This window comes from Melopsittacus undulatus, chromosome 3, assembly GCF_012275295.1.
Source record: "Melopsittacus undulatus isolate bMelUnd1 chromosome 3, bMelUnd1.mat.Z, whole genome shotgun sequence".
Lineage (NCBI taxonomy): Eukaryota > Metazoa > Chordata > Aves > Psittaciformes > Psittaculidae > Melopsittacus > Melopsittacus undulatus.
The window spans coordinates 117488265-117560353 of record NC_047529.1 but is presented as its reverse complement, the minus strand read 5'-3'; the positions used below and the strand labels follow the sequence as shown (position 1 = coordinate 117560353).

The 72089-nt window shown below is 44.5% G+C and overlaps 1 protein-coding gene across 1 annotated transcript; it reads right to left on the bottom strand.

Moving 5' to 3' along the window:
• Nucleotides 1-24074: 24074 nt before the first annotated feature.
• On the bottom strand, nucleotides 24075-53123 carry PKDCC (protein kinase domain containing, cytoplasmic). The gene is made up of 7 exons (XM_034060970.1): nucleotides 52485-53123; nucleotides 40339-40461; nucleotides 37494-37765; nucleotides 35986-36065; nucleotides 35191-35298; nucleotides 25371-25544; nucleotides 24075-24252 (listed from the first exon to the last, which is right to left on the bottom strand). Exons 1-7 carry the CDS (start codon nucleotides 53121-53123, stop codon nucleotides 24167-24169), a joined length of 1482 nt encoding a protein of 493 aa, XP_033916861.1. The 3' UTR covers nucleotides 24075-24166.
• Nucleotides 53124-72089: the final 18966 nt, after the last annotated feature.

Sequence of the window (72089 nt, the reverse complement as noted above, 5' to 3'; positions counted from 1 at the left end):
TCCTATGAAGGATCATCTGTCACTGGGAGTTCTTGTAACACATTTGCAAATAAGGTCAAACAATTTGCTCGGAGGTGAACACGGTAAGTATAAACACGTTGTAAATATTTGAGTATGAGTTTAATGGTGTTTGAGAGGCTCGCACAAAACCCCGCACAAATAAAATGGCTGTATTTAAAAACAAATTAGAAGCTTGCACATTATTTTAGCCTTTGGTGGGCATTCATCATCATTACGGACACGTCTGTTTATTTGGGTTTGCGTTGGGGAAAAGGGAACGTATAGAAAGGCCCAGCAAGGGTGGGCAGCACAGTGCAGTGGTGTTTCTGTATGAGAAATGGCATTTGATCGTCTGTGCTGCATTTCATGGGGGTATTTCACAACCTGGGAAGATAAAGTGAAGCTGACCTCCCAGAAATACCCTAGAATTACCTGACAGGAGGTTGTAGTGGGATGGAGACAGCCTCTGCTCCCAGAGAACGAGGGATGGGACAAGAGGAACCGGCCTCAAGCTGCACCAGGGCAGGTTTAGATGGAGCTGAGGAACAATTCCTGCCCCACAGGGTGCTCAGGCATTGGAACAGGCTGCCCAGGGCAGGGCTGCAGGCACCGGCCCTGCAAGTGGTAATTAAATGTGATATATAATTATATTAGAAATAATGTTATATCATATATATCATACATACTGCATATTTAATTATATATTAATATAAATATATATATGTATATATTTTAAAAATTATCTATGTTTATAAATATATATATTCTAACATATATACAATACTATATATTATAAATATAAATAGTATACTATTGTATACTATAGTAAAATATAGTATATTATATGCTATATATGGTATATAAGATATATATTACTATATATTACTATAAAAATATATATAATTAATTATGTAACATATAATTATATCTATATGTGTCTGTAATAGATACATATACTGTAATATCTGTAATATATACTGTATATCTGCATATATGCTGTAATATCTGTATTATATATACTATGTATATAATAAGATATACATTACCATGTATATTACTATATATTACTATAAAAATATAGATAATTATGTAATAAATATAATTATATATATGTGTAATATATAGATATACAGTATTATATATAATATACATTATATATTAAATATATATTTATAATCATTTTCATATATAAAATTATATGCTTATAAATATATATTTAAATTTATAGAAATATATTTATAAATATAAATATGTTGCATTATATGTAAATATATAAAAGTATATGTATTTGTATATGTAATGTATTATATAGAAATATATTTAATATCATATCTAAATACATATTGTATATAATATTATATATATCCCATATATACTTTATCTATAAATACATTAATATCTATTTTTTATACTTTGTATTTAAATAAAGTTTATATATTCATAATATTTAATATACTTTATATATTTATAAAATATTGTTTTATATATAAATTTTTTAAAAACATATGTAATATATATAATTATATTATATGTGACATTATGTAATATTTATATGTATATTTATATATGATATTATATGTATTTATATATAATATGATGCATTTGTATATTATATATTTATATATAATATTTATATAGCAATATAATATAATATAATATTAATTGTGGATAAATATGCAAATTGCATCATATAAAACATGTAAGAACCAGTGGTTGAAAATATAAATCTATAGGCAGATCTTCCAGCATCAGAAGCGACCTCTGTGCCCGGTGAAATACTATAAATGATATAAGTAAAGAATTCCAGTTCATTAATCTTGCTTTTGATCTTCTTGAATGCAATTCACCCCAGGGTTCATTCGGTCCCTCCTGAAGCCATACTATAAATCACATGATGCATAGCACACCAAGGTAATTATTTTGCTAAGCTTTAGGCTATGTATTCCAGTGCCATGTTGCCATTTCTGAGATGCTGGGGGTTTATCCTCCTGGGACATTATGGATTGCAGTGCTCAGATACACTTCCTACCTGTTACATGGCACTGTTCGGAGAAAAGAAAGGATGCCAAAATAGCAGGGAGTGATGGCAGCTGCTTTGGGACCTTGCATTAGTGAGCCTGTGTGTGGAAAGCCTGTCTGTGGAGGAGCAAGCTCTGCACAGCCTTTTACAGCTCCTCGGAGAAGGGTGAGCTGGTGCATAGGGACTGACCTTCCCATCAGCCCATGAGCCACCATAAACCAAAACTGGTGGAGGACTGCGTTTAAACCCATTTCTTCTCCACCCTTGTGGAGGTTGCTTTGTCCCAGCAGGGAAGTGTGAGTTGCTGCAGTAATACTGCCATGAATGAGAGTCTTTCTTTTGAGTCATGTACTTTTGTTTCCAGTCACCGTGTCTTGGCTTACTACTGTGCTGGGGATTATCCCTGCAGAAAGCCAGAGGATGGAAAATGAGCCACTTCCAGCAGCTATGAAACTAGGCTTTTAGAAAGTGTTTCCTTCTTCATATATGTATTCTTATGTGTGTATATATATATATGTAAAAAAATGGTTTAACTACATTGAAACTAAGTAGATTATTGTAATAATAAAAATAATATAATAATGTATTTTAATAATGCAATAGGAAAATGTAGTAGCAATAATAGTATCAATAATAATAGTAGCACAATAGTCTTACAGTTAAAGCTTCATTTTGCTGGGCTCTGGTCAGACATAATGAATTAGACTGTCGTTTGTTCCAGGCAGCCAAAGCCCCAACATGCAGGAAACTCCATACAGACAAATCCCAGATGAACACAGACGGGTCCTTGGCAGCTCAGGGAAATGACCCAGAACTGGCTGCAGCAGGATTGGGATCCAAGTAATGACCATAGGAGAACTGATGAGGAAGGAAAGGTGGGAACCATTACACATCCACAAAGAGACATTTATAACCACAATCTGGATTCAGTTCTCTCCTCTTTTACACTCAAAATCCTAGCAAAAGCACTGCAGCAGCAGCGTCATATGGGTACAATTCATGGCAGAATTTGGCACAGACAGTGTGTTTCTCCATTCCATTGGATGTGGGTCCCTCAAAAGCCTAGTCAACTAATTCATAAATGCCTTGTATAGTTATATTGTCCAGTATTGATGTGAGATAATATATTGTTATTACTTCATAAGATCTAATACAAAGTTAATGAAAATAGAAAAACCCTTTGGCACTGCAGGAGCTGTGAAACTCAACACACTTGAAAGCAAATCCTGTAACACAGAGCAGCTCTCGGCTCTTTAGTGCTTTTATAAAACTCCTCCAGTCCTGGAGGGTCTCTGGAATTCCTTTCCATACCAGATCACTCCAAAGCATTGCACATCACGCACCCAAGACTAGGCTGGAACCAAGTCCTTTGCTCATCCTTTTCGTGCCTTAGTGTCCCCTGTTGTCAGACCTCTTTCATCAGGCCCCTTAAAAGAGGACTGTCACTGGCACAAACAGGTCCTCCCCTGACTACATTAAATGTTGTATTTCAGCCTCTCTTCATCAGAACCAGATACTTCAGGTTTTACATTAGAGCTTGAAACACTGTGCCCTGGCTTACAGATCATAGCTCTTCCCCAGATGACTTCTAATAGCATCCTGAAGTGTGTGTCAGGCTTAGGGCTCTGTCAATACACTTTTAACTCACTATTGGATGATTAAATCCTTTGAAAGCCCTATTCTGAAAGAGTCTGAAGTTTATACAGATGTATCAGACTGAGTGGGGCAACAGGACTGCAGTGTGCCAGCAGAGACCAGGGTTCACAGCCGTGAAGAACTCACTCTGCTTCCCTTCCCAGATGTGGATACCTGGAGGGGTGGCCCAGAAGAGATGAGGATATGTAATCTAAAAATGGGAAAGAAGAGAAATCTCTGTGGAAAAGCGAAATGGAAATAAGAAGGAAAGATAAACAGAGACCACACAGAGGGAGAGGGAGGTTGCAGAAAAGTCAGGAGGAAAACCTGAGGCTGGAAAATAGATGGGAGCATGGTCTAGTGTGAGGTGTTCCTGCCCATGGCAGGGGTTGGAACTGGATGATGTCAAGGTCCTTTCCAACCCAAACCATTCCATGATTCTAATCTGGCCTGAAAAAAGCAGCAGCAGGTCAGCAGCTGAGTCACAATCTGGTCTTTCTTACTTCAAGGGTAATAATTCATGACACAAAGGTGGAGTGATTGATGTATCTCCCTGCATCCACATCCAAACTGATGCTGTGAGTCTGCCAACAGTCGAGTCTAACACCTGCACCGAGGGAGGATAAAATGATTCTGCCTTTTGCAGGATGAACATTAACTTAGCAGAATTAGCTGTCTCGTGTGAGAAGAAACCCTGCTTGCCAGAGACGTTATTTAAAGCTTTTGATTGACCTTAGAGACTTCCTAAACTCTCTTTCGTCTGCCTCCCACTGCCCACACTATAAGGTTCTATTATATTTTGGGATGTATCAAGACAATAAATTTAGAGCTCCTGGATGTCTCAGCTCCCTCCTCCTCGTTGGCGCCTCATTTGAGTACTGGGTCATGAAGCTGACATTCCTCCAGTGATGTATTGCTTGCTGGAGTGGCACTGGCCATGAAAGGCAGGTCAAATAGTGCTTGAATTTAATCTCTTACAGCTACATATGAGAACACTATGAATGCAAAAGAGGGTATCCATGTGATACTCTCGCTGGAGAGAGTATCCATAGGGGAGAGAGGCAACATGAGGAGCCATGGAGAGCTCAATCTCAGGAAACATGGCTTATTTTGGGGACAAGCCAAAGACAAAATACAAGTGAGAGGGAAATGACAGAGAGGTTCTGGGGAAATGTTCACCTTCTGCTTAAAGGTTTGGCTGTAACTTTGGTTTAGGTGTCCACAGTACCCTTCAGAGCAGAGAACTTGCTTCTGGGAAGTTAAAGCTGAGCGCGTTAAGCTTGGGTTTCTGTCTGTGACTTTGATTAATAGTGCTGCTTAAAATACGTGTTGTTCCTGTTAGGCCATTGCTCCCTATGGCACAGTCCTGAAGTTGCTTAGATTGTTGCAGTTCACTACACTGTTTCTTAAAGCATAGTGTGGCCTTCATGAGGAACTGGAGTCCACACAAAGCAGAACATTTAAGTAGTCAGTTGTTTATCAAGGCACAGCACTTTGCACATGAGGTTATGTTAACCATTGAAACAACCAAATTCAGGGTGACATGATGTGGTTTTATCGGTTTCCACTCCACTCAATGGACTAAAGTCTGTCTGATGCAATCCTATTTGTTATACAATGTGAGTAGACATTTCCCCAAACCAAATAACAGAATGTGCTCCTTTTCAAAGTTCTGCATCCCTTTACCATCATTGCTTTGCCATCTTATTATTCCTCAGGCTGCATACAAGACATGCCCTTGTTTGTTAGCAGCTCCTTACAGCTTTTCAGCCTTTCTGTCCATCTTTCACTGAAATACAGAGTTTGTAAAACCATCATCAGGAAACTCATACACCAACACTTGCCTTGAATGAGCAGACACATGTGCTTGTACTTGCTAAGGAAACTGCTATAGTTTCAGCAATCCGATTCCAGAAAGGAGATTAATAGTTCTGACAGCTGTCATAGATGAAGGGCCATATTTCTGCTCAATCCATAATAGTCCTTTTTGTTGTTGTTTCAGCCACACATATTGTTTATGCTGATCCATCTCTTTGTGCAGAAAACCAAATGTCTATATTTCATCTCTGCTGAACTCACTCCATAGCATTTGAAGGCTGAGGAAGAAATTCTGACACTGCTACTCATTCATCACTGACTTGTGAGGTATTATGAGACTGCCTCAAGAAAGAAAAATGTTTATATTTGACTTCATTTCTTGACCCTCTGAGGTTATTTGCTTCATATTTTCAACTTCAGCAAGTCCCTCTATTGAATGAAAGCTCAGATTCTCATGAACTTCCCTTATTCCAGCAACTAGGGCACAAAAACCCACCCAAATATCCCAAGAATTTGTGATAAAAGTGAAAAACTTGGTAGCACTTTTGCCTCCTGCTGATGAGCTCTTTACTCCAGGAGTAATCTGGTATAAACCAATGGAGTAAGTCACCAGGTAACAGTCTTCACTGTGAGTAAAGCTGGCAGAAATATGTCCTGTTTGAACCAAAACATGCTGCAGAAAGCTCCCAACCTGGTATTGGTGTGTGTGTATCTATCTATCTATCTATCTATCTATCTATCTATCTATCATCTATCTATTTATCTCTCTCTCTCTCTCTATCTATCATCATCTATCAGTCTATCTGTATCTATCTATCTATCTATATTTATATATACATGTGTGTATGCTCTTGATTACTGGATACACACTGTATAAAATGTTTGTACATACTTTTTTTCACACCAGGTGATTATTCTCTGTTAACCTTAAACCAACTGAGCTGCAGCTGTATGGAAAGAAAGGAGTTTGTTTATGGATTGCCTCTTAAATGCCAAGCTACCACAGAAAGAGCACAACTGGGTGATCACCAGATGATACATGACATGAACTAACACACATATACCAGGTTGGCTAAAAGAAGTATTTAGATGTTTAGGTTGTATAGATTCCTTGATGTATAATAAGTACATATGGCAGCCTTTTCTTTAGACAGGACACTTGAAAAAGCTCTTTCTCTCTCTGCTGCTTCATCAAGGATTTTGACACTACTTGTAAGAACTTAATTGCCTTTTAAACTTCAGCTGCCTCTGTCAAATTTACTTGAAATCAGCTAATGTTGCAAAAGACATTACTGTGGGGATGCACCGTGTGCCTGCAAAACAAGAAACTAAAAGGCATTCAGCTAATAGAAGTAGTTCTGACTCATTTCTGTATTCTATCACAAATCCCCATGAGATGCACTGGCTGGCATTTGTAACTGGCAGCTGCTGCCTAAGAGCTAGTGCAATCAATCTTTATCCTACTGCAGCTATCCACACAAGAATAAGCAGTGACTGTGAGTCAACAGGCTGAAGCATGTACCATTATTCCTAGCCACTTAGAAGCTTCAAAGTAACAGCTCACCAAGGCAGTAGCTTCTTATTTTCATGTCACACTTACTATGAATACCGTAGTTTAACACAGGGCATTTACAAAGTTTTACCCTACACATTGATCTCACTTTATTGGTTTGATGTATTCAGAGGTACAGGAAACCAGCCCAGCAGACAATATCACAGCCATGTCTTAGTCATCCTGAACTTGGATATCAACTGCATTCTGCAAAAACTGGTGATTTATAAACTGATATTTGATTCCAAGCATATGAACTTATATATCAGGAAAGACAGGAGTATTAATCCCCCAGAGCATTTATACTACTAATTGTAAGACAAAGTTCTGCCAAATGATATATTAGGGGATTGCCACCACTGGTTAATGTGTGTAAGGATAGGATATTTACATGTGTATAGATTTAAAGAAGATACCTTTCTACTGGGAATTAAAGAAACCCCAACACTAAAGGAGAACAAATAGAAAATAGAATCCTTACCAATCACAGGTCTAAATCGTTTTGTCAGGAAAATATAAGGAATTGCCCTAAAACTGAAAAGTTACTACGTAGATTTGAAAAGCTGAATCAATCCAAACCTTTTTCTGCTCAAGTACCACAGAGGACCCTTATTCAATTTCAAATGTTACATCCATGTTCTGGAAGTTACATGTGCCAATGAATCACAAACTGACTACTATTAACACTAGATTTAGTAGTATTTGCTTTAATTTAAATGTCCTGAATGTACTGCATCAGAGTTCAATCAGATGCCTTGCTATGTTTATACAGTGGGGCAAACAAGAGAGAAAAGGATGGCTACTCTTCACATTGACATGCGTTATTGTGTTTGAAATCACATTTTAGTCTCACTTAAACCAGTTGTTTTCAGCTCAAGGGATGTAGCTAAAGGGATCCATGGGCTACTTAGACTGCAGAAGGTAAGTGCAAAACCCAGTGCCAATGGCTGTCATGAATTTAGATTGAGTTATCCAAAGCAGAACTCTGGTGCAACTGGGAATGTATCATTCATAGTTTTCTGTTAAATTACAGTGAGAAATTACTTCTGTAACATATTTCTTTAATCCTTCTCTTTGTTAGTTTACTTTGGAAAGGCATATTCATTAAGCTGTAATACTCACAGTGATTCATATCTGTTTCCTCAGGGAGCCATGTTAGATCAAAGTCCATTACAATAATGAGAAGCTCACTGTGTTTTCTAACACATACTACTTTTTATTAGAGCTGCCAGAATGCTGATGGATGGATGGAAGGATGAATGCTTTGGGCAAAACCAAGTATTTTTAGGAGTGCCTAATGGTCGTCTTCAGTTGTTATTGATCCAGAATCATTTGTTAACAAACTGCATTCAATCTCTTTTTCCCCCAAACAATTCAAATAATATACAGCAGCCCCACATGATTCCTCATTGCTCTTTAAGTTTAAAATTAGCTGTTTACTGGGAATTCCAAGCATCTTATAGGTTGGCACCATGACCAAAGGGGCCTGTCAGAAGCCTTTTGAAATTCCTTTTAAATTATGTTCAAAAGATACATTTCATCTCTTACTTTGTGCGCTTTTCCAAGGAATTCTTGAAAGGTAGAGAGCACAATTTGCCCTTACAGAAGCTGTGTCTTGGTCTTTATCATATTATGCTTATCTTCATGTGTAATCTAGTCTTGAAGTAGATTCCATTTGAGGTCTTATCTTTCCCAACTAGAGAGGATTAAAGAGGAAAGTCTTTGTTCATTGAAGTGCTGTGTCTTACTTGCTCTCAAACCCTTGGAATTCAGAGACAGAGCCTTACAAGGCCACTGTCTAGCAAGCAGTTTTGTGCACTTGCTTATCCCAGAGCACAAACACTCTCCCTGGCTTAACATTACACGTGCGATCAAATACCCTCCAAGCTGTATGGAGCAAGTAAAGAAACTGAACCTTGGGTGAAGAACAGCAGAATGCAGCTATCTCAGGCAATTATCCCCTTTCCATATAGTTTTCCTAAATCAGGTACACCATTCAGCTCAAGAGAAGCTTTCTCTTTTAAATACCCTATTTTCACTAGTGCTAACTTCCTCAAACACAGTTTCTGTCATACCTAAGGAGCTGCCAAATGTTTCCAGACATGATGAGAGCATTTCTTGGTGAGGAAAAGCAGGAAAGAGAACATGTGCCTGACTTTTCCAAAGGCCCATGTTAGGAGTTCTGTCTACATTTGTGTTTGCCTCACATGAACAGCTTTGAAAAGAACCCAAAGCCTAACAGCAAAGGGATAGAATTTCCCAGTGACTGATGGAAAATAGGCCTCCTCTACTGCACCTTCTGCTGTGTCTCTCTCACTGTGAGGTTGTTTAGTTTCGCTGTGTTAGCATCTGAAGCAAACCATTTTTGCTGTGTGTAACTGGGTCTTTTAACTGTTGTAAACCCTTTGAAGTTCCCTCTTTCCTCAAAGAGGTCAACGCGGTCTTTCTTTTGCCCTTTCAAAAGGACCTTTCATTCATTCCTGTGTTTGGTCAAGTTGTTGTGGGTTCTGCTCTGGCCTGGCACCATGAGTCTCCGTCCCCCCTCCCATACACAAGCAATTGCTGCTCTCGTTGCTACTGCTGTTTGTACTCCTTATTGCTTCTTTCATTTATCTTCGCTGACACACCAAAGGAAAGAGGGGGCTGAAAGGGGAGAGTTTGGCTGTAAGCTAAATGGATTGCATGTTATATTTCATGGAAGTCTGGCAGGAAGAGATGAGTGATCTCAAGAGCTTCAGGAATATTTTCATTCCTATTGTGCAAATCAATCAAAGCACAGCTCAGCCCCAGCTGCCCGCCCCTGGCAGCCCATAGCAGAGCTCGCTGCATTGTCAACAAAGGTTTGAATAGAACAAAAGTCTCCCAAGTGGACACTGCATCCACTTGATGGGGTCACATATTGCCCAACATTTAATAAAACTCACATGAATTTGGAAAGGATTCCCAAGTGGAATGACTGGAAAAGTAGTAAATTTAGCCAGTAGGAGGGATGCCCTGAAATCAAGGTGATGCTGTCACATGTGGCAGTTAATACTCTGTTTAGATATCAAATACCATGGGTGTCTTGGGACTATTAGAATGAATTCTTGCCAAATAAACACCCACCCTGGCTCTGTCATGGAGCAATTTGTTTAGAGTGGGTTGCTTTTCCCCAAGCCTTCATCCACTGACCAGGCTGGTTTGGATCCTCCACAGCTTTCCATGCTCCTCTGCAGCATGAGCATAAACCTGGCAGAGCTAACAGCTCCAGAATGGTGAGGCTCAAGCAACACGTAAGCAATTGCCCCACTAAGTGCTCGGAGAGAGGTGTCTCCAGCAGATCACACTCATTCCCTTGGCACCAGGGCATTGTCTTAACCTTATCCTAGATGCAGAACCTCTGCCTTGCTCCTCTCATCCTGCCTTTGCCTTTTAAGCCCAGGAGCTCCCCAAAAGTTATGGCCACTCTGCTAAGCTGGCGTAGGTGGTTTTAGTGATCCTAAACCTGCTGCTAAAGTAAGGAACTCTTACATTCTGACACAGCAGGGGAGGTTTTCAGTTCATGTCTGAAACCAGAGAGTGAGAAATAATGACGCTGCATTCTCTGTCAGCGAATGCGCTGCCTCGGGCTATCTAAAGAACACAAAGTCATGGGATGTGTCACTGTTCAGCAATTCAAAAGGAATCCAAAGGAACACTCTGTGCTCCTTCCTCCCACCTTATCTAGCTCACTGCTAGCTTTGGCAATCCCTGTCACAAGTGAGAGCTGAGGGAATGCTGAGGCTGGAGTCATCACTCAGCTAACAAGTCAGTGCTCCTGCGAGATACAGGGCAACTTGCTGACTGCCAGCACCTTGTGTTGGACACAAGTCAGACTAGAAATGGATGCAAGAGCTCACAAAAGCCTGTGCAGGCCTCCATTCTGCAACAAACATCACGTGCCCAGTGAGCAGTTTGAAGGGCAAAGCTTGTAATATTACTTGCCAAAGCATCTGCTTTTAGGGCACATATTAATCCCCCCTCTCTGCAGCACATCACAGAGCCTTCTATTCGTTTGCTTTTTAGTAACTCATTTTCTCAGTACAAGTATATGTCTAATGAACATACTTATGAGAGGAGGAATTGGCAGGTACCATTTAAAATCAATACAAATATGGAATACAAGGAACATAAAGATCAGAAGAAAATCCCTGAAAAGGGATATATGGGGACATACTTTGAAGATAGGAATTCTTTTCATACTTTGTTTTCTTCTTTGTCTTTAAAGAGCAATCACTTATTTTTAGTGAAATGCTCTGGATTAATTTTTCCAGCTGGCTGCCCAAATTCTTTCCCCCGATGCTCTGTTTCTGCAGCCAGAAGAGCAACAGTACACTAAATGTGCTTGCCCTTTATCCCTTTTTTATGCACAGTTACTCCTAATTGCATCTGGGTGGTTCAGAAATCCAGATCTTGACTTTATTGGGAAGGCTGAAGTTTTCAGAAGAGCTTAGGGATAGACTCCAGCTAAATATAGGTGACAGCTATTGTCTGGCTGCAAGAATAGCTTCAAAAAGCTCAGCCCCAAAGCCCATGTGACAGCTATCAGTTCAAGGATCTAGCAGAATAACTGTATTCTTGCTGTGACTTTGCAGAGGCAGTCAGAAAACCACAGCTGAGAAACGTTTGAAAGCAGAACAGAACTTTACAGCCTTGGAAAGTGAATGCTCTGACACCCAGCCAGGGTATTTCACAAGCACTGAATGCAAACAAGGTCTTTGAGCAGCATGCGCTTTTCCAATAGGAAGCCTGTAGGAAGTGTTGTTACTAACCAAAAGTAAATCATTTGCCTAAAGTGCACAGCTGCTTTCAGGCTCTTGGATCTATAGCTGGAAGACTAGGCACATGGGGTATACTTTCACTGTTAACTACAGAGGTAATTGTTCAGCTCTCTGCCTGCAAGCATCAGCTGATGGCTGATAACTGATGCACCATCAATTAATCTCTGTCAGGTATCAAACTGACTTTGTTGACTAATACTGAATGGGCTGTTCTGTACCATGGTTCAAAACACAGGTGTGCTGATAAGGAAAAAGCATGTGCCTGAAACTCGTTTACTGTTAGAATCATGCTGGGTTGGAAAAAACCTTTAAGATCAAGTCCAACCATTCCCCAGCACTGCCATGGCAGTTCAAGGCCAGGTTGGACACAGGGGCTTGGAGCAAGCTGCTCCAGTGGAAGGGGTCCCTGCCCGTACTGGACGACCTTAAGATCCATTCCAACACAGACCATTCTTGATTCCGTGATTACAACTCATCCACTTATTCAGATACAGTCTTAATTCACAGCTGGAGTAACTGATAAGGACATCTGGGTTTGTGCTGCATAGAGGAGATCAACCAAAAGACAGCTCTGTTTCTGCACTGAATGTGTGAACGAATGCATCCAGAAGGAATCATTTCATTCCCATTGAAATGTGTTTCCTCAAGTTTTCCACTAATCCTCTTTCTGCAAATATTTGAGCCGGTTAGACTGATGACACAAACATGGAAAGCAAACACCAGCCAGCTGTGAATGAAAGAAATGAGCTCAAAATCCAGGGAGGACATTGGCAAAATGGGTACCCCTGTATATAGCTCCTGAGAAAAAGGGATCTCAGTCCCTTTGGCTGAATGTCTGCTACTTGGTGTAATTTGCTAAGTTGATGGAACAAGGATCTGAGCCCCAAATATGGGATATATTGGAAGGCGTGAGCAGGGAGGAATATTAAGCTTAGGCTCAGCCTGTAGTGCAATTGTAGTCTCACAGGGCTTTTGTGTGTAGGTGCTGTGCTGAATCTAGAACTGTGACATTACAAACTGTCATTATACAGTCATTTAAATGTGGGTCATTTAAAGCAAGCCTCCTGCATCTTTTAACCTTTATCAATTTACTTCCTTTCTATTTGACTTCTGGAATGTAATCAGCTGGAGAAGCAGGCACGCAGAAAACAGCGTTGTGGGGCTCTCAGCCAGGCCCAGCACTGCCCCAGGAAACACTGGGGCACCTTGACTTCGCCTGGTATCAGCAGGCACTCAGCACCTAGCAGGACTGGCCAATGTAAATGAATGCTGGCAGGAGGCCGATACACTGGGATTAAAGGTGATGTATAATTAGTCCCCATGACTTTTGCTGATAATAATTGCAGGTAACAGGCTGCACTGTGCTGATCCCAGCGACCATCGCTGAGCACTGAGGGTATGTGTTATCTTCAAAGGCTTCAGGTTTCATTTCAAACAAGGAGTTATCCATTAATAAAGCAGAAAGCGATTCCATTAACGTGCTCTGTGCCAATTCTGCCTCACAAAACACGCGCAGAGCTTTATTTGCCAGGGCTTCCCTGCTGAGCAGCCCTGCCCCTGCACCTCCCTCTATGGCACAGCCAGGCACCAACAGCCTTGGGAATGGCAGGAACGCCTCAGCCATTCACTGCTGGGAAATGCAACAAGTAAATACTTGAACTGTGTTGTCCAGTGAAAAGGAAACAAGACCATCTTGGGGCATGAAAAGATGTTAATCGCATGAGCAGTAATCTCTTTGGCTGCTCAGTGTGCCACACTTGGGCTTTGTTTGCCTTGACTTATCTGGCTTACTTACTTATCCCAGTCTTGTGTGAGCGTGGAGGTGGTGGAGGGCCTCTGGAAGCGTGCACGGGATCAGCTACTGGAGAAGGGCAATGAAACACTAAGGAGGAAAGGTGGTATCATAAAAAAACCCAAGCTTCAAGGCCACCTATCTAGACAAAAGGGCTCAGACAGGTAATAAAAGCAGAAAATCAGTGAGACAGCAATGAATTATGGAGGCTATTAAAACCCACAACTGAATTTACAGAATCGGCTTCCCCTGATGTATTGCAAAACTGCTTTTCCCCAGGAACGGGAGATACCCAAATTTGTATTGCAGATTAATTACAGCTTTATTTAAGCAGAACTGGGGAAAGGGAGTTCAGCTCAGTCAAAGCAGCGTGGATACGAATAGCGTTAAACTTTCTGGATCTCCAAAAGTGCCAGGAAATCATTAACATTACATTTAACAAATTCAGGTCCTTCTGGTTTTGAACTCCAATTTTATTATTTATGGAATCTTGATTGCAGAAAAAACACACCCAGCACTTGTATTTAGATCCTGTTTACAAAGAGCTCTGTGTTCTCCCTGGGACTTGCATAAGAACAGAAAAGTAGATTATGTGGTTTCTTAATCGTTCTTCACAAAGGGTCTTCTGTTTCTGACAAATGGTTTATGCAAATGTATGCTCTGTACTGCTTCAAGCAGCTCTCATGGAAAAATGACATTTTGCAATAGGGAACAATGAATATTCAATGCATCATTTCTTAGGTGAGCTAATGGACAGCTTGTATTGCACGGCTGCTGCCATTCCCTGCTTTTGAAGGCAGTGGGAACTGCAAAGCACTGGCTTTTGGCCCTTCCAACTGTATTCCAAAGGCAATTTGGGACTTTAGATTGCAAACTCGAAGTAAACGTTCAGTTTCTGCAATCTCAGCTGCTTTACAAAGGGCAGTACAGATAAATAAACCTAGCTGCATCCTTGAAGTCACAGCTACTGCTGGACTGTGGGAGGGCAAGAGGGTGAAGGCTTCACAAAAGCCTCCCACAGATATTAATCCCTGGTGTGAATGGCACAAAAAAGAGGCAATTTGGAATGTACAGGCTGTGTCTTACAGACCTTATTCATACAAGCAGGCACGCTGAAGTCAATGGCTGTGTTTGTATTGGGCTCGAGAGCAAAGGCTGCATGAGGAGCCCTCATTTTGCAGCCCAGTTCAGAAAGGAAGGGCTGGCAGTGGGAATTTGACCTTTTCATGATGAAACTGACTTAAACCATCCATTTGCATACAACTGCCATATATAAATTATACTGTTAATTTGATAGAGAGCAAGAAACCAAAAGGAGTAAGCAAAGCAAGTTAAAGTACCTACCATGTGAATGTCGAAAGCCTCCTGTGCTTTTCATGCACCTCATGTAACAGCAGTCAGCTTTTTGAGGTATGTCCCATAAGCGAACATAACAGTTTAGGGAAAACAGGCAAGCTTCACTCTTTCCTCCCGTCTCTTCTGCATTCCTGCATGTTTTGCCAACACTTTCCTGGTGTTTTTGGGGGGTAGCTGTTCACAAAAGTTGTTCTCCTACATTTGACATTTGGACATAAAGAGTTATTCCTAATATCTTCATGCAGTTTGAAAAGAAGATCAGCTCCCTTACATGCATTTACAGCAAAGGTATATGGTGTATGAAGCAGAGTAATTAATACCTCTGATCACCAGGCTTTTCAAGTTCACCGCATTAAGTGCAACTGGAGATTGGAAAACAATTGTGAGCATATAAACGTCTTCTTTGATTAACCTCAAAGCAGAGATTTTGGACATGCTTTAAAACTTGCATTCCAAGCAGAGAATTTGCAGTGAATTTAAGAGCAATGTTGTAAAAAACTAAACACATTTGATATTTCATTCCCACCAAAGCATCTGAAGTTATCAGCCCAAATTCAGTGTTCACTCACCTCACCGTAATTCCAGACTTAGTTCAACCTGTAACCCATCTGTTCAACAAGGTAATTGTGGACCAGAACTCAGAGACCGCAGATTCTGCACTACAGGATCACATTGTTTTACAAGCTATGTCCAGAAAAATCAGAAACTTACTGCTTAGTCCAGACCTATATAATAACAATATATGTCAAAAAGGTTGTGGTATTGCCCTTCCTTTAGTTCCATAGGGAGAGGTGCTTTTAGAATCTTCCCTAAGGAACTGTTCAAGAAGCTCCAACCTACACGTGGCAATATCATCCACTGCTAGAGGTTCAAATTAATCTTCAAGGCTGGTGAAAAGGCCTCGCTCCTTTGTGGAGGCTGAGGTTTTGCTAAATATATGTTTTAATGGCCTTATGTGGACTGTATGTGCTAATATCAAGATTGTAAGCTGAGCATTGTTTCCAGCTTCCCTTGGCCCACATTTCTGGCTGACGAACAAACAAATATTGAAAGTAATTCACAGAGGAAAAAGAAATTACTGAAAACACCAAAGATGTGTTCCATTTGTAGATTTAATTAAGATACCATGTCAATAGAACAGCGCTCAGTCACAGAATAACCATTTCCTGCTGCTGTATATGCACCAAGCCAAAGCTGAGGGCTTGACTTTCAAAGTAGGAGATAGTGGTCCTGCCACAGCTGCCAAGACAAGTGATATGACATCTTGTAGATGACTGGGGTTGGTTTAATAACCTCATGGAAATCCTGAACTGCTGCTTGACAGCGAGGAGGAGAGTGTCAGGAGAAAGATCAGGACTGTACTTACTCTTTCCCTTGGGATCAGTTGCTGGCCACTGGCAACCATCGCAGTTGGCGACTGGCCTTTTGGTCAGACCCATCAGGCTCATTTTGGAGCACAGCAAAGGACTCTCAGTGTCACCATAACTTTGGACCCCTAATTTCACCTGATCCTTTCAATTCTGACTGTTCTTCTGAAATCTGACTGTTGCTTAGAGTGCAGTTTGTGTCATTTACCTGCCTTGTTTGCTTACCTGGCACCGGTCAGAAGTCCAACTTCTTAACATCACTTGCATGGTGAAGCTGGGGCATTCTCACAGCGTAAACCAAAGCTGAAAATGGGGACTGCTTGCTGTGGATCACAACTGGGAAAGAGCTGGGAAAGAAGCTGAAGAGGATGGAGTAGTTACTTTGAGCTGCAATCTCCAGGTGCAGAAGATGCCCCTTCTGATAAATAAATAAACAGGCATGTAAGTATCTTAAACAGTACATGAAAGTCCTCAGTTTGCCCAGATTATTGCACGTCAAGTTGCAGCTAACAAAGTGTTCTCATCTCTCCATCAGGCTTCTTCATTTGTTATTAATAGATCCTTGATGCAGACAAAGCCAAAGCCCACTGCGTCCCAATAACTTCCCCAGACATGCACGGATAAGTGCTATTATGTTTGCAAATCACGTTCCTGACACTGAGCCTAACATGAAGAGAAAATGGCTTAAAACTTGACCAGAATCAATAGCAAGACTGTAACAGAAATTGGGAGCACAGACTCAGACTCCTATTATTGTAACCTCAAAGTTTCCCTTAAATTCCTTCTTGGAAGTCATGCTCACCCTACTGAAGTACTAAGTTACTTAGTTTAGTACTAAGATACTAAAATCCTGCTCAGGAAAAGCTGTACATGGGGAATAACCTACTGAGCTGGCATTAACTTCATTTTATTCTAGTGTAGTGCAAGATGACATATTTTACATGAGCTCCACTGTGATAAGGTTCTTCTATTTATCAACTTAAAAAGGAAAGTTTGACGTTAAATTTACTTCTTGGATAACATACTGGATGCTCCTGAAGTCTACACTGAAGCATGAAGCGATAGTGTCTGTTGAAGCCATCAGTTCTTATTGACAAGTCTGGTTAAATTATCAGGTTGTATGTAATTTTATTGGAGTGTAGGAAAATGAAGGTTATAGCCAAGAGCTTGGTGGGGTTTTCTTTCCTGAGATGATGATTTATTCATTTTGGCTTCAATAGCTACGGTGTCAGGCGCATTTTATACTTCTCCAACTTTGACACTTCAAACATTTGATTTCCCTTTGCAACTTCCAACCTAAAACATGTTTCCCATTACAGATATTCAAGTGACTGCCTTGCACAGGCTGACTCATGAGGCTGGTTTTTATTTGCACAAAATATATAACCCTATTTGAATAAAATACAGATGGTGTCCAATACATTAAACACAGCAAATTTGCCATTCCCTCCTTCATCCCCTCTGTGTTCCGTTTCCCACATTTGCTGGGGCTGCATGAAATCTTATCAGCCTCAACAGCTCCGAGGGGACATGGCAACAGAAATTCAATGCCGCTCGGATCTGGTTTGCTACAATAAATAATGGGCCAATTTTTCCCTTTTTAATTATTTGTATTTTTCTTCTATTTTGTATTGTATTTTTGCGGGATTCTGCATTTGGAGCTCTGCTTGATTGTACCGGTAGGTACCAAACAGCCAGCTCCACATGGTGCTGTGAGAGAGCTTGAATGAAGGGAATAGGCACCAAATAACTTTCCTTCCCAGGTGGCAGCTGGATCAGGTTCAGTAACCTCTTGCATTGCCAAACAATTTGGGAGGCAAGAAAAGGCAATATACTAACAGTATAGTAAATAAACTGAGCAAATTAGTAAAAACTGCTGAAACTAGCTGAAGAAATCTTGTTCTGGGTTTCTATGGAAGCATAAGTATACATCATCCTATACACAGCCATCGAGTTTACTTGGAATGCACAAGATCTAGGATTCTTAATAAGATCCTATCAGCATCACTAGATGGCATTGGAGGGTGCTATATCCTCATAGAGAAAAGGGAGCTTTTACCAGCAGTCCACAGGAAGTTTTATTAGGAACACAAGTAGTTAAGGAACTAATTCCAAGCAAGCTGAAGGCATGTTCTATGGAACCTTGGTGTGGGAATTGCAACACGCAGTATGCACCAAGGCTGGCTTAGAAGCCACATCACTGCAGTTTCCTTCTGTCACACAGACCATCTCTCAGCTCAAACTGGAAGACTGGTACTCAAGCAGAAACAACTTGCCAAGTGTACTGGGGAAACTGGGAACTGGTATTACATGGGCCAGTGACCCCAGAGAGGCAGGAGTTAATCTGTTCCTGGGAGTTAACATGGAATTTTTGGTACCGCATACTTGTTTGCTTCCCCTGCCCAGCAAATTATACAAATATTATTACATAAATGGTATCTGTTTTTCTTACACCTTTTTTACTATACAGTTCTCATGCCCCTTCCTTATTTCTTTTAAAATGAGATATATTTTCCATTCTGTGATATTTTTGGTTAGCCTCAACATCCACTGAGGAACTACTGCTAATTTTAGTCACCTACTCTTGTCCATTGATTGTTACTGCACCACAGCTACAGTGGTTTCTGAATTGCAAGATTATTATCACACAGTTCTCTTTGTATAGACTCTTTAGTCGCTGGTGAAAAGAAGCAAAGAGGAGCTTGTTCCCATATGAGCATATGAGCTCCCATTACGAGCTCCCATTCTAGGAGCTTGGACTTTAAGCACTGGACTGTATATCAGAACAATTATAGGTCATGGACCATACGCTGCAATGTAAGGCAGTGAAATGGTGATTTACCCACTAAGTCATTACACTTTTCAGTTCTCCAGGTAGACTGTACAGAGTTTGCTTGTGAATTCATTGTCTATACAACAAAATGAGCATTTTGGTCTTTGACTCTGTGATATTCTCTCTGCTTAAGAGCTTTTATCAAAACCCTATAATGAATCAGAAATCAGAGCCATACACAGATGAAAACACACTTCCAAAAGTGCCATTGTGCCCCTGGTCATCTGTCTTAACAGGCTGCTCCGCATTCCTCTTGTGTATTTATAGAAAGCTGCAATTCATAACTACCAATTTGTACCATTATCTTTATACATGCCAGATACTTCTATTATTGAAAACTGGAAACTGTTCTAAGGGCATACTTGAAGGGCAGGATGATAAATCACAGTGGCATTATACCTGTTGAACACTGAGTAGAACTTCTGCTCCTTTCCTGAGAGTATTTATCTAATAGCATGTCCTTAATTTTCTGTGTCTTGCTAAAGCTTCTATCTGAAAGTAAAGTAAGTCTTTGTGTCGTCATTATTTAACTCGCACAGGAGCCTATACACATGCTCACACACATGTATGTACATATGGGAGAATCAGTGTATTTTTCCTCACATTTCAAACACTTAGGTCCCAGAGGCAAGTTGTATTCAGTTCCTAGCCCACAGATAGTTTAAAGTCTAACAGTCTGACTCTGCTTCACGTGAACATAAATCAAGGATTAACTGGATTACACTAGTAAAATCAAGCTAAAATCAGCTCCTGGCTTTATCATTTCAAGCAGCCACTGGCTAGTTTAGTCTTCCTTCTGAGCCTCGCAGCCATTGGCTGGAAAACTGTGGTTAGCAGAGACTTTTGGTTTAAAAGCCACAATTTCTATTAAATGTGTTGTTTGCCCACTGGCTGGACATCAAAGACAGTTCCATAACAAGGGTGGCTCCTACTGAATTAGACTTGCCCAGCTGGCATGGGGAAGCAGAGCACCTATTACACAAAGGCAATTGTTGACTACAGGCAAAAGCCTTTATAGAGTGCGTGCTTTTCACAACCCTTCCTCCTCTTGTTTGAGCCCCACTTTCTGCAGCTGACTGATGAAAACTGCAGCTGAGTGTCTGCAACTCAACTGTCTGACTTCTTTCAACACTGCTTCACATTCTGACCAACAGGTTGGGGATGTGTTGCCACTCAATTCTTCCTATTTGCTGCCTTTTTCCTCCTGGTATTTTAGTCAGTCTCCACAGAATTTAGTGCTAAGGAATCCAAGATAAGGCTCTCCCTACTAAAATCTGAACATCCCTGTGTTCATGTATTTCCTTCTGGCAGGCAACGCACCGTGATCTCTGGCTGCTTGCTCTATCCATATGCTTTGAATTACAAGTCCTCTAAATCATCTGCTTTATCTAAATTATTATCAACAGGAGTGTCTTCTTCGCTCTAAATAGCAACAGTGCATGAAGGTGTGGGGCCTTATAAATGTTAGTAGGGTCAGCACAGTAGAAGAGTAAGTATTTTGGCTTGTAACAGAGGATGCTTGTCTGTGACTGACTGTTCAGTCACTAAGTCTGCTCCTTTGTTCACCTGGTATGAACACAAGGCTGCATCCCAGCCTTGAGCACTGCCAGGGATGGGGCAGCCACAGCTTCGTAGTACAGTAACAGTAGTTACAACCACATAAACCAGCAATAGGAAGAGCTGCTGTCCTCCCTCCACCTTCTTCTGTCCTTCTCACAGACCTTATAGGAAACTTGGTGGTCACAGCTGGCAGAAGTACCAAGCAAAATGCCTCAGTGAAGCAGGGAGAGGCAGAGCAAAGCATGTTGGGGATAGTACTTACATTAAACTCCTTTATCTCATGTTGGAAGAACCTCTCTGAGATTATTCACTACTGCCCATCAACCCCCTTGACTCTCTATGCTAACTTACCTGAACAAATCAGCTGGCAACAGGGCCCACAAGTTTCCAGGCTTTCTCTCTGGTTGATGAACGCCTGTGGTGGTACCACCAATTTCAGCACAGGTTTCTCTTAGATGTGATTTGTTACAGATGGTTTCTGGAGCTCAGAAGCTCAGCATTGCACTCAAAAAGACACACTGAAGTTGGGGAGAAAGCTTTGCAAAACAACCAGAGGGAAAACAGTAGGTTCAGACAAGATACTGAAAAACAGAAGAACATCACAGTTTAACTTTGGTCTAAGCTCTTGGCACATCTCCACTACAACCCTCAGGATATCAGGCCAGAGGTGATTGCCTGTTGTCAGCTCCCAGTGCTGGGGTTGGTGTCACCCCTTCACCCATCCATCACAGAGACAGGCAGCTCCTGGAGATGCTCTGAGCTGCATCCCAACGCAGCTCCAGGCTATAGACTGAGCGCTCAGCCTATAGAGCAGAGCTGCAGCACCCACTGCTGCACACAGCTCTCACCTCTCCAGATGAACTCCACATCCTGTTTAGCACCTCATTGTGTGCACAGCCAGTTGGAGGAAATAAGCTCTCCCTGTTCAGCGTGACACGCACATAAATACGCATACACATGCACACACGTGCGTAGACATCAGTCCTTTAAAGCCCTGTGGGTGTCTTCTTTCATGCTTCCACCGTGTGGCTTAAGGAAGCCAGGAAATGTAAAAAGCAGTCAAAACGTTAGGGGGAAAGCTGGATAGAAATGCCTTTTCCATAGCAAAGGTGCAGCAGCTCCCAGGCTGACTGGCCCAGCCTTCCAGCTCACTTTGTCCTTGCTTCCTCCTCCTCCTCCTCCTCTGTGGCTTCTTAGGGCTTCCCATGCCACAAGCACCAGCCAGGCACTAGGCTGAATCAGACCCACTGCTGCCAAGGACAGTTTCTCCCATAAATTCAGTGCTTAGTACAGCTATTGAATTCACTTATTGTAATATCACGTCTCTCATTAGGATTTCAGTGTTTCCATTGGAAAGCCTTACTCTCTAGGAGTTAGAAACCTGCCTGTATAAAGCTGATTACTGCTGAAATTCAGAATTCAGGCTCTTGGCTCCCAGCTACGTTTCTTTCTTGCTTACCTGATCTCTGTTTGCAAAAGCCAATGTAAATTGGTCTGTTTAATTCCAGGGATAAACAAATCCTGACTTAAGAGGCATGTGTGGAAAGTGATGGGATGAAATTATCCAAACTTACCTGACAACTACATTAAAAAATCCAATTTACTCCATGTACCTCCCTTTTAAATATTGGTATTTTTTAACCTAGGAATGCAATTAAAGAATTTAACCATTCCCATCGGCCTAAAACCTGGAGTATTGTTTGGAATGGTGCACAGTGCTGAAGGGGAAGGCAACCACAGGAGGTTACAACCTTTCACAATCCATCCCAGCACCTCAGTGCCAACAGGCGATATCACTGCAGTGACCTGTGCAGTGTGTGTTGGCATGATTTATGTAGCAATCTGAAAAGAATCCGTGGTGTTTGTTTATTACCACAGCGTGATTGATGGGTTCCTAAGTGCACAATCAGCTGAGCTGGGAGGGCTGGGGGGTGATAAGCTGGGAGTTACAGCCATTACAACTTGTCAGTCCAGTCAACTGCAGGGGTTCCAGTCAACCTCAGGGTAGTCGTGACCTCAGGGAAACCACAGTGAGACAAAACCCACTGTTGACAGGATCACTGTAGGAGCATCCATCCTGCATGGTCACACTGCCACCCACCTTGGACTTGGCAATGCTGGGGTAAAGGTAGGACTCGATGATCTTAAAGGTCTTTTCCAACCTGGTGGATTCTGTGATTCTCTGACCCTCTTGGCAAAGAATACACATTCAACCCAAAGAGCAATTCCTTGTTCTGTTCTCATCCTTGCCCACAAAAAAAGAAAACAACCAAGTATGAAACTGTATTTACCTTTTATTTTTATTTTTTTTACAAAAATAAACATTTTGAGAAACAAAAGCACCTTTTTTTTTCTCCTGACTGTACAATCTACAAACCAGTATGACATTGGTCACTTCAGCATTGATTGCTTTCACTGAAAGCAAATTCTCGAGACACACCATGCCTGTAAAACGCATTTATATAGAATTAAGGCTAGCATTCATTCAACATTATTAAGGTCATTTGACTTCCTTCATTCTAAGGATTAGCAAGCAGTGCCTTAGAAAACCAAGGATTTGATGATAAAAACATGAATAACTGCAAGGTAGTCATTCAGCCAGTCCTGATCCACCAGCTGGGCTGCTCTGCCAGGCTGTCCAAGATGTGGCTTCCTCAACAATTCAAACTCCCTTCCACAAAGGTCTTAAGCACAGGCTTAATTGTAAGCATATGCTTAGGCCTATCCCTATTCAGCAAAGCACCCGGCACTTGGGTAAGTCCCTACCTTTTCAGTGGGACTATTCATATGCTGATGTGATTTGCTAGACCCACAATATGGCTCTTTTAAACTAGGAATGAAACTTTATGATAAGGTTGGAAGCAAAGATGAAAATTAGCTACAGTCTTGCAAGTGTAAGCAGAACCAGTTCCTTCCTTCTGACCAACAGGCAGGCACTGCCTATTTGATAGCTGTAACACAAATGCTGATTGTCTTCAGTAACGTTTGCTGTTCAGTTTAGAAACTGATAGTTTCAGTTACTCCACTGTGATTTTATGTGCCCAAATAAGCATCAGCGTGGAGGATAGAAACTTACCCTAGAAATGAACAACTTTGGTCCCTGTACACACAAGTACAGGTCAGAAACATCATGGTGAGCAAAGCCAGAGCCGCCAGCTGACTCAGAACCCAAACGCTTCCCTAACAGTGTATCATATTTTGTATTTTGTTTAAAAAAAATAGAAATAAAAATAAAAATCACATTTTTCAAAAGGTTGTTCTATTGCACATTCATCCTGGTCATGCAGGTTATTTCTCTTTAGCACTCTATAGATTAGAATGAGTAATAGTGCAATTATTCCTCTGGCCACAGCCACCTTCTACCTAACAGCTGCCTATATTTATACACAAACAGCTTTTATCACTCACACCTCAGACCCCAGCCACTTTAGGTGTCAGTCTGTCACCTTCACATACGTTATCTTGTCAGGATCAGGCAGGATGCGATTTGAGGCCATCTTGAAGAAGACAAGCTGCCGACCTGCACCGAGGGGGAGAAAGGAAAAGAAGTCATTTAGAAGGGATGAGCAAAATGCTGCCTACCTTAACATACTGCAACTTCCCATTCTTCTTCAACCTATGCATTGTTCAGGCAGCCCAAGATCGAACTGTCCCTCAACTTCAAATCGTATAAACCTGAAATGCTTTCATCTAAAATGACACCAGATCTCCCCTGGTTTCATTACATTTATTATGGTCAATATGCAGCTGTGCACAGCTAATGGTAAATGAAGTTTTTAACACACATGTCACACAAAACATTATTTGAAGACTATCCCACTGATAAAACCAGTCAGGGCTTTAGGAAGGATTTGATTGTGCAGGAGCAGAATCATCTCTGTGTACTTGAATCTTTGCAAAGCTGGGCAGTGCAACGTGTGCTGAACACAACTTGCTCCAAAGTACTGATCGCTTTGTAACTCTGGGATTTAAACCAGCTAGAACAAGCTTTCTGCCCCTGGAACACAAATACCCATGCTGCATTTCAGAGACCCAAGTGCTCATGCATCAGGAATGGTATGGTAAAGGGAATGGTAAACAAGACCAAGACTGCTATGTCTCATTTGCTCTTGATATTGTAACCTGAGACAGGAGCTGCTCTAAACTTCCTATGGATTTCCCTGTGCCGTAATAATTATGTTTTCAATATATTAATTAACTTTAGTAGTCTGGCTATAGATAGTCTGAATGATGATCTAGTAGCCACCAGTTAGCCACAGGTACATTAGTGGTTTTTAGGTTCCATTAAAGTCTCTGGTCACACCTCCCAGAATCACAAATTAATGCAAAAAGCCATAGCAGTACCTAAACCACTCTGAAACGTATGAACTGTCTGTTTCTACTTGTTTATGGTGCTTTCAGAGCTGGGGACCTACCAGGCACATATATAAGCCTGGCTGTGATCTGTATTCATGCTGCTTAGCTAAGCACAACTAAAGCACCTAACTGCACATATCAAAACCAAAACTGCCTCATCCAGAGCATCAGAAACTATCCCACTTCTAGCCCAGAACTCCCCCCAGACTGTATTACAACACTTACAGCATCCAGACTATGTGACCGAGCTGCTGTTTCTGCTCCTCAGCATCCATAACCTACCTGTCCAAGTCGTCTGGTTGGTAAGGACAAAAGCTTTGCATTGGGAGTAGCTATCGCAGATCTCAATGGCTTCATTGACATCGAACACAGAGAGGAGACAGCCCTTATGATGGTACGATGGCCAGCACCTGTAGTTCTCATCAGGAATAAAAGCTTCAGGCACCCGTCTGTACTCTGCAAGTAACCAGAGCAAAGCAATCGTTTTGTGAGCTCCACCAAACTGCTTGTTTTTAAAAGGCAAGGCTTATTAGAACAGCTTAGAAGCAGGATATATGATGGAAAAGGTGACGGGCTAGGATTCCAGCCCTGGTTTACTCCCAACAGTGTTTATAGCTCTGCCCCTTACTTCCCTTTTCCTTTCCCCCTTTCTTCTTCTCACCTTTTCCTCCAGAAAGCATCTGCAAATAAACAGCCCGTGCACAAACCCCTCTCCCCTTCCCCTGCATAGTCAAGGCTTTGGTTTTATTAGGACTTTTACAGGAAGAATGTCCCATTGAATAAACAGCATCCCCTTGAATGAACTGACTCCCTGTCCTACTTCTGCACAGGAGCAGGATTGTCGGGGTGAGACCCTACCAGGCGTTCCCAGCCCTCCCTCTCCTTCAGCAGAACATGCTATTTTCCTCATGGAAGAAAGGACAGGCTTTTAATTAAGCAAACGCTTTTTGCTTGCTCAGATGAGCACAAAGGGGGAGTCGCTCGATGGGCCTCCATAGAGAAGGGGGAGCAAAACAAGCAATGGGAGCACATCAGCATGGTCCTTGCTGCCTCCACGCTGCCCTGCCTGTTACTCCTCTCCCTTGGCTGCCGTTCAGTCTCACTTGCCTTTATGAGCAGCCTCTTATTCTCTGTTCACAGCTCCTCTCACTTTCCCAGCCGCTGATGGGGGTTTCTCTAATGAATGCATCAGCAAATCCAACTCATCACTTATAAACTTCTCTATTTATCACCCAGATGCACAAATTGACGGTTCCCTCTCATCTCTCCCCTTTTATCCCCCCATCCTATTCAAAAAGGCTTAATAGACTCTTTATTTTTTTCTAATTGTATCTATTATGGAAACCAGAGCTGCCTGCCCTGACTCACAGCCTATTCTTAAGTCGCTTCAGTTGAGGCATTCTCTGCCTGACATTGCAGATTCAGCCTGCTAGCATTTCATACAGCACATTGTATGAACAGCACTGAGTCAAAGGCGAGTGTGCCTTCTACTCTAAACTGCCAGTATTTCAAGTGGGAAAAGAAGTACACACCCAGAAGTGCTCATTCACACCACACAGTCTGAAACAGTGGGAAACAAATGCAGTAAATATGTTCTATTTTAAGCCTGGCTCATTAAAAGTATCATAAGAAACATTCCAAAGCAGCAAAATCAGAGCTGCTCTTGTCCCACTTAAGTCAAAGGCAAAAGAGTTTCTATTAATTCAGAAATACCAGATTATGCACATGAAGGGAAATAATGTAGTTCCCCATTACTAACAGTCATTTCTCCATCAAAGAATGTATATGCATCTCTTCCCAGAGCACTGCTGGACTTACCATCCCTGGTTCACACACTGTATGGCCCTCAGTGCCATGGGTTAGTGATGGCTTTGGCAATGCTGGGGAATGGTTGGACTGGTTGAGCTTAAAGGGCTTTTCCAACCTGGTTGATTTTATGATTCTTCCTAAGAAAAGTCAGAGCCTAAATCAAACTGTTACTGGCTGGATAACTAAAGTCCCTTTTTCCCAGTTTCCATATCATCTGTACAGTGTTAACAGTAATTGAATGGAACCAAATAATACTCTCTTCTCTCTCTATGGTAACTGCCGAGTATTGATTTGTACCTCGAGCCAACGTCACTAAAATAATGAGCACAAATCACTCATATTGATACATTCATAGTGGCACTGTTTGTATCAGTGTACAAGCCACACTGACTGGATGTAAAATAGGACTACCCACAACATCCCTTTTCATGGCTGCGGGAGTTCCCCCTAACACTTTACTCTGCCAAACCCCACGACACAGAGGATGCTCACAGAAGGGTGGCCCTTGGACACCAGCAGAAGATGAAGCATCTGCCTGGTTCTCTGCATGAGCAGGGAGCATGTCCTAGCCCTTTCCAAGAATACCCTTGGAGCACAGCAGGCTCTGCACCAGGGCTGGGAGGGAGCTGCAGCATCCCTGCACACACCATCAGAGCAGCCTCATGTCATCATTGTGTCTTTTCCTCCAGGCAAGGCAGAAGCCCATCTAGAACAGCCTTACTTTGAATCATTATTCAATGTTTAAAACGTTCTGCTCACAGATATGCCTCTCAGTACACCCATAGATATGCCTTTCAATACACTCCTCAGCACTGCCTCCAGTACAGCTGTCAGGGGTTAGGTCCCTGCTGATGTAAGCAGATTTAAAAAGAGCAGCAGTGATTTATGGGACACAAGGCTCTGTCAGACGTAGGAGTTAAAGTTCTCCCTCTCCACTGACTTTTTCAAGGTAACTGAGCCTGGTAAATCATTTGGGCAGCTTGGGACACATTAATCGACAGAGTTGGGTCAGGAATAACTGCAATGGTGAGAGCAAGCTTGTTGGTGCAAGAGAGGATGGAAACCTCCACGCTGGTCCTTAGGGTGGCCTCACACACAGCAGAGCCCTGTGGCTATCCTTGCCCAGTCCCTGCCAGTATCTAAACCAGGGAAACCACCACCATCTGCAATGACTCTTGGGAACAGGGCAGCGTAACATGCACACAGCAGCACAACCCACATGCAAAGAGCATTTTCCCTGGCTGGGAGATCAGCAAGTGCCACACAGGTGAAAACAAAGCCACAAGGATGCTCAGGGGCTGCAACAGCTCCAGTACAGAGACAGGCTGAGAACATTGGGGCTGTTCAGCCTGGAGAAGAGAAGCTGTGTGGAGACCTCAGAGCAGCTTCCAGTGTCTGAAGGGGGCTACAAGGATGCTGGAGAGGGACTCTTCATCAGGGACTGCAGCCATAGGACAAGGGGTGATGGGTTCAGACTGAAACAGGGCAAGTTCAGGTTAGATCTAAGGCAGAAGCTGTTCCCTGGGAGGGTGCTGAGGCGCTGGCACAGGGTGCCCAGAGCAGCTGTGGCTGCCCCATCCCTGGCAGTGCTCAAGGCCAGGTTGGACACAGGGGCTTGGAGCAGCTGCTCCAGTGGAAGGGGTTAGAACTGGATGAGCTAAAGCCCATTCTATGATTCCAGTCAGAACTGAGCAGAAACTGACAGCAACCCCAACCAAGCACCAGTCTGAGGAAACCACATCTCTCTCCAGAACTCCCTTTATCTCGAGCAGAGCCAGGTAACAGCCCCTGGAAACTTGTTCACACAGCGACAAATGTGGGAGCTGAACTCTTAGCCCTTATTTGTATGAGCTGTGAAGAAACACACCCCCTCACATGAGCTATAAGGACACCTGAGGGCTCCTCCATCGAGTGACATTAGCCCCAGCCTGCAGGAGAGCCAGGCTTCCCTACACCCTTCAATGATCCTCTTGGTCACTACAGTGCAGTTCCTTGTTCAATTCAGCAATACTCCACTGGTTTAAAGACAGCTCCAGGTCAGGTTTTTGTCCTGCCAAGACCTGAAACTTTGCTTCAATGGAGCCCATGGAATTTGAAGGCTCACAGCAGTAAATCACATCATAAAAAGGTCAAAGTTCTGGTCGATTTCCAGACTAATGGTGTTTAAAACCAATAAATACTTGCCTAATACTATAAATGCAGCTGTAAATTTACACTTTTGCGTACATGCAAGTAACCTGACACAGAGTGCATAGAGTCTATCAAGGTAACAGCAAGGAATAGATCAGAGACTCCTCCTTGGCATCACAACACAAAAAGAATCCTTCTCTCCATCTACTGGTTTTGTGAGGATTGGGGAGAATAAAAGCAATAGAGTTAAGCCTGATCTTGATGTCCCAACAGATTTACTCCAGAATAACACACCAGAGCCAATTCCCTGCTCATGGTTATACAAATAAATCCTGCTAGCAAACATTCTTCCTGCCCTGTAAACATTGTGAAGCTTTAAAATACCTTGGTGAATCTGGGCGAACCTCAAAAGTTTGGGCTATTTTTCACAGATTTTAGTATATTTTACAAGTTTGCTCTGGTCACTCAAAACACTGTTTTACCCTGGCCTAAACCTTCCATCAAACCTCACCTGCATTGTCCCAGAGCCGACTACAATCCCTCAACACACTCATTTTCACTGTGCTAGACTGAGTCATATAAATAACTCCACAAGTATATAATAAACTATGTGAAACTGCCTGTGGTTTCCCCCTTTTAGCTTGCTTGAATCGCCCTAAATCTGACTTTAATCAGGCCTAATGACCGTTTATTTCAGCCACAGCAGCCAGACTGCAGTTTTACTACCAACTACAGCTACTCATTGGAGATCTGCCCAGTTCTTTTCTCTAGTTATCACCTGCCAATACACCATGGGTCAATGACACAGGCGCGGTAACGTTCATCCTTGAGAGAGGAATCACATCCCTCCTTTTCCTCCCTCCTCCTTTCCCCCACTCTCAAGAGGAACACTGGCAGCTGACTCTGGAATTGCTTTTAATTGCTTTGCTTACAAGTAAGTCGACAGAGCCTGATCTTGCCAATCTCGGCAAGAAGCAGTATTGAGCAGCGTTTTGCTTTACAGTCCCCACCGATTCCCAGGGAGCTTATGGAAAACAGAATGGGAGCCTAAAAGGACAATAATACACTTCTGTTTTCAGTGTGCTTCATTTTCTGGGCTGAAACTTCCCTCGTGCTCCAATACCTCCCATTTAAACATGCCCCTGACAACGAGCCTCAAAGAACCATAAGCAGTTGTGCTACGGAAAGCTGGTTTTCGGGATGTCTGAGACAAGGACACGCTAGGCCTATCCCACGTGTCTCTGCTGTATCCTTTGGCTGTTTCCCATGTGCAAGCTGGAAGCAAAGGAAGGCTTGCCTCTTTTTATATGCTTCTATTGTGCTTACAGTAGAGCCATATTTAAATCGGTATGCAGGCTGTCACCGAAACACAAATAAATAAGGAGAAGAACGACATGTTCCCTTGCATTTTATTCCCCTTAACATGACACAGCTGGAGTGTTTCTCCTGCCTCATCCCGGGTCTGCGCCCTGGGCTGCAGAGCTGCTCTGCACCCCACAGCCACCTCTGCATACACACCAAGCTCCTGAAGGCAACCAGCTCAAATCAGTGCCATGGACATCTGTAAGCTGCATCTGGCCCACTTGCTCATCAAAACAACGATACTGTGATGATGGATGAGCCAAAAGGTGCCTGGAGTCACCTGCACAGGGCATTTAAGCTTAAAGTCATGCATACAACATTTGTAAGAGACACTTGTGACTTCTTTGGTGTTCTCCAAAGGAGCTGAGGACCTAATGCATGAGCAGAAGGCATTTTGCTGTACACTGCCAAAGTAGGACCTGGAGAAGCTTAGCAACAGCAGAACAGGTTGCTCAGTGCACAGGGCAATGGTTTGCAGAACAGTGGAGATACATGTGAGCAACAACCATTGGTCACTACACAGCCCCACCGTATTCCCAGTGCTGCAGGGGTGCAAAGGTCCTGTATTCCTGCTGATGCAAAAGAACATCTGCATGAGCCAGGGCATGAAGCAACCATGATGTCCCTGCAGCAGAAACACCAAATGCACAAGCACCAGATAAAGCAGGAATAATCCCCAATTTCAATCAGCCTTGGGTGGATTGCTATGTGGTAGCCACGGGGCCCATGGGATGGCTCTTCCCTCTGTAAATGTGATAATACTCACAAAGCTGCTTGGGCTCCTTGCCTTTAGAGGATGGAATATTGGGAAAGGAAAGCACCAGAGGGAAGAAAACCAGCTCCATACGTCTCCAGTGCTTCAGATTCAGAAGAATTCGGGGGGAACGGTTGGATTTGATGAACTTAGAAGTCTTTTCCAACCTAAATGATACTATGATTTAGGCTTTCCTAAGCAGGTTGCTATAGTGACCCTGCAGAGTACGTTCTTCAAAACACTGTTGTACTGTAAATATTTACGTCCAGCATAATCCTGCCAAATTGTTTTAAGACAAAGGAAAACACAACGTGTCTTTGCTTTATGTCCAACCTTCCAGCTATTTTAGCATCGAGAACAAACTCTCAACTCACAGCAGCAGCTAATGACTCCTTTCACTGGCCTTGCACACCCTCAGGCCTAATAATGGGTCACCTATTAGCTTTAATAAATAACAAAGTTATCCGACTTACTAATGTTAGCTGATTTCACGCATTTCTGAGTAAATTCTGAGTTAACTGAAAGGCTGGGGCTTAGCTCAAGGGCCAGACACCCAACTGGTACAAATCAGTGTCACTCTATTGAAGTAATGCAAATGTTGATACTGGGGCAGGACTTTACAAAGGAACATCAGCAGATTTTCTTACAGTCTTCTTAATGTGAAGAATTAATGGAATGATTTAATCTTTTTAAGATAACACATGTCACAAGAAAGACATGGGTTTAATCCACATTCTTCTGGATTCCAGCAAGAGAGACCAACAGTCAATGGAATATAAAAGTATTTGTTCGCGGTGTTGTTTTAAACACTGTAATGTTCCTATCTCAACATTACCAGTAGTATGATTTATGATTACAGAACACATACATAGCTATCGAATGTCTCCCGTGCCTCTACTCTGTTTCTAAGATACTAAAGCAAAGTCCAGAGCATAACGTAATTTACAGCACTATAAAATCTTTTACAACTGAAGCACAGTGAAAGCTTAATATCCAAGACCTTTTGTAATATGACTATGTCATCTTGTTAAACTGTATTTATGGGAACACTAGGGCTGACAAGAACATTCTTCATGTCACTTCCTTAATGATGATCAGTATCACCTTTCTCACTTCATGGTGCTCATAGGACGAGGTCTCCCTTCCAAGAGCACAGGTTCACATAGATAACAGACTTGTTTCCTCAGTTAGTGTTTTCATTACAGCCTTAGACCGCATGCCCAAGATCATGATCTCTTCTCTCCTAGCACAAATTTACAAATCTATCCAAAACAACAGATTCAGACCTAAGCCAAGTTCTGAAGCACCATCACATGAACCTTCAGTGGGGTTGTCTGCCAGAAATCTAAACCAAAACAAAACCTTGCACTTCTTGGACCTGAATTCTCCTTCAGTTCTGCTTATAGGATTTCCAAGTAGGTTATACACCAGAAAGGCTTTATTTATCAAAACCCTCCAGATGCCAGGAGACTGGCACTGTTCATTCTTGTCATTCCTACTGTTTGAGAGACTGAAAATCCTGGGAGCCAGACACTTTGTGAGATTTCCATTATCTGGAGCAAAATCAAGTTGACCTTGTGCCAGCCTGATCCTGGCACACCAGCATACGAATGCAAAGCTCTGATTAACTCCAGTGTGGCTTAAAACCCAAACCATCCTCTCTAGTTTTACCTTAACCTAGCACCCTAGGGTTGGAAAAGTCCCCTTGAACTTTCATTCTGATGTAGAGCAAGGCAGAAAAGGCTTTAAAAGAAAACCTACGACTTTAAAACCACTTTTTCTTTGCTTTCAGAGGGACAGTGTCCTCCTAGACCCCAAACAGGCCAAAGCAGGACCTCAGCTGACAGCTTAGGAAAGTAGCACAGTTGTCCCTTTCCACCCATCTTCTCCTCTACTGCCTACCAAGAGTTATATAGAACACTGTCCCTGTTTCAGCCCTGGGTTTGGTGCTCAGGACGCCAGCTCAGTTGGGAACATCCTGGCAATGGGAGACATTGATCACTTGCACACCAGTCCCTTCCAGCAGTGCTGTCCCCCTTCTCCTGCAACCTCATTGTATCACAGGAGAGCTTCCTATTGCAGAATCACTGGATAATTCATGATTAGTAATTTATAATCCCATCATCTCTGGGCTGAGAACATTAAAAACTAATTCTAGCATGCTATTACCAGTCAAATACCAGTTTAGGAAGGAATATGTCTGGAATAAAAGGGATACGAACAGGTAGGTAATCATATTTTCACCCTCACAAAATGACTTCTTCATACTTTTCTGGCACAGAAAGGGAGCCTTAAAATAGAAATAAATTACAACCCCTTTTCTGTTTGGTTAAAGTCGCCTTAGAACAAACGAGAAACAGGCCTGCATATCTTAAAGGCATGTCAGCTAAGTCTGAAAACACATCTCAATCTAAGTGTAAGTTCCACTAAGATACCTGATTCCTCAGGCTTGCTATTAGTTAAGATCATTTTCCTATCAACGAATTCAATACTGCACTCATGGTCTTCAATGCAGACTGGCCAAATATGTTACACAAATCATCTATGGACCCTCAACTCACACTGTAGAGTGCCTAAAACCATGAGCAGTATCCCACAAATAAAAAGGGCTCCTTGCACAGAAGGGTGTTACTAACCATGAACACAGGTAGCAGATTCTGTGTTCTATTGTCCAGACTTAAACTGACACAAAACCATGTAATTATTACAGCAGCCAAATACACATGAAGCCCTGCTCTGTATTAACAGAAACCTGCACTGTCACATTTACTACCACTGTCCTAAGCTTGTCTCCTCTCAAATTCAAACCCTCATCTTGTCCTGATAGGGCAGATCAATCTGGATTCAGCCAGCACCGCAGAAAACCTTCAGCCCTCCTGGCACTTCCTCAACAAAGGACGTGTTTGTACTATTGATTGTACTGCTGAAAATCATTCTGCTGCGTTGACAGGCATCACTCAGCACAGACTGTGATGAAAAGCTGAGAATTAGAAAGTTAAATGAACACCTGCAACGATTTTCCTGCCAATTTTACAACAAAATAAATATGGAATTATTCTGATAAGTGGGTCAAATTCATCCCTGGTGTCATGGCCCCTTTGAGGTTAACGGTGCCACGACAGGAATGGATTTGGCTGCTGTGTCTCTTTCGCAGAGCAAATGCTTCACTGAACTTTTCAAGCCCCTTTGCCAACATTCATCTTCATTTAGGTCCCATCTTTCCCTCCTCATGGAGCTTTTCCAGCAAAGCCATAATTTTCCTATCAACTCGCAGTCAATTACGTTGACAGTTTGACATGAATATTGTGCATACACAAAAATAATTTGCAAACCAGCTTTCAATTGTTAGGCTTAAGAGTCATTTCCATCACACATAATCATCTTTGATGTGCCTAATTCCACAGGCTATCCTTCCGGGAAGAATATGCATCCCTTCCCATCACAGCAGCTTGAAGAGCACTTTACATACCTGTGGTGCTGGGAAGGTTTTATGGAAAAGGTCCTATCCTGCAGCTTTGCTTTCATCCAGCCTTTGTTTCTCTTTTCCATGCTATTGCTAGCGAGCACAAATCCCAGTTTTCCAATCTACAGCTGCTTACATTGCAAGCAATTCCTGGCAGTCCCAGGAATCCATGGAGGGTTATGGCATCCTGGTTAGATTCCCCCCAGCTCATGTTTGGGCAGGTCTGATACACAACAGCAGAGAAGTACAGGGATGTGACACCACAAACCTGATGTGGAGGTAATCATGGAATCAACCAGGTTGGAAAAGCCCTTTAAGCTCATCCAGTCCAACCATTCCCAGCCCTGCCAAGGCCACCACTGCCCCATGGCACTGAGGCCTCGTCTCCATTTATTCCCCTGGTGTAATGTAGTTAAGCCTACATTTATTCGCTTCAGAAGACACCCAGGAAGCAAAACCCAGACAGCAAATCACCACGTTCATGATTTCCAGGGCCACCAAGCCCCATTTTCTGCATATTTGCCCTTTCAAACCTCAAAACACAGACAAAGTCTCTGTTTAAGCTCTGAGAAATCCCACTTTACCAGCTTTCGGTGTGCGGGTCGTGTTCTGTAGGTACCCTCCGCTCTTGTACAGCTCCAAGACCCTCTCTAGCTGAGCAGCTGTCTCATCTATTCCCCAGTGAAGCTCTCCTTTAAAAGCACAGAAAACAAACCAGTTAGACAAAGAAGAGTCTGCACAGGACAAAACAGGTTTGCATTCAAATAAAGCCCTAATCGGAATCAGAGCCCAGCAGTGCCCTGCTCTTTGGCAGCATCGTGATGGGGACATGAAATCCCTGCCTTACCTGCAATAGGGTTTCAAACCTGGCATGAGCCAGGCACGCAGTATAAGGTATAAAACAGTGCATTCAAAACCCTCAAATCAGATTTACAGGCACATGCAACTACTCTTGTCCTTTAGGCATTACCTTAGTAAAGATCCATGATAATATCACCTGCCTGTGTCCCCTCAGATATAAAAGCACCACTGGCACCATTGGCAATGGGAAAGTAACCTGCTTTTGTCACCAAAATTCCACTTAGAGACAGGGGTTCCCTTAAATCCCACAAGGAACTGCACTCTGATGCAGTTCACCCCAGTGCTGAGGTGCCAGGAGGAAGCAAATACCTCTGTAAAGCCTTAGATAAAGTCTCCAATGGGTTTTCTCTGGTATATGGGGCCATTCTTGTCTTTTCTGTATGGGGGAAATTTTCCCCTGGGTAGAAAACCAATCTGGTTCTATGGAGTGAAAATAAAAGCAGCATCTTTCCCATTGCAAACATGACAGTCACACCGTAAAAGGAAACACTCCCCATGCCCGTGTTTAGTGTGATTACCTGTTGCATTGACTATCTTATCCAGTAATGGTTTCAGTGAGGATGGAGCACTGTGTGGGAGAAGATACGTGAAAAAGAACCTGCAGTGGAAAAGTAAATCATATTGAGAAACTCAAAGCGAGAGATTATAAATGTCTGGTAACTACTGAACAACATAAGGGATACAATTCCTATTGCTTACAAGCCTGTTCAAGGAATATGATCATATTCTAGACTCAAATATATAAACTGTCCAGTGCTTTGAAAGCCGTTCCTCCACACATCTGGAGGAAAACCCATGGAGACACATTTGTGACAGAGGGGAACCATTCAAAAGTCAAGAAGAGCTGGTTCTTGCATAACAGAGTTTTCTTCCTAATGTTTTCTCTCTTTTAATTATTTACCTCATAAAGAGCCCAGCTAGATAGCTTTCATTATGCTCTCAAGGCTAGGGCATGCTATATTTTAGAATCACAAGGGGTTTACGCACTGTTTGACATATTGCTGCTTTTGATTTCTACCTAACAGCACTAGCAACCCTTTACTGAGGGCAACCTCCAGCTCTACAACACCAGAGAGCATCCAGCTAGAGACAGAAGAAGACTGTTGCCTCCACTAAGACCAGCAACCTGCCGCAAGCCCACCGCATCCCCACTTCAGACCAAGATGGATGGGTGCCCATTAAAGGTTTCTTATTTGGTATATTTTACTGGTCTTAACCAAAAGCTAGCAAGCTAAGCATCTTTAAGCCAAGCAAATGGAAATGGAAGATTATGCAGGACACACTAAAATCTGTGCTGCAAACTGCAGATGGCTGTCATGTGGTGCAGCCCATTTCAGTGTGGTCAGCTAATGCATCACACATGCTGGTAGTGCCCTGGGACCAAAGCAGAAGACTCTTCTTTGGAGCAGCCTCTCCTTGCTGTGGTCTGGCAGGCAGTGAATGGCATGATACTTGAAAGGGAAGTCTAAGAAATGAGCACACCATTATGGCATTGCCTTGAGATCCTCCATCCTCCCCAGTTTGGGATTACACCCCAGTTCATCAGACATCAGAGCCTGTTATCACCAAACCATGCCAGGGTCTGGCACGTGGGTCAAGCTGGAGCACAGGATGAGAGCTGAGCTCTGTCTCTGAAGCCAGCCCTTTGCTCAGCTGGTGGTAGAAACCATGGGATGATCCTTCTTAACTCACACCTAAAAAATGCCCCAGTCGTCCCACCACAGAGCTGCTGGGCCCCATCTCCACAGGCACCTCTGTATCACTCCTATGAAAACCTCTACTTGTGGGAAGAATTCAATGGGTTTCAACCAAAGCATATTTAGACTGAGTGGTGAATCACACCCAAAGTATGCAAAACATTCCCAAAGTTATAAATGCAATGTATTTTCACAAATGAAACCATTATTCATGGCTTCACTTACTCCTGGGTCATGGTTCTGACACAATACATGCTCACTGATGTGAGTGACTGGAAAAGATGCTGGAGGCTTTTGTCTTGCTCTTAATTCTCTATCTGATCATGTACCTGTAGGCGTTGTAGAGGTTCCTCTTCTCATTCATATTCTGACACCGTCCCTCAACCGAACAGGGCAGAGTGAAGTTCCTTGCAGGGAATTCCATGAAGCAGTCGCTGTTACTGGTGCAGGAGCTCTCCTCGATGCTGGCATCGTCCAGGTCTGTGACCTTCAGCTCCCCATCCACGATCACAAACTGCCGGGGCCGGAAATCCAGTAACGTCACAGAGCCAAGAGGAGAGTGAGCCAAATAATGCAGAAGCCGAACTAAGCTGAGGCAGATCTGAAATGCAGCAATGTGGGTACCTTGTGTTATTTGCTCAGTGCAAAGTGTATAAATGAAACCCACTTAAGCTGAATATATGACTTAATATAGGCATTATAACTGATCCTCCAAACCGAATGCTGCGACTCAGGTATTTTTCACAGGATTAACACAGTTGATTGTAAAACCCTTGGAGACTTGAAAGGAAAATAAGCTTCTTTAGCAGTGCTTTCCCACACTATTCCTGAAGCAGGGCTCATTGTTGCTATTCTTACTTTTAACAGAAATAAAAGCATTAACTTTTAATAACACATTATGCACAGGCCTTAACCGCACAGTCCCATTCTGCTCCTTTACAAACTCCAGGTCTGGAAGTCTTGGCTGGACTGCCCTGCACCCATGTCTGGAGCTCCAGTGAGTGTCTATTTCCTCTGTGCTGATCCTGCCTTTTGACTGCTTTATCATTTGTGCCCTTGGCTCCTATCCTTTTTTCCACTGGTTTCCTCTGGTTTGCCTTTTTCCATGGAGGAAGAAAGCAGATCCCCAAAAGAGGAGCTCCACAGCTCCTATGGAACTCCTCAGTGGGGTAAGCACATGTGTCCATCCCCTTGGTGGGCCCTCAGGTGCCTCTTTGAGGCTGGGGTGGGAGCTCTGTGCTGATGCTGCACTTTCTAGATGCAGGTTAGAAACGTGAATGCCTCTTACAGCCAACTGGATGAACATTGAACTCAGCCCAAAGTGCTGGTTTCAATTCATGCATTCCTTTAGAGTCCACTATGTAACATATTAATGCAAACGCAGCATTAATATGAACACAGTTAAAGACTGGAATTTTTATTCTACGTGCTAAATTAATAACAGGTCTTATTCAGTCTAGCAAGCTTTTTATTGTTCATATATAATCTTTGTTTCCTGTTCAAAAACACCATTAAAGTCACGGGCACTGAATTAGTCAAATCCAAACTCAATATCGGGGCATAAAAGGCATACTGAGGGCAGCATCTTCATAAGAAGCTGAGCATGTCTGAAGTTATCCCTCAAAGACAAGCTGTGTGCAGTCTGCTGCCCTATGTACCTGCTGCCAGGATGGCACTGCAAATGCTCCTCTACAACGAGCTTTAAGCACACAGATGAGGGCCTTGCTCTGTATCACAGAGCTCTGCTGAGCACAGAGCTGCTGATATGGGCAGCAAGCTCACTGCTGAGGCCTTCAGCACAAGGGAATTCTTATTTGTAGGAATAAGGTCAAATATTTATGCAACCGTTTCCAGGGCTGAACTACAAACACAACTCATGTATCAAGAAGATAGGCTTTCACTTCTTCTTTCTTTGTGCTAGTTGCATCCTAGACAAGCTAATGAGCACACCATTACCTAAGACTTCATTACAGCAATCACAGGAACAGCTCATTTTAATTCCACCTCTGTGAATCAGCTCAGCACCTAATTCACCTAATTCTCCTTTATCTTCCTCTGCAATTGCTCACTGTGAAATATCCATGCTAAAAGGAAACTTCCCTGCTCACAACCCATAATTTAACATTTCTTTTGGTCATTTACTTCATATGTAATCACTGTCACCGTCCACTGTGTGCATTCCCTGGACAAGCCAAAGGCAGATCCTGCATTTCAGGAGCTGCAACAAGTACCTCTACTACTTATCAAGACCACACTTCTTTGGGGAAAAAGGAGATGAAGCTTAGCACAGGGAACACACTTGTTCCATGTATATTAGAAACACGGATGGAACATTCCCAGGCAGAGAAACTTAATCCCACATGCACACTTCCTAGCACCGGGACCAAGGCTGTTCTGCACCATGCCCAGACACCATCCAGGGGCTGTTTCCAGTGGGCATTCAAAGGGTGCAAGAACTCAATAGTACAGAATGGGCTTCACATTGCCAGTCTGCCTCTGAGATCAGTCAGGCACACTTTCAATTCTCTGGTACAGATGTAGCCTGCAATCCAAAGTGGTTTAGATAAAGGCTGCTGCTGCCTTGCAGCATCTTAGGGAGTTAACCTCAGCCGACTACACATCCCCATATACCCTGAGCAAGATAGCACTGTCGTGATCAAAGCATTGCTGCAGTCTGGCTTCGGTTTGGACAAATTAGGTGTGAGCTTCATGCTCCAACACGGTGGACAACCTGGGTTTGAGATCTGTGTCCACTTATTTCACCCTTCCCCAGTGAAAGGCGAACAGAGCAGGAAGCAGTAGAAAACAATTACACAACCAGCCTCCGATAAGGATCAGGAGGAAAATGTAACATCCTTCTATTGTTTCAATCCCAGTCGTAGAGCACAGTGCTCAGTGCCAAAAATCCTGCGCCCTGAGCTTTAACAAGTAAGAAATGTTTGAAGGTACCACATAAAAAGCATAAAACCAGCTACAATTAGATAACATCGACAGACAAAACAGCAGAGTACCTTAAACACTGCAGAAAGGGAGTGCTAAACACTGTTTCTAACCCAATATGTGATCATATACAAAGCAAACAACTTGAGCTGTGCACAGTACACAACTTCATGCTCCATGTTATTTTGTATTCATCCCTCTCCCAAAAGTCCTTTTAAAACAGTTGTTACTCACTCGAAATCTGTCTTCCCAGGACGTCTGTAGAAGCTGGATCATCTCTAAGGGTGAGCCCAGCTCAGTGATGGTCGTCAGTGTGTCTGGGATGTCGTTGCTGTCTTGGTAGCAATAGCCATAGAGCTGAAAAAAACCCACAACCATTCACTATCAGTGTAACTTGCCTTGCCATGCTTTTATGTTTCATCATGGATGAAGGGCAAAGTAAGCACTTCTTACAGGGCTGAGCTCTACACATTGCATTGCTTTTAAGTCCCCACAATGCATCTTGAAGCTCATGCAGGGCTGTCTCCTGTGGAGGGACCCCACTCCTGAGCAGGGAGGAGTGTGAGGAGTCCTCCCCTGGGGAGGAAGGCACAGCAGAGACAATGTGTGATGAACTGATCTCAGCCCCCATTCCCATCCCCTGTGGCACTCAGGGGGAGGAGATGGAGGATTTGGGAATGATGTTGAGCCTGGGAAGAAGGGAAGAGTGGGGGGAAGGTGTGTTAAGATTTGGTTCATTTCTCATTACCCTGCTGTGGGTTTCTACCTAAGGAAACGCAGTTTGTGCAAGCCCTGGCTAAGTAAAACTCATTTTCTGCTTAAAAGACATGGCAAAACAGCTTTTACTGTCATTTCCCATAGGACTACAGTTTGTGCATTGAGTGGCAATGTGTATTTCAATGACACAGCAGCTTGAAAAACAACTGAAATGCCAAAAGTGTTCCTTTCCCAGTCCGAAATTGCTTCTCACTGTATCTGACGGACTTCTGTGTGCAGTATCATTAAAGACGGGCAAATACACCCTGAAATACTATCTGCCAGCAGCTTCTCCACTATGAAAGCACTGAAATGGCAATTCCAGCTATGCGCCGGCTCCTTCCTGTATTTGCTTTCCAAGGACATTTGAATGATTAATTCTGACTTGCACAAATAATTGCACAAGAAGAGTATTTCAAGCCTGGGGAGAAGAGATGTCTTGCTTTATATGGAGCACAACAAGGTCTGACAGGGCTGGGGACAGGCTTTTACAACCTCCCTGCCAAGCCCTGGCAGAGAGGCAGTTAAATGAGCCCGATAAGGATCTGATTGCGACTTTCCAGCCAGAACAGCATGCACATGAAATAAAACTGAGCGTAATCTCTGCCCGCAGTCAAATAAAGCATGCAGCAAAGGAGCCTGTGTGAAAAGGCAGCATTAACAAATGCCCCGCTGCTATCCCTCCGCTGCCGTGCCTGAGTTATGTGACTTCTTAAACCTCTCTTAGCTCTAAAACGCTTGGGGAAGGTGATGGGGGGGTCTCCTCCAGGCTGAGGGGGCTTGGACACAAAGCCGGGCTCATGCAGACCAGAACAGGGTCTGAGCCTAATTCAGAGAGCCATGGTTGCAAGAGCAGGCTGAGGCTGAGCACAACCACTGCGAGCAGATTCAATTCCCAAGCACATTCTTACCCTCCCCGGCAGAAGAGCAAAGCCCAGGCTAAACTCAGCAAATCCAGGGATTTATTAGGAACCATCCCGCTAGCTCTGCCTGCCGCTGTCTGCATGGGAAGGGGAAAAGGGTGCCAATAAACGTCACAGGAGTAAACAGTTTTCCTTTTCGGTGTAAAAGCAGCACTGTGTTTCCAAGCAGCTGCTTACCACGGATGTTAACGCGAACGGGAACAAGAGCTGGGAGATCTTCCTTTAAAACACGCTGAAAAGACTTTGGCATCGATACACAACAGAGAATTTGCGATAGGTGCCGATAAGAACACTGGGAATAGGAAAGTCCCTTTTCTCTCTATGGCCACAACCATGACAAAGATTGCAACAGCAATTATCTCTTAAACTACAGCCATTCACACCGGACCTGGGGTTGTTCCTTATCATCTGTGACACCATTTTAATGCTGTTTGTTGGCAGGAGTTAAATCTTGGTGTGCTGCAAACGACCCGAGAGGCTCACATCATCACAAGTCTGTCTGAGCCTTCTGAACTAACAAACCCACGGTATTAAAGGGAACTATTTAATACAACATTTATCCTTCCTCAGAGACAAGCTGGATTCGGCAGTTCCTCATAGGTATTTCAGGTCTCCCCTGTGTGAGGGCAGAGGAAGAAGGTAGGCTGAAGGTCAGCAGACTGAAAGCCACCCCTTTAGAGTGTCACAATCTAACATCTGTTTCTGTATCATCAACAGAGTTCATCTTTAGCTGGGTAATGCTATCCCTTGGGAAAAATGCCATAAGGGGAATTAGAAGCAACCCGAACTGGGAAATGACAGTATCGCCCTAACTGCTGGTTTACAGTAACACTGGGTGCAAAAAAAGGTGTCAGTCTTCATTGGGTATTCCCAGTGTTCGTGAAAATCATTCCAGGAACAGAAAAACATAGGACAAACATATACATTATACATATGAACTCAGTAGAAATTAATTGCATATCTATTTACATCTATTTTATCTCAATCCATGAATGCCAATAATAATAATGCTTTAGGTTTGTTGTCAGAGAGCTGGAACTTTGCTCCTAAGTAATACTTTAATTTTAGTGTCCAATTTGTACCTCAGCAGAAGTCTTCACTGCACTGAGTATTCAGTGCGTATTTTACTGTATTAGTACCTATTTTAATCACTTCAGTCCTTGTGGAAGCTTAAATGACCTGATCCAGTCTTGGGTTTGGATTAAATCGCCCTTTCTTCTCAGCAGAAAGCGTTCTTGAGCATTGCTGAGCTTCAGCAATCCCACAGCGCTGAGTGAGTTAGCATAGGGCTGACTCAAAAATACATCATCTAACCTGAGCTCTTTATTGCTTTTACTTAAGTGAAAGCTCTCCAGATGCAGTGTTATTACATAATTATATAGAGTTATAAAAGCACAGAAGCCTGAGATATAAAGGATTTATTGGGCCGCGTTTATACGTTTCCAAACGAACTCCTGAAACTAAACACAAAAATGCACATGTAATTACACGGCCGTATTTGTATGTGCAATTACCATGATTACAAACTGGGCAAGTCCCAACAGCCAGTTAAGCATCTAAAATGGTTACATTCATCCCCTGCTGATGAACCACCACCCAGCATGCAGATGTTTCAACATACAGAATATATATAGATGCAAAACACTCTGAGGCCGTAATTCTTCGGCCTTTCGTTTAAGAAGTGACTTATTAAGACACAGAGGTTCTACCCAAAATACTTCTTCCCTTCCCCCCCCCCCCCCCTTTTGTTTTTTGTCCAATCCATTTTAAGGTCTGAAACGAGACAAAAGGGTTTGTATTCCCAGACGGTGAAGTAAGAAACAGATAGCTGGATGCATACAATAACAAGGCAAATAACCACACGGGGAAACTGAATATAGCTGGAAGCCAGAGATGAGCCAAAATACCTCCTCTATCTGAAATGCTATTAGGTTGGACATCATTCTCAGCGTCACAAAGCTACACGTTAGATACACGTAAGAGTGATGGGTTTCATACGCCTTTTCAGCATGGTTTCAATTAAATGAGTGGAAAGAAAGACAGCCCCACATCTTTTTGCTATCTCGAGTCACTGCATTTAAACACCACCCCAATACATTTGGGCATAGCATCCTACAGCAAACAGCCTCATACTCATCAATCTTTATGCAGCCAAAACTCACACTGACTCCAATGGTTTTTGGGCACGCTGGGCATACAGGGTCAGCCCCTGCAAGGTTATAGTGCATTGTAGGAGCCCATGGCCCTGCAGCCGGTCAGTTCACCTCCCTTCACAATCCCCTTATACTACAAATGATGGGGACAAAGGTGACCCTTTCAGAGAAACCAGGGAAGGCAAAAGCAGAGGTCAGCCCTGACACAAAAGCTGACAAGCTTACTGAATAAAAGCACAAAGTAAAGGAGCTTATGAAGCCGTCACCAGCAGGCTAAGGCTGTGCAAACAAGGAGCCCTCCTGCATTAGCACAGGCACCCTAGCTGGATGCTCAGGAAAACAAATGGCAAGCCAGAAGCTCCACCAAAGCCTTATGTGTCATTTACTGAGGTTGCTCAGTTGGGAAGGGTAAAACCAGGTGCCCTGGTTACTGGAGGCACAAGCCCTGGTACGGATCGTGCCACTTCCTCAAGATTTACAGTACAGTCAGAGTCTGTAAATACAGTCACTGTATTTACAATACAGTGCTAGATTTTAGCCCTTTCTGCTCCTGGTCTTTATATTTTCTCTACAACTATAAAATCCGGAAATTTCCCCCTTTTTCTCTTTAATGGACATGAGATTTCCATGAGTCCAGGAACGGGAACCTTGAGAACACTATTACCAGCTGTAACAAGTGACAGGCTTAACTACATTACACCAGGGGAAATAAAAAGCTCCCACTGACATTGGTAGCCTTTTAATGAGCCATTTGCTTGAGCTGCTACATGTCAAAACCAGAACAGCACATGTTGTAGAAGCTCTTGCTACTTTATTGCTATCAGAGTGAATATAATATTCTTTATGCAACCAACCCTTGGATTCACCTTCCATTCGTGGAGCACTGGGACAGTGTCTGCAAGAGCTGGAACCCCCCGCACTGCGTGATACTGGTATGATTTACCAGTACACAGAACCCCAGACCAGTTTGGGTTGGAAGGGACCTTAGAGCTCATGCAGTTCCAACCCCATGCCACAGGCAGAGACACCTCCCACTAGAGCAGCTTGCTCCAAGCCCCATCCAATACAGCTCAAGACATTTATATTACTCTACTATCTATTCATCCCTCAGGTTTTAAATATTTCCTTTCAAATATATACATTGTATATACATTTCATATAGATATACATATATAAACATACACACATATAGCCACAAGCACATACACATATACATTTGTCTATGTGACATATGTATGTATATGTGTGCTTCTATATATAATATATACATATGATGTTTGCATTTATATTTTAATACATTATATATATATATATATATATATTAAGATATATACTACAATATTATTACATATTGCCACAGCTACTCGGTCCAAAAGCATCTACAAGCCTGTAACAGGGAATAAGGATGAGTTTCTTAGAAGTCCCAAGCTTAAAAGCTCAATCCAACGTCAACCTTCCTGCTACAGCATATAAAGAGACAGTGCCTGAGAAGTGAATTGATTTTCCTCATTGAAATCCAGCAATCAAACCCTGCCAAATGCAAAGCTTCACTGGAAGAAGACTTTGGTACAGGGCATCCTCAGCACCATACCGAACCTTTGAAGAGCAGGACCAGAACTGTCTGTGGGGCAGGATTTCCTCTGCTGTGGGATGCTGGAACCGAGAGCAAGCAGCAAGGAATTCAAGTATTAAACTCCAAACCCACAGCTCTGCTTAGGCTTGTGTTTATAAATGTATTATTACGACGAGCAGTAAACCCCAGAAGGAGCAGGAATCTCACCCCTGGCACTGTCACTGAAGCTCATTAATAGAAGAGTGGGAATGTATTCCTTAGAAACACACACACAAATGTATATCTAACCGTATCTGCCAGTATATCCACAGAGACCCACGGGTATCTCCATATATCATATCCATAGGCATGTGTATGCATACCCATACATATCTGCTGTTCTGACAGATTATGTGGGCTATAATCTTACGATTTAATAACGTTATCTCCCCTTTTCCCTCTCCCTCCTTTCCTCACACTCTGAAGTGGAAAATTCCTCCCCTAAAAACATTTACAGCACTTTGAAATTGCACTGCACAAGCTCAAGGCCCTGCAAATATTTAGTCACACAAGTAGCCTACTCTTGTAAAGCCTCCCAGTGAAGACAAATAGATCACTCATACAACCCCAATTTCAGTGGAAACAGGCTGATATCACTGCAGAGCAGGTCATTATCTTGTAAATGGGCAGACCAGCAGCTCCCCTGACCTCCATCCACAGCCACTGCATTCAGTTCCACTGCACCGCAAGTTTAACCCTTTGTTAGGACATGATTTTGCATTACAGAACTATCAAGTAACCTCTGTGCATTGCATGTTTGGAAAAGCCTGGCGTGGATTCATTAGAGCCATTTGTACAATTCCTCTTTCTTGGGCATCTGTACTTTGTACTTTCTCATAGTGAGCTTTAAAATAAGCTTGGAGTCTATCTGCAGCTACATGGTCCAAGAAAAAAGGACTCTCTTCAAGCTATGTTGTTCCAAATTTGGCTTAAAACAATACAAATACCCATGTTTGGTGTCCACTACCTAAACCGAGAGCTTCAGCTGAGTGTGACAAAACATAACAACTCCTTTAAACTGAGCCTAGAGTCAATATTAGTATTAGCACAGTGCCTGTGAGAACTTGTTCTTGTCATGCTTTTCATGGCCACCACAGAAAGGAAAGATTGCAGTGGGAGGCACCTACCTGAACCATGCTGGCAGCAAGGATGGACTCAGAGAATAGTCTGGACTGGAAAGGATCATCCAGTTCCAGCCTCCTGCCATGGGCAGGATAGAGCAGAGGCTATTTCAATTGGAAGTAACCTACAATAATTACCCGGTCCAACTGCCTGACCACTTCAGACCTGCCCAACAGTTAAAGCATGTTATTAAGGACATTGTCCAAATGCCTCTTAAGCACTGATGGGCTTGGGGCACCAACCACCTCTCTTGGAAGCCTGTGCCAGCACTTGACCACCCTCATGGTAAAGAAATGCTTCCTAATGTCCGGTTTGAACCTCCCCTGGTGCAGCTTTGAACCATTCCTGCACATCCTTTCATTGAATACCAGGGAGAAGAGGTTTACATAGCTACCCCTTGCTTGGGGGGGAGCGGAGAAGGGAGAGCTCTAAACCCCATGTGCTTCCCCTTGCAGTTCTGCCCTGGTCACAACTAATGCCCAGGCCAGAACAGACAGGGTGGATTAACCTTCTTCACTCATTGTCACTCCCATAGCAAAAAGGCAAGCAGCAAGGAAGCACTTGATCATACCCACAGCATCCTGCGGTGACCAGTGCACAGAAGGAGCAGTGCTGGGCTCCCTTGAAGGAAACAGAATGAGGTTGCAAGTCATCAGCTCCCATAAAGGAGGCAGAAATTCAAACCAGAATCTTCTGGAATGATTTACATGGCACATAAAACTGAGAAGCGATCACAGAAATCATTCAACAAATGATTGGGATTAGTTTTATGAATGCTGCTTTCAAAAGGAGGGACAATGTAGCCCTTTTAACTTCTATGATGGCACGTGCCTTATGGAAAGCTGCTCCTGCCAACACGTCGAACACCCTCTACCATCCCATGCAATTCAATGGGAATAAACGCTATTTGGCAACTCCAGCATCAAGACACTGAGCTCGCCTTCCAGTGACATGAATGGTTAGGGCTGGTTTGCAATTGTATCAGCCCTGTGCTTCCAGCAGCTCTGGAGCTCTTGTTAACAGATCCTTTCTTCACTCTTAAAAGTGCAGGATAACATCTGGGCCTTTTGGGAAGCAGTCTTGCAATAAAGAAGCACTTTGTGTAATTCTTCTTTCCTCGCCAAACCGCATCTGTCTGCTCCCTCTGCCCTCCTCCACTCCACCCGAGCTCCTTGGGGCTATGGGGACATCTGTTAGCAGAACGAGCTGTCTCCACCAAGCCATCAGTAGGTGGCACTGCCTGCTTCTTTCTCCCAATCCCCACCAATGTCCAGGGCTGACACCCCACATCACCCACCACTGTTTTGAAGGGTAACCGAATGACTCGGACACCTCACCTCTTGCAAGGTGTACCTATGGCAATGTCAAGCTGGGACAAAGAAGCAGCTCCATCACTCCTTGCCAGGCAGCTTTTCCAGAGGGTGCAAACCCCTTCTATCACCTCAGTAGGATTCAGCAGGCTCGTATCGATGTTCCTCTCATCCTAACACCAGTCACAGAGACACTGTCATCCTGGTCTTGAACCGTGTGGTGGCCTCATTCGTCTTTAGCCAACCTGCCCCAAACCAGCTCAACTGAGCTATTCAGTCTAAAGTGACCCTCCTACTTGCAGCAATCCCCTACTGATGGCTGCATTTGGAGTGCATTGCATGGCCAGACCCCATCCAACCCCAGCCTTCCCTTGGGTTTGAAAGGTTTGATCCCAAGAGCTGTGAACCTCTGCTGCCCCATCCAAAACACAGAATGACAAATCGCCCATGTAGTCACACACCAGCTGGTATCAGCAATCACTTCTCAGGCCGCAAATTCCCAACGTGGCCATGGCTAAACTCCAACCAACTGCAACACGAGGACTGTTGCTGGGAATCCTGCACCACCGTTGCCACCACAAAGGGATTCAGTGCCCATCCACTGGCAACAAAGAGCTCCCCAGTAGCTGTTTCCACTGTAGCTGGATCTTCCCTTCCCCCTTACTTTCTATGAGAATAACAGTGGATTCATGCGAGAAGGATGGTGAAGGACCAGGCCTTCCAGAGCTCACACACTCCCTATGCAAGTGTGTTTGCACTAGAACTTAATTGTATATTGACTTTCTTCAGACGTGGAAAGATTGTCTCCTTCCACCTGGAATAAGCAACCCGTACACAAAGCTTTCTTATTATAATCCTCACATTAAAGTTGAAATCACCCCATCCTGCTGGCTGTGCATATGTATAGGGAAACCATCAGGGTAAAAATCTGTTCATTATCACATGTAAAGAAAAGAAAAACGTGTTTAAAAGTATCAAGACCAGCTGGCACATCCCAAGTCCACTGAATTTGCCAACAGCAAGTGATGTATGTACTATTTTAATCAAGAAACTTTCCAAGTGATAAATATCCTCACTGTAATCACAACAAATCGGTAACAAATACACTAAAACTGAGCCGATTCAGACAGAAACTGCGTTGGCATCCTAACTTGGTGACTTCTTTAAACACAATGTCATCTCAGTGTTTCGTTTGTGTGCTTTAGCTCAATGCTAAACTGAATCATTGCGAGCTCACAGAAGGGCTGATAAAGGAAGAGCTGCCACAGAAAGAAGCTTGCACTTCTCCCAACATCTGCAGTTTCAAACCTCCCCTCCCTTCTCTTCAGCAATGCAAAGGAAGGAAGAATAGCAGCGCCCTTCATTCTGATACTCCAGGGCTATAATTACGTTATTAGAGTGAATCAAACATCGCCTTTGTGTCTTTACAATCGTGCTCCTTGTTTGGAATTAACTGCAAATGGTCTGATTTTCTTCTCTTCCTCAAATACAGGCAGGGAGGAATTAAAGCACGCACTAAACCATCATCCCCACCGAAATGTGCAGAAAGCCACGATTCAGACAGCACCATTTGAACCTTGCAAGGAAAGAAACCTCAGCACAGAGAACAGGGAAGAGATCAAGCACCTCATTTGGCACAGAGCGACTGCAAAGCAATTAGCAGGCTGCTAAACCCTCTTTTACAATAAATCAGTGACCCAGTTTCCCCTCTTCCTTAGTGCCCTTCATTATAAAATCAACTTTAATGAACTCCCCTTCCCTTCCCCTCTCCAAAGCAAATCCATCTCCACTGCAGGCTGCACCTGCCCTCTGCTATCACACCAGGGAGCCTCTCAGAGCCCCCAGTGAGCCTGGGCCTGCCCCAGACCATGGGGACAATGGCCTAGCACTGGCACTTTGGTGGCCATAAGAATGATGGGCAGAGCACAGAAAAGCAATTGGGAAATGCAAGCTGCCTTCGGCTCGGCTGATGTGAAACCATTCTCCCTCTTGCTGGCTTTCCATGTTTCTCTTGACTTGATTCTCCACATCTGCCGCAGCTGACACATCTGGCTCCTTCCCCAGGCAGAGGGGATGGTGGATATGTCAACATGTTGTCTGAAGGCAGTGGTACTTTCTGGAAAGAGCTTTCCCCCCCATCCTATATTGTACAATAATCGAGTCTTCAAAAAGGATGACTTAGAAAAAGAAAAAGGAAAGCTGATTTTGACAAGAGACAGGCCAGAATGGGAACTGCTGAGACAGTAAAGAACAAGTCTGTTATCTTACAAACTACACTTCAGGCTGTCAGCTGCCAGAGATTTACAGGAAAACCCCCGTTCGCAGGGCTCAACCGACTCGGAACTCTTCTTTCCAGCAACAGAATCCCATGAAGGTGCTCACCCCGAATAGCCCATGGCCGGGGATGCCCCAGCACGGCCGGGCAGGAGGGGGACAGGGCATCCGTGCCCTGGTACCCGGACTGCTTTCCCCTCCCGGCCCTGAGCACGGTGGCAGGAGGGTGTCATGTCCCTCCAGCTATTTATAGCAGCCGACTCGTATTTGGGTATGCAGAGGGCTGCAGGGAGGGGGTAAGGAGCTAAAAAGAGGTAAGAAGCAAAGGCAGGAAAAGCCTTCGCTGTGTCGTGCCCTTGGGTCCTGCTGCCCCTTCGAAAGTGCCTATCAAAAGCCTGAAGATGGGAGATGTTGGCTTTTTGATTGCCTCGGCAGCAAGCTCTGGACAACGATTTCCATGCCCTTGGCCAGCTTATAAAACAAGCTAAAATCAGTCGTGATGCCCATAGACCCTGTCCCCTTTGCTGTTTTAACAGAGACATAATAAACGCCAAGCTGCTCGCTGGTGCCCGTTTTCTGCACTGGTTTTACGCTTCCAGCCCCATTCCTGCCCGCACCGCCGCCCGACTGTGCCTGCATAAAGCCTGGCAGGTCCATTTTTACAGCCTCCTTTCAAGGTAATGTCCTACCCACGGTCCAGCCCTCACCCAAGGCGCAGCGACCTCGCCTCTGGAGTGAAACGCATTAAAGAAGGGTGAAAGAAGGGTAAAGAAGCTGAAAACGCGTTTCTGATTTAAATGTAATCTCTTTTTCAATGGGGTGGACACGAAACGCTGATAACACGCGGCGGTTTGCCCACGAGAGCGTTTCCCCAGCTACCCTCCTCACCGAGGAACACCCCATTTCCCTTCGCTCCCCATTCTAGGGTCCACCTGAGCTCACGAACAGGGGTACACCCCGAGACCCCTCACAATGCCCCCCTCTCCATCCTGCTTCATCCACAGGCATCTTTCCAGAGCACAGAACCACACACGGGGCAGAAGCGCCTGTGCCTAACAGAGTGAGCCGCGACTTTACAACGCTCCAAGCCCAACCCGACCAATTCCCTTCCGCCGAGCAAGAAAAACAGTCTTGGAGGGGAAAATACATAAGAACAAAATCCCCCTGAGCGTTTCCAAGCGGAGAGTGTGTTTCCTGCTGTCAACTCGATCACTAACGATGGCTGCACCCAAGCTCGGCTCTCCCAAACTAGGGCAGCAACACAGGAGTAACTAATACAGCTCCTGGGAGCTTTTTGTGCTATCCTAGATGTACGGGTTATAGTTAGACCTGGCGGACAGGAGGAATTGAAGGAAAGGAAGAAGGGAGGAAGGTTAACATCTATTTTCTCGTCGAGGATAAATCACAACTACACCTTCTTTGAACACTATATGAAACTCGAGAGCTTTGATCGGTGGGATCTGAAGTTCTCGTGGGGGAGCTGGTACTCGCTCCCGCTGCAGCTGCTTAAGAAACACAAAACTCCTTCACTCGATTCAGTTCAAAAAGCACCTACTGTGAGACCGTCTGGTCTAACGTTCATTTTTTATTCCACTGCAACGCTCACGCTATGCGAAACGCAAGAGGAATTTCCATAGCAGCATTTACATCCAAATGGACCCGTTGAGGTTCCCGCTGATGTGTCACAGTGCCGCGGTGCTCTGACTAACCAAGCCATCACCACCCGGCTGCCCCATGGGCCGAGCCGTGTGCCAGGGCTCCGGGCACCCCGCACGAAGCCGTCAGGAGCCCTCGCCACCCTCCTTCCGGGGGAGCCCGCATCCAAACCGGCCACATCCAGTCCCCCACATGTGGGGAGTGCTGCTGGGCCTCCAAGTCCCTTCCTCAGCCCTTCCTTCGCCCTCTTCTCCCCACCTCGGTGTCAGTTCTGGCCGGGCGGAGCCGAGGGATGCCGGTGATGGAAGCGCCGCAGCCCGCACCTCTCCAGAGCGACGGGGGGTGAGCCCCACTGCTTGGGGCGGAAAGCGCCCATCGATGCGCCTCCAGCCTGCCCTGCAGCCCCACAACGGAGAACGGAGGGTCACTCCCTGCCCGCAGAGGAGCCCCGAGCCCCTCCGCACCCTGCTCCCGTAGCACCGGCAGGTTTACAGCTGCGGGGCCAGGACCACGGCGCAAACCCGGCGCAAACCCAGCGCAACCCACCCTGCGCGGCCGCGCAGGACCCGCGTACCTGCAGGACGTTGTCGTGGCGCAGCCGCTGCAGCAGGATCATCTCCTTGACGATCTTGTAGGCGGCCAGGCGGTAGCAGTCCCCGAGGGCGGAGAACTGCCGCACGCAGCGAGCGATGTCGTGCCCACCGAAATCCACCGCCTTCAACGCCACGGCCAGAGTCCGGTTGAGCACCGCCTTATACACCGCCTTGGTGTACCCGGAGCCCAGGTACTGCACACCGCTGACATTACGGATGTCCCTGCAGCCCAACAGCGGCGGCTCCAGCGACAGCTCGGCCGAGCCGCTTGCCCTGGGCCCCACCGCTCGGCCCCGCGGCCCCGGCTGCTCCGCCGACGTGCGCGGCGGAGCCAGGTCCATCAAGCGCCGGTCCCGGGGCCGCAGCGGCCGCCGCCCCGCTCGGTGCTGCCGGTAGCGCAGCACCTCCTCGTAGCGCTCCCGGATCTGCCGCTCCAGAGCGGCCCGACCGCCGCCGTCCTCCTCCGGTGGGGAGAAGGGGGCTCCGGGCGGGGATGGGGGTGCCCCTTCGTGGGGCGGCGGAGGGTGCTCGGAGCCGGGGACGAAGAGGACGTTGAGGAGGGTACCCAGGAGGAAGGCGAGGCAGCAGCCGGCCGCCACCGCCGTCTTCCTGCGCCGCATCGCCGTGGGCTTCCCCAGCCTCTCGGGCTCCTCTTCTCTCGCCCCTGCCTCGGGAACCAGCTCCGAGGGGGGTTTCTCGGTCTCCGTATCCCTCCTCCGGGCTGTGCCGGCGGCAGAGCGGAGCCTGGCGCTCAGCCGGAGCGCAGCTCCTTGCGGCGCTCCCGCATGACACTTGCCTCCCTGCTTTAAGCCTCTGAAGCACTTATTATTAGCGGGACCCGGAGGAGGGCGGGGGGGATCCCCGGCTCGCTGCCCCCGCCGACGCGCACTGATTGACAGCCCTGTTGAGCAGCAGGGGGGCCTGGGAAACGTAGTCCCCCTCCGCGGCCGCCGGCGAGCCCTGGAGCCGGGACTACATCTCCCAGGCTCAGCCGAGCCCCCCGACGGGGCGGAGCGGAGTGGGGCGGAGGGATCGGCCCCGGGCGGAGCGGAAGATGCGCGGGTGCGGTGTGTGGATGCCCTTGTCCTTAGGGAATGGGGTGGGGGGAGAAGGGAAAGAGGAACGGAGGGAGCACTAACAGTCCCGTACCCACAGAGCCACACAAAGGAGGGGAAGGGGGAGATGCCTTTTTCCCATCTCCTTTCCCATCTCCACGCGGACGCGGAGGAGAGCCGGGATGCGGGGCTGTGCGGAAGGGGGGGCTCGGGGTGTGTGTCACCCACACGAGACTGCAGCCACAAATCACGGCCTCGGCATGGGGTAGCCCCTGCCCTGTTGGAGATGTGAATTGCAGGGGTGAGTGCTAATGACATGGTTATCCATCAAGGCCGCATTACGATGCTGTTAGCAACTAATTAACAAACACAATCAGGCCGCGAACTGCCAGGGAGAAAGGGCCATCGGCAAGGGAAGAGCCGTGAAGAGCCAGGCGAGGCAACAATCACCACAATGGAGTGGGAAAGCGTTTCCAATAAGGCACTGAGGGAATACACATCGGACAGACAAAAAAGGGGGGGGGGAGAGAAAAAAGGGATAAGAGAAGAAAAATATATGGGGAAAGAGAAAAAGAGGAAAATTAAAAATATTATTTTTAAAGAGAGAAAATAAAATATAGGGATAAAAAAGGAAAACTAAATCCTTTTCGGCCCCCAGCGTGTGTGTTGGGGCGGGGGGGGGAGTTGGGTTTGGGGGGTTTTGGGGTGGTGTCGTGTCCCGTGTCCCGTCCCCCCCATCGTTTCTGTCCTTACCTGGCGGAGGAACGTTGCACTTTTCAGCCGTGCCAGGGCAGCTCCGACGCGGACTTCTCGAGCAGCCCTTAGGATTTCAGGGGTGTAGAGGATGATGGGTTTGAGGCCAGGTTATACCTATTATATATAATATATATAATACATGTAGATATACCATTTTCCCAAATAAGTGGGATCCTAAGGGTATGAAATGTGTTTCCAAAGATACTGGGGCGCCTGCAGCCCACCCTGTTTGGACCCCCCCCCATATACCTGCGCAGGCGACGGGAGGTTCTCACTGCCTTCCCTCTGTGAGGCTGTCAGATCTGAATGCACCAGCCCTCCGCCGGTACTGAGCCCCTCCTGCTCCCCCCCCGGCAATATTAACGCCACCGGTCCCCTTAACTCGCAGGTGAAATCACACAACCGGACTGCAAACCAGATGCTCCCGCAAGCCATTAATGGGCCACCTGCTTTTCACATCATGCCCCATCACAAAGCCGGTTTTCTTCATTATATCCCTCCCGACAGATACCATGAAATACATCACTCATTTAGATACGGGAGCCGACCTCTGCAGGACGACTTGCGCCGAGCGCTTTGATGTCGAGAGACAGATTGCAAGAGACAGAAAAGCCCCTTCCATGTTTCTAATTACCCCGTGCCCAGGTCTGCCACTGATTAGGGCGGCCCGGCCCGGCTCGGCTCGGCCGGGCACGGTGGTGGATAGAAGGAAGGGGGGGATTCCAGCCCGCAAAACCAACACGGGTGCACAAACAGAGCTACCGGTTAAAGTCAACAGCGAACTGCGGCCGGCAGCAAACAGCGTGGAAACGGGGTTAAAAAGCCTATTGTGAGCACCGGTAAAGGAGCTTTAGGAGCAGACGGTGTATGGCCCCGCAGCAGGACGGTGCGCTGAAAGCATTACAGCCCTTGCTAACGCTTGCGCTCACATGTGAGCCTTTTATCTCTGGAAAAGCTGAATCACGGCGCGGGGAGTGAGGGCTGCTCTTTATTTGATCTTCGCAGTCCCTATTTCTATCAATATTCCTAACGCTGAGGGATCAAACACGGGAGAAATGAGAACCATGCTACAGAGCTAAATAAGATTAAGATCGTGGCAATATACTGACTGCTCCTCAGGGAAATCGGTTTGTTGCTGCAGGAGACACGGCCGTCCTGGAGGTTTGTGGTTCAGGAATGGGCAAAGGGGAAGAGAGGTTTGAGAGTTACATCCAGATCCAACCTCAAAGGCCTGTGCTCCTGTCCCTCTCTGCTCTTGAGCATTGCTGTCTATGGAGTCGACTTTTTCCAAGCTAAGCTCAACCATCCCTGGTTTGACACCCACAAACAGGCATCTTCAAGCAAATCCCACCCTTGGTCTCAAGGCATTTTGAGTCCAGGCCCCCAAAAAGAAGCCCCACATTTTCAAGTGTGGGTATCTTCAAGATCTCACTTAAAAACCACAACTGGAATGAGGGCTGGAATCCTTCAGAGCTTCTGCTGGCAAAGGTTTCCTCCTCCAGAAGCATTGTACACTCACATCATTCCCGTTGACACTTAGGAGTTAATTCTCTCTTGCAAGGACTTCATAATGTGTTGAATTCCTGGCCACCATTTCTGGCTGCTTGTGTGGAAGGAGAGCTTCAGTTGGAAAAACCAGCCTCAGCTGGGAGGCCAGAAGTCCCTTGGAAATGCAAGTCCACGTCCTGCATGCCTTTATACTGAGGGCTTCTTCCATGTCCTCCCTGCTTTGCCAAGGGCTTGTCAGCTTTAAGGGCAGGGTGGAAAGCTGCATCCTTGGGGATGTGTATCCTTCTGTAAGTTTTCTTAGGTGGCAAACCCTTTGTAGTGCTTTCTACTTGAAACAGAAATCTCTTTATTTCATGTTGTTTCTTCCTTTCTCTCCGGAAATCCACTCCCTTGTATTTTTGGAAGCAAAGCTGAGATGCAGCCAATTGTATTAGTTCTGGCTGGAGCAAAAATACATCATGAAACCCTGGATGTGTGGTGTGAGTCCAAAATAAATGGTCACTAGCAGAGCCAGCAAAAACCTCCCAGCACAGGCGCTGCACAAAGAAAGGAAAAGAGCCTCTACCTGAGGTGCTCTGTGCTTTGCCAGAGGGGAAAATGAACTGTGGGGTTAGGAAGCTTGGGAAGAGACAATGGGGCGCTGTGCCTTTGGGATTCCGTTTGTGAGCTGTGATGATGCTTGCAATGTTTGTGTGAGTTCAGCATCTGTAAGTGGTGATTTTACATCATTAGCCTACCTTCATTACAAGGAATACCTGAGGAAGCCATATATTCCATTCCCTTCTCTTTTTAATTGAACATGGACAACACATCTGGTGCAGCTTCAAGCCACAAGATTCAGAGGGTCACTGCTCTAAATACTTTACAATCTGCAGGGAAATATCAAGTCTCAAGCAAAGGGGAAAAATAGCAATGTAGCCGCTAGGAGAATAAATCTTACCAGTCAGACCTGTTACACTCTTAAGAGTTAATAAAATAGAGGGTAAAGAACAACCAGAGGATGTAATTTATTTGGACATTCAAAAGCCTTTTGATAAACACCCATACAAGAAACCGTTAAGGAAACTTGGTGACCGCAAAGTGCGAGGTAAAGTCCTGTCACGGATTAAAATCTGGTTATAAATGGGTATAGAATAAATGGGCAATTCTAGTAGGGAAAGAGATTAATAATGAGGTGCCCTAGAGAGCAGGACTCAGACCAATATTGTTTAATGCTGTATTAATAACCTGGGGGTGAATAGTGAAGTGGCAAAAGTTGATGTCAATAGAAAAGTACTTAGCCTGGGTCGGGAGCAGCTTCAGGAGAACTTAATAAAATGGCAGGACCATGTGCAGGAGGATGAGGGCAGCTTGGAAAGCCCCTTCCGACCCTACAGCAGCGCTCCTGGCACGTGGGCCTGCCCCACGTCTCAACAAAGGTGGGGATAGAGGCAAGCAGAGGACGGGCAGATGTTTCCAAGCATCTCAAGTGCTTTTTTCACTCCTTCCCATTGCTCCCCTGGTTCACTGTGCCTGGAGGGGCGACTGAGCTGGACCAGTAACCCCAACAGCTCCTCCAGTAGCTGTTGAGAACAGGCAGTGTGTGTTCCCTGACTGACCCTTCCCTAGGGACACACCAGAGGCTCCATCCACGTCACCTCTCGCAGGCTGTTCAGAAATGAGGTGTTTGGTGTGATGAGGGTGACGCAGCAGCCAACAAGCCTCAAGCCTGCTTGGTCTAAGAGTGTAACCTCCTGGGTGCTGGACCACACTGATGTGAACTGTAGCATCACAACCTGGCACAGGCCTGAATTCACATTGCAAGCTCTTTATGTGAGCAGGGTACACAGACAAATGTACTTACCAGCAGCCTGGATGGGATCTTTGTGCGATCTCACTGCTGCCAGTCCTGTGTTCCAGCTGTTCTGCTTTCTCCGTGGTGCCACCCAAACACAGGGCAGGCTGTGATGGCTTTCCAAGGTAATGACATTCATGGCAATTAAACCAGCTGTTTCTTTCACAAGGGTTTATTATTGGTTTGCTTTTTACCCAGTGGGTCATTTCCAAGGATACTATTCTGGAAAAGAAAGCAACTCACAAGGAAAGATCTTTTAAAACCCTCTTGATAGGACTTGTAAAGTCATTTGAAGTACCAGACACAAAAGAAATGGTTTTTAAATCCCCTCTTTCATCTGACGATTAATATTACATTAGAAAAGCCCCATGTGCCCATTGCCAGGACCCCACAGTAGAAGTGGGGTGTTGGTACTGCTCACAGAGGGCTCTGTTCCCAAAGGGAACTGGAAGGAAAAAAATGCTCAGGCACCATCGCAGTAACACTTGCAAGAAGCATGATGCTACATGAGCATAGTATGCAGTCATACATGGTGAGGGTCACTGAATGCCTTGGGATTGATGGTTGAAATTTGGTGCATTTTACCATTAGCACCATCCCATTTCTCCGGAAGTGCCATACAAAGCAAAGGGTTTGGAGCTTGTCCTGGGGAACTGGGATAAGCCAGAACCTGGGACTATCTGTGGCTTTGGGCAGCCGCAGGATTAAATCAAGTAAGACTAAAGCTCAAGTATCTGACTTCAAACCACTGAGGCAGAGCCCTGGAAGGAGCTGCTCCTTTCCTCCTGACTCCCATGGCAATTAGCAAAGGCTGGCACTTTGTTAATCCAGGCCTAATCAATCACCGCCAGTGTTTGTATGTTCATTGCTGTGTTTCCATAGTCTTGAAGCCTTTAGGAGCTGTGAGATTTATATACAACTGCAGGAGATACTGATGTGAATGTTCTGCCAGGCCATAAAATCCCTCACAGCAGTAGTAGGGTTTTTAGAGGGCTTAAACAGTTTTGCATTAAGATCCGGACAGAAACACAAGGGCCAGAGTGGAGAAGTAGAGGAGGAGGTTGTCTGAATCTTACTTATCATAGAGCAATGGGAAGGGACAGGAGCAGAGTATTTGGTACTCAGAAGATGAATTCTTGCTGTCTACCAGTTCACAAAGACCTGGCAAAGAGGAAGACCTGGATCTGCAATTCATTCCTGTGCCCATGGTATCTCCCTCCAAGGATGCTGGCAGCCTAATTGCAGTAGTGGGAACACAGTATTGTGCCCAGGAAAGACATCAGGTTGCTTCCCAGCCTCTCATTTGACCAGACAAAGTGTTTGAATTGTTTCTCAGGGTCACTTTAAAATAAAAGGCATGTGAAAATGTCAGGGAATTTCCTCTTTCCCTTTCCCACCCAAATGCACAATCAAATAAAAGCAAACACATGGGACACATGAGCAGCCCCCTCCGCATGTATTCTCGGCGATACACAGGCTGTTTCCAGATGGATGGATTAGACCTCATCCAACTACTGCTTAAAGCTCAGCCTTAGCATATTGACTGAATGCTCACTGAGTTGGAGAATTCCAGGGAAACTAACGTACTTGGTGGTTAGGCTCCCACCTCTGGCTGTGATACTGGTGAATGCAGTGACCCTGTTGCCATCTCTTCATTCCTCTTGGACCATTTTCAAGGCTCTAAAGTACAGATATAAAGTCCTTGGAATGTAATTAAAAATGAAAAAGAAAAGGTGACCTTTTCTTTGTCTTTTGCCTGAATATCTTTAAATCAGCTGTTGCTATAGTATAGAAATATAAAGCTCTGACAGCACTGAAGTATGCTCATACTGAAAAAGCACAGCATCAACACCGCATCATGCACAGAATAACAACTGCACCATGTAGAAACAAACCCAAACCCACCAGTGTTTAAAAGCACTTCAGGATCTGCAGTCAGAAACAGTTCAGGCTTTTCACACATCGTGTGGATGAACATCTCCCATAACTGCTTTTGCTAATGGAACATTTGGGTGGGTGGTTGGACCCTAGATGACAATGTTTCATAGACTCACAGAACGGTTTGGGTTGGAAAGGACCTTAAGATCATCCAGTTCCAGCCCCTCCAGATGTAAATATACCTCCCTAACTACATGGGCAATAGGGCATCACTGTGCTTGTGCAGGGCTCATGCCCTGGGCTGGAGTTATCACTGCCTAATATGATGCTTAGCACTTTTGGTCCTGATCCTAACCTTCTTCAGCACTGCTTATTTTTGAGTGCTATTGCTCTGAATAAGGCTGGACCATTCAGTTCCAACCCCCTGCCATGGGCTTTCCAGAAATGATGGGAATTTTATATTCCTGGAGCACCCCGACGGGCTGAAAGTATTCCTGAGAGCTTAGCAGGCTCTGAGCTACTGCTCCGAGTCATAGGAATTAAACCTTCCATCATCTGGTTTTTATATTTGGGAAATGTCAGCTCGACTTCCTATCACGTATATTGTTGCTTCAACGCACGGAGCCTTCGGTGACTTTCCAAACACATAACTCAGCTCTCAAGCATTCCTTTTGTAAATATTGATAATGGTTTCAAGTTCTTTATTAAATAACTTTTTAATGAGTTTGAGGACAAAGAACTATTTTCTCACAGTCTCACAAAGATAAGAATCATAACATATCTTTCTGTACCCTGGAACACATGGTTCCCAGTACCTCACTGTGCAGCATGGGCTTTCCTCCCTTTTAAGCCCCACAACGGCAAGAAATACAAACCTAAGCAGGCCATCCTGCAATGCCTGAAATCACATGCAAATGCTACATGACAGCTTTGCAGCATCAAACAGCTCCCTTTACCCCTTTAATGCAGCATCAAGAAGTACAAAATGCCACCCTCGCTCCTTCATCAGGTTCCAAGTAGAGATCCCTCCTTGCTCAGTGTTATTTACTGCCTGTTTTCCCCAGGAAGGATCCCTGTACATACACTTAGGCTCAAAGACAATAAAATATTACATTGAGGTTCACCAGGGGAAGTTTCCAGGGAGAGGTTTATCAGTTTAGAGCCATGGTCAAAGCCCTAATGGGAAGCTCCTCGTTGGAGCAGGCTGTAAGCAATTTGCATGGGGAGGTAAGAGGAAGTCTTTAGGGTGCCTTGAAACATATGAAGTTATGGACATTCTGACCTCTGTCTTCTAGATCTGGCCCAGAGGACTGATGTTTACTAGCAAGCATGTGCCTCTCTATGAAACTGCATACTGTCAGTCAGTGGAAATAGGGTTATGTTCTAATCCATTCCAATGAGAAGCTGGGCTGGGGAGCAGTATACTAAATCAAAAGCACTGTACAACTAATTTTCCCTATAAAAAGCCAAATGTTTACCTTTGAACTCCAAAATGTTGCCTTCAGGCATATAGTGTTCCAGCCAGCTGTAGCTCAAATGCATGGTGCAGGTTCTGTAGCTGGCTCCTTCATTCAACGCTCCAAATCATTCATGTTTGCTAAGCAGAATGAAAAGCTGGCTAGGAACAGATTACAGATCCCCTGATATTAGCCTTTCTTCTCACCCATGTCCTTGATCACTTTTAGGTCTAATAATAACATTTCCCTGTGCTGCTCCTATTGACAGCTTGAAACCTTAATGATGATCCATTTGAAATGTAAATGATTGCTCTTATTTGCATGTTTATTTGAGGGAATTTGTGTGGAATCATTTATCTGTGGCTACAAACAGTGACCAAGAGACAATCAAGGAAGTTTAGGTGATTTTAGAGGTTGTTTTAGGCCTGGCCTACAGCTGGACATGTTGCCAAAATCGAGCTTTCCTAGAAGGCTGAGCAACATCTCAGCACTCCAGTGGTGCTATCCTTATTTGCATCTATCATTCTAATGATGCTGAGACTTGGCTGCAGAGTTTAGGATGTGTTGGGGCACCCAGAGCATTCCAAAGGCATCCTTTCAGCCGTTTCCAGTTAAGCAGTATGTATTACCGAGTTGTGAATTAGAAGAACCATTCAATCTCCATCTTTGTCATTGTGCCAACACACGGGAAATGACCTCGTCCTCAAAGCTGAGCACCTGCAACTCTCATTAAGATCCTTCTAATGTCACCCATTGCTTTTCAGACTCCTAAAAGGGCCTCTTACAATCTACCTGCTTCAAATTCCCTGAGGATTTATTGGCTCGGAACACAGCTTACTTGTCTTGGTATCAGGGATTTCCTTTCTTTTGAACAGGAACATAAAAACACAAAGAAAGACTAAACTCAAGTAATGTGAAAATATTGTGTTTGATTCCAACCCATACATCCAAAGTTACAGCTGAATACCTGACCTTAACTTGAAATGTAATGCCTTGACTCTGCCTATGATCTTATGGAATATAAAATGTTTGGAAGCCTTTGAAAAAGTGGAAATACTCTTGGCTTCAGTTGTGCTCTTATTATTATGCTTTTTTAATGCATTTATAGTTGGCTCAATAGATCTTTACATTTATCAAGCCTGGGTAGCAAGTTTCAGGACTCATGAAATCTGTGTCGTTACTGATTGCAATGGCAAGACCCCGTCAACTCTGTTGTGTGCTTTAGAGGTGATGTATCTTTAGGTGAGAGCATCCTCACATAAATGGTATAGTCCAAAAGCTTGATCTAAAGCCTCCTGAAACCCTCCCAGCTTATTTCAGTGTCATGCAGCACTGAAACTTATTCCAGTGATATGCAGGACTAGCTGCGTTCTCCCTTCGGAAGAGGTGAACAGTAAAGTGCAGGCACCTGCAGCTTTACACTGCCTTGAAACTGCCCTTTTAAATTCAAGCAAAGCAATAAACTTTAATGTATACATGCACTTACTGCATTAAAATTAATGGTTTCATTTCCAGACTGATTACTGACCATGAGCTGAAATGAAATTGGTTCTCCTAGAAGATGGCTAAGTACTCTGAGCAATGAATACTGCTTTTCAGGCATAGTTAAAGTGCACCATAGAAAGCAATGAAAATTTCATGCCCAGCATGCTTAAATCCCTTAGTTTAGTTTTTTATGGGTCCTGACAAGAAATAATCTCTGAACTCCATTCAACAGCTCACTCAAGTTGGAGTTGAAAGGAAAAACGTATCAGTCATCTTGAAAGGTTTAAATGTAATCCCTTCTAATGAATATTTTTTCTCCATTGCTCCATGTTCACTTTTAATCCTATCAGAAGTCTTCTGGAAGAACACCTAAGCAACTTTATACGTGGCTTACATTAAAGAAGGGGTCATACATGCATCAAGCACGTTCAGCAATGTTCTCCCAGGGGTGACTTTTGTATTATAAGAGTAAAACTTGAAGCACATAATGAATTAGCAGTCAGAGCTAGCTGGATGTGAATGGAAGTGAAGAGCCTGCAAGCTTACGGTTCCATTCACCAAGATGCTGTGTGACCCCTTGGAGCAGACAGTCCCTATCCCTGTTATTGTCTGTTACTGAAAAGAAACCTTTTGCTATTACGTGAAGTGAGCTTGCAGGATTTTAAATGGTCCAAAAGCTGATATTGTTACCCATACAAGCATGGATCAGTGGTTTACCTTTCAGTCAGTCAGCTTGAAATGCATGGGATTCCTTCAAGCCTGAAGTATGAATCAAGGGGAATGAATGTGTTCTCAGGTAAGTATTTAACTGATGGGAAAAGGTACCTGAACTAGGAGACAACTGGAAAACAGAGCCAAGAAACCTCATCCCGTGATTTCACTGGGACTCCATAAGCCCTTGAAGTCAAAGCCAGTTCCACTGCATGCTGTCTGTGCCCACAGTCCTATTCAAAAGCTGACAAAGTAGTATCTTCAAAGCTAATCGTGGTGAACAGCTGAAGTGTGACAGCACTGTCTTTATGCACGGACTGTTCATTACACTTGCAGCACTTTCCTCAGTTCTGCATTCATTACACGTGCTTTTCATACATGAGCAAAGCCACAAAGGTGGGTTGCACATCTCTGAAGAAACATCAAGAATACAGCAACTCTCCCCATGCATCTTCTGACTAACATGTTGACAGACACACATGCAGGCTATGTACTTAGCAGTCAACATCTGGAAAGTTGGCAGAACCAAGCCTGGGATTTGGATTACAGCTTTTTCACAAGGTGTGCAATCGTCCTAGGCAAATAAAGCCCTTAAGCCCCATAAGGAGCTTTAGAGTATGCAATTACTTTAAGGGACCACCATTTAAAGGATACTGAAAGCCTCACAAAGTTTTACAGCCTTTGTGGCGAGACCTTCTGGGTCTTAACTGCCAAACTCAAACCTGTGATAACAATTTGTCTCGTGAGGAAGAAATTATCCTGATGGATGTTCCTAATCCTACACATAGCTCAGCAGTTGGGCATCCCTAAGTAGAAGAGCACAGGTATTTGTTTCTTAGTTCCTTACCTGTCAGAGAAAAAGAGTTGCATAGATAACCCAATGTTCCCCTTCTTTTCCCTGTGAATGAGCTCTACATAGAACAGAACTGCCAGAGAACAGAAGTGTCTTTATATTATACTGCAACAATGGACCAAAGGACACACAACAGAACCTAACCACTGCACACTGTAGCTGTGACCCAGAGGGAACCAGCTCTTTTGTAGGCTGTTTCCTGGAGGAAAAGTGCTGCAGAGCATCTAATGCCATATCCACTGTCCTGGTTTTGTTTTAACCCAGGCTGCCTTACAGAACAGGACACTCCAACACACTCACGCAGCGCTTCTTGCCTGGAGCCATGGACCCAGCAATTGCATCTGTCAGTGACACCAAATCACAGCACGCTTAGCTTGTTATTGTCTGTCAGGCTGCAGAATAACTCGGGGCAATGGAACAGTCCCTGGCACTATAAATGTTTTCAGACACTGAAGCTAGTAATATGCAGCCGTATTTGAATTAAATTACCTCTTTAAGAGAGTCTGAAACCGGATGACTTCATATAATTCATTATTTTTAAGAAGGCAGTTTAATGTGGCAAGTTAAAACCCATTAAATTGCTCTGTAGTTTTCTTGGCTGCGGTTGTTTTGCTTAAGTGAAAGTAATTAAACATAAATATTTACTAATATCCCAGCCTGTGAAACTCTATAGCCAGTAAGAGGACCAAGGAGAACCGACCCGGCTTTGGCTTTCTGCATTAATACCCCACAGTGGCTGAAACGTGCTTGCTGACTGTTCCACACACAGGGCTGGCCGGTGTGGAGCTCGGGGGGGAAACCAGAAGCTGAGCAGTTGAATGTATTTAAATAGGGGGAGGAAACAGCTACTCAGATTTGATTCTTTAATATATGCAGGATTAACGCAATGGGCAGGAAGGCATCACGAGTAAATCAGCTTTTTCCCTGCTGACCCTGTCCAAAGACCTGCTCTGAAAATGAACTGATATCAACTCAGTTGCCATTAGGGCTGCTTTAGTCAGAAAGACCAAATACTGAGTTGTCTGATTTTACAAGACAATAGCTCATAGGAGCTGAAATGCAGATATTTTCCTTTGGAACAAGCTTGCTGGATCATTTCAGCTTTTTAGAGGCACAAAGCACAAAGAAACTGCCAAAACAAGGTAAAAAATGAGTTCTATACGTGGCTGGGAAGCAATGTGCATGTTCTGTGCTCTCAGCTCTGCCTGCATGGGTGCCTGCGGCTCCAAGCCCTCATCGGGCTTCTTATGTGCTCACAGTGAATTGTTGCTGCATTGGCTCCTGGTGAGGAAAGCCTCATTTAACACCAGGCCCCAGCTCCTATGGTGATGGGCAAAGTTTTCTCCCAATAAGGATTGATGGCAAAATATTAGGAAACATTTGCTAAGGCCATAGGGTGTGCAAGAAGAAAACCAGTTGAAGATATATTTGCTGTGTGAACAAGCCCTTATCTGATTGATAGCTTCATCAGCCACAGTGGCCTTGAGCTGTATTACCCCAGGCTAGACTTTTGTCTGGGTTTTGGTCACTGACTCAGGAGGAGTTGATCAGATCAATACCTGGAAAGAAACTGCCTGCAGTTGTCCTAAAGCTGTCAGGGAATGTAGAGCTGGGCTCTGCATTGGAATCCCTATGCCAGCTCAGGATCACTGATGTAGTCTTGGGCTGCTGCACATTGTCTTGCAGGGGGCACTGACAGCAGGATTACAGACACAGCCCATATCAACTGCTGCAGGGAACAGAGGGAAAACCTCTGCTAAGGCTGACAAACCATTCATGCATTTATGTGCTGGGCAAATCTGGTCCCCAGTGCTGCCTATCAGAGTGTGAAGCTGGGTTTTGTGCTTGTTTCCTCATCTGAAGTCCCTAACAAACCTCACTGGATGTTGCAGCACATCTGGTGCCAGCAGATGGGTTAATTTGTGTACCTTCAGGGATTCTATCCCTTTATTCTAATTGCTGTGGGTATTCCAGTCCGCAGTATAATCCAACCGAGCAAACAGAGGAGTGAGATGAAAAGGATAAAAGTTTCTTTCTATTGCATTTAATTAGGAGTTTCCCCACAACCTGTGTGGCAGTAATAGGCTTAGAGTCTTATTTGTACAGTAATGCTTGATTTACTTGTTTCTCCCCTTCTTCCCTTCTCTTCCCATGGTGGCACATTATTGTTTCAATCTTTGCTGTGGTCTCTTGTTTCCCACAACTCGCATTGCTGGGATGTTTACTTCCTGGATTTAATTCTAATTTAGCTACTACACTAATCCTTAAATAAATCTTTTTCAGTTCAGCTCTTTCCCTTAACCCTATACACCAATGTTTACACTGATTTAAATAGGCAGGATATTAGATTAAAGTTAATTGAGGGAGTCAACAAACTAATCCAGTTTCTACAGGTTTACACCCCTGAAGAAATACCTCGAGCAGCCATAGACATTCCTCTCTCTCATAGAGTGAAGGAGAACACATTTTGAAGAGTGGCCTAATGTTAGGTTTGGGAAACCCAAGTAATTTGTATTATAAGTGTCCCAAGTTGTCAGCTGTAATGCAAGACAACACCGAATCCTCACGCTTGCCCATTTCAAAGCTGACAACTCAGGAAAGCCAATTGAGCATAGCTGGAGGAGCTACAGGTTTCCATGAGTGCAAATGGCAGCGCGTTAGCAGAGTGTAACAATCCAGAGTGTTGCCAAACAGCACAGCTAAAATGAAGAATAACTTAAAATGGATAAACTCCCAACCATTTGGATCCAATGCTCCAAATATCCCAGGGCTTTTAAAGAGACAAGGGAATGTTCAAGCACCAGACCTAGAAGTGAAATTTCCAGCTCACAAGCTCTTTAGACCAATGTGTGTTGGTGCTAATGTTCACCTGTAATTATGTGCAAGTATATTCTCTAAAGCATATCAGCATCTGAAAGCCAAGACAGTGATATCTAAATGATAAAACATCATCTACTTTAATACAGACCAAACCCCACCAGCTAAACACTGAAAGAAGTCTGTTCCACAGCTTGTTTTTATTTTGTCTGAAGTGAAGTTTATCCATCTTACAATCATAGAACTACTTAGGTTGGAAAAGACCTTTAAAACCATTGAGTCCAACTGTAAACCTAACACTGCCAAGTTCACCACTAAACCACATCTTTAAGTGCCATTTTAGGGTGCTTTGAATAGGGAAACAGGGTAAGAACAAAACAGGCTCAAGAAAAATCTGTATATTAAGAACCTTTTGAGTAAAGAGCTACATTTTGACCAAAGGGCAAAAAAAGGCATTCCCAGAAAGCTCTTCCCCCAGTTCCTTAACCACCTGTTAAACAAAGAAGCTTCTATATCCACAAAGTTTTGCATTCTTATTCATTTCTTCCCCCATCTTGCCTTTCTGATTGATTTATCTTCTGGGTGTGCTGCCAGTTCTTGCTGCCTTCTTGCAAGGTGAAGGAACACAAGGCTATGATGGGAACAGTTCTGCTGGTTGAGAGCTTTCTGCGGGTTAATATTGGCACTGATAAGCAATTGCAAGTGGCAATTTCATTATGTTCTCTATTGCACAGGTGTCTAAGGAAGTGGTTTGGGAGTACTCCTGCAGCTGTGTATTTCCTCTCTGAGTTACAAAAATGCCTACAATGGAGAAGATGCAGAGCTACCTATAAAATAAATGCAGTTAATTCTGCTCTACAGATCAATACCTATGAAATGGCTCCTTTTGAGAAACCAAAATCCACTTCTGACTATGACAGCCTGGAGTTCTCAAAGCTGAAACCCACAGAGTCACACCCCTCTCCTTTCAAAGCACAAACACCTAGGTAGGTACCTTTCCTGTATGACTCGGATGCTGATTTACACCAATCAATAGTGGGAGCCAGGGTGGAAATCAGTGGCAAACAGCAAATCACATTCTCAGCTCCTCCTATCAACCTCTATAGCCCATGCACATATTTATGTAGTAACTTCACTGTACTGAATCCCGTTAAACCCCGAACGCTCTGGGGCAGAAGTAGTAGCTTTTCCTTGCCAGGTAGGTGTTTACGAGCCTGGTAGCACCAGAAGCGTTTCTGGAGCCCACAAACATAATTTAGCTGCAGTAATGTGAAATTACTGAGCCTGTCTCGTGCCGACATGTGTTACACTCAATTGTAAAAGGGGGAAAAATGCTTAACAGCTTAGCCACAACGGAATGTTTATATCTGATTACACTAACTGCTAATTTAATGGTAGTTAATCAGTGGCATGTAATACAAGCCAAGCAGCCCAATGGATTTATTGATGAATGGCATTTAAAGTTGTTGTTAGAAAACCAGTGCAGTTGTTACGTTAAACAAGCACAGAGCCCTGTCAAACAGCGGTGCTTTTACTAGGGGCAAACTTCTGCTTCAGCTTACAGCGCTCCAAACCCTGAAGTACTACAGATTTACCCCAAACTGACAGGGCAGCATGCGAGCCACAGGCTATAGGTATGTAAGTTGCAAAGGGCACGTTTCTTCCCTCCCAGAGTCAGTGGGGCTCAGAAAAGGATGCAGCCCTGGAGCAAATGCAGTGCTGGCAACCGCACAGCAACATCATAGGATCACAGAACAGTTTGGGTTGGAAGGGACCTTCAAACCTCATCCAGTTCCAACCCCCTGCAATGAGCAGGGATATCTTCATCTAGATCAGGCTGACCAGAACCACATCCAACCTGGCCTGCAATATCTCCAGGGATGGAGCATCCAGTACCTCTCTGGGAAGCCTGTGCCAGGGTTTCACTACCCTCAGTGTAAAGGACTTTATCCACTCATTTGGCCTGAATCTCTCTTCATTTAAACCCATCACCCCTCATCCTATCACAATAGGCCCTTGCTGAAGTCTGTCCTCATCACGCTCAGAGGCTCCTTTCCCTTCCCAGTGTGTGAGCCTGCCTATGGCTGGGCTGAGCAGGGCTGATTTAGGAGAGAGGGAAAGAAAGGTACAGCCACCTTAATCCCTCTGGCAAGTATTGATGTGCCTGGATGCACGCTCTTCACCTCCCCAAAGCTGACCTATACAGCCAAGAGAGAGGCATCTGTAAAGGAATAGAAAGTCGGGAAGTTATGTCAGTCAGTTATTAAAGGGAGGCAGTTTAGTGAATGCTGCCAACATGTAAGAGCTTCTGTTCCTGTGCTTCAGTTCCTTGTGCAACTGTCAGGAATATGTCCAGTGTTGCCCATGTCCTGAAGGATTTTCTTTTCCCATTTAATGGGAAGGTTTCAGAAACACAAGATGGGGACGTTAGGAAGAAAAGCAGGTAGAAGAAAGAAATACTGCACTTGAGAGCTCTGCCAAATGAAGTGCCTTGTGACCCAGCGCTATAACGACAGGGTGTTGGAGAAAGGTTGCACTTGAGCCGTAAAACCTGGTCAAAACCTTGATATTGTATTAAATTCACCCTGATGGCAATAATTTCTTGGTTGGAATTAAGTGTAAGCCAACCCTTAGAGGAGCCACTTCATTAAATCACCTCTTGGCTTGAGGGAAAGTGTGTGTATATATATATAGCTATCCATACTATATATCATACTGTTCCTGATGGAAACAGTAAGCTATGCTAACCAGTTGCATCCTCCTGAAATGATTTATTTACTAATAAAACCTACTATTAACATTATAACTCACGTTTGATCCTTCATGACACAGGTATAGAAGAGCACAACTGAAAGTAAGAACCAAACAGACAGGAGACAGAGGGGAATTGGATCTATCAGACATGGGAGCTGGGCTGGGGAGGTTCCAGATGACAGTCCCATGGTGGCAGGATCTGGCACATGAAGTAGTTGATGGTGTTTATTAGTAAGGAAGACGTGGAATTTCTGCATGGATCCTCACAAAACTGATTTGCTGCTGGCTTACTTGGTAGCCCCAATGAGACTGGTGCACATTGGCACTCACAAAGGACTGGAAGAGGGGATTCCTCTGCCTCCACCTTAGTCACTGGCACATCAGGTGTCTAATACAAGCTGCTCATCCAGACCTCCTCTGTAATCAATGGTCTGTGGATGGGATGAGACACTGCTCGGATGCTTTTTGCCCCATTTTTGAGCTATTTCCAACCTCCTGGGATCCATGCTCACCCAGCACAAGGCTAAGGTCCCCAGCAGCATCAGGACAGGGAGCACCTTTCTTGATGGGCTTACTGGGACCAGCAGGATAAGCAAGTGAAAGGCTTTCTCTCTTCTTTTCCCCTCCAATTGGCAGCACTCCTTCTAGGAAGGTGCAGGAACAAGGGAAGAACAGCATGGTGGTCAGGGAGGAACTGGGGCCCAAGACATCCTTTGTTTGGGGATGAATCCCATAGGGATGGACCCTGGCAGCTCAGATCAGCAGTGGGTTGCTGAAAGCAGCAGGACAGAAACTCACCATCTCCCACAGCCCTACAGAAACACTGATCTGAGGCCAAGAAGCATTTCAGTAGCACTGCAAGTGTTTATCAGTGTTGTGAAGGATACAAACAGCATTGTCCATCCAGGGCAGGAGGCTCTGTCAGAGTAACCCACAAAGTCTTATATGAGGAACAATTGGATTAAACATAGAAGTCTTGGCATTTGTGGACCTGGAACCAGTGATACGGTGAGCAAAGCACACTGCAAACCTGTGTGTGCAGCGAAACAAGTGCCTACAAATGGGTCTTCTGTGTCCCCTGCAGATGGAGACAAACATCAGCTCCGACTGCTGACTTCCTTCTCAGCTCTTCCCCATCATGTGCCATTTATGTTGTGTTGGGCTAATTCCCCATGCTGTAGATGTTTGAACAGCCCATTAAGAACTTGTGGTGCTGGTCACTTCTCAGGCAAGAAGGGATATTCCATAACATAGGAGGGTTTGTTGCTTGTTTGTTTCCAGAGTCAAATCCTTATTCCTTTCCATCTCAAAAGGGAGCAGTGGTAGACACAGACTGCGCTGTGGAATTTGTTGCTGCTCTGGTATAAACAGCCCATCCTGTGTATTGACCTAATGTAAACAGCCAGTAGCCTATATAAACACCAGCAGTTGAGCCCAGGCTAAATGAAGCCCTGAAGTATGTTTGAGCAGCAAGAAATCAGACATCAATACATGTATTTCCAAGTTGTAAACTGGTGTTTCTCTGCTTGCAGAAAGAATTCTCTTCTTTGCAAGTGTCTTGGGAACCTGGCATCACACAGCTTATGGGAGCTGGGTTGATTGGAGATGCTGCTGCTGCCTCACAGCCCTCTCTGCACCCTTGGTTGAGCACTTCCTAGCATCTAGCTGCCAGGGGAAGAGGTGCACAACAACAGGGTACAGTGGAGACTCAGGGGGAGCAGGTTCAGCCTCAGCATCCCAAAGGGGATTCTGCAAGTTTCCAAGTGTCCATTAGGAAAAACTAACTCAATCCCATTTGTTAGACCACATTTTCACAGATGGGGATCCATATTGTCACATTTAAGACCTGGACTGGAAAGTTGTCTCAGTTGAGACACACAGCTATTTGTTTTACTCAGAGGCACATAGTGAACTGAGCTGGAATTCAATGGGAATGGTGAAAGAGAAGGCACAAAGGACAAACTGATGGAAAAGAGGACTAAAAGGGGGACCCTCATACAGCTATACTTGTAACAGCAGGGAAGAAAATAGAGAGATGCAGTTATTTCGGGTGGCTGAGAGAAACTACAGAAGAAAACAAGCCTTTTGTCTTGAAATACTCCAATGTCAGCCCACCTTGGCAGATAGCTGTTTGCTCTGCAAGGAGAAAGGAACCAGATGGTTCTCATGTTTCTAATGGCTATCTACATGACAAATGCCATCTCCCAGGTTAGCAGTAACTGCTGGAAGCTCCACTGGAGTGTGTGTGGGGGCAAGTGATCAAGAAAACATGATGTTTTTTCTCCTTTTTTCCCTTATTTCCCTTATTTTTCCCCCTTCTCTCCTAAACCAGTCTGGGATGGGAACAACATCAGCCCATCAAACACCTTTGGGTGCATCTTCACCTTCGCAGGGTGGATGGAGGACTCTGGTTTGATGTTAGTTCATCGCTTTTGACTAACTGGGTTTATTGCAAGCATACAAAGATGAGCTGCCCA

Excerpts from the sequence above, each read along its gene's own strand:
- PKDCC (XM_034060970.1), bottom strand. The coding sequence starts at position 53,123 with ATGCGGCGCAGGAAGACGGCGGTGGCGGCCGGCTGCTGCCTCGCCTTC. Across the intron at positions 37,766-40,338 it reads CCTGGGAAGACAGATTTCGA|ATCTGCCTCAGCTTAGTTCG; the intron begins GTGAGTAACAAC and ends GCTGCATTTCAG. Across the intron at positions 35,299-35,985 it reads TAAGATAGTCAATGCAACAG|GAGAGCTTCACTGGGGAATA; the intron begins GTAATCACACTA and ends GTGCTTTTAAAG.